A 72,089-nucleotide genomic window follows, 5' to 3' on the forward strand; every position below is an offset into this window, starting at 1 on the left:
TTGTAGCAATAGAAAGAGAAACAGTAAAACATGTATGAGGATCCAAGGGGGAAAAGGGTAGGAGCAGAGGGGTGAGGATAGCAAGGAGTCACACAATTTGATGGGTGGAGGGAGGGGTGGATAAAGGATATGAGAAAGATCCAGAAGGATCTGCAAAGACAAGGCATGGTTCAATACTGATTAATTTGATAAAATACAACAAGTGAGAATGTTTCTATGAAACACAATGTGGATGAAGGATAGTGTGAAATACAATATATACAAGTTTTGTAAACAAAATAATATAAAAGAAAATTTTATGTATTTATTTATTAAAAAACAAAGAAAATTTCACCAAATGAAAAAAAAAGAGAATCATTTGCATTTACTGTCTCTTCTTCCTCATCTCTCAGGCATTCGTCATCCCCTCCCTTAATGATATCCCACTTCTGAAACTATTCTCACTACATTAAAAACTCAAACCTATTGCCTTCAAGTCAAAACCAACTCACAGCTGAGCCTCTAGCAGGTTTTCATAGCCTGTCAACTGCACAGAAGGAGATGGTCCATCTTTCTCTAAAAGAGTTCCTAGTGGATTCAAAGCACCAGAGAGACTTCATCTTTGGATTAACATTGTGACTCCCTACCCACTAGGCCACTACGGTTATCAATAATCTCCTTTTAACATTAATGAAGACTCTTGGTTTCTTGACTGTATCTGACATAGTTGGTAATTTCTATTTTTTCCAATTCTCTTCTACAGAACTCAAGACTCAGACCATCTTGCCCCTTGGACTATTCTTTTCTCTTCTTTTTTTTTTCCACCCCGAGAGGGTCCTAATTCCTCTTCCTTAAGTTTCCGCTCCTAGAATATGGCTTTAAATATTATGACTATGCTTTGAAGACTAAGATGTATCTGACAGAAGCCATGATCTTTTGAGTTGCCCCATGTGAAATGTAGACAGTGAATAAGGAAGACTGAAGAATTGATGGCTTTGAATGGACTACCAAAGGAACAAGCCAATCTGCCTTGGAAGAAGTGTAGTCAGAATGCTCCTTCAACGTGAGAATGGATATCATCTCACACCCTTTGCATGAGGAGTCAGGAGGAGACAGAACTAAGAGAAACATCATGCTTGCTAATGTAGTTGTTATATGTGGTTGTCTACTATCAAGTTGAAACCTCTTCCAGCAGATTTTCAGAGGCAGTAAATTGCATGGGAGGAGATGACCCGCAGAGCAGCTGGTAGACTCGCACCATGCGTTTGGAATGGCAGCACCATTCCTTACCTCTAGGCCACCAGAGCTCCCATGCTAAACTGGAAAGCATGTCAAAAAGAGGAGTGACTGTATAATAGTTAAAGAACAGCATCAGTCATGAGGATAGCACAGGATTGAGCAGTATTTTGTCACTTATCATTCTGTAACTTGATTTATGTCCACTTGCCATACAGAGGTAACTCGTGGTTGCTGTGAAGCCGAACACTGTGACACTGATGAGTCAAATGTGAAAATGGTTATCCATGGTGGACAGTGTTTAGTGGAGCTTCCCAATTAAAACAAGCTTGGAAGCAGGAGTGGCATCCACTTCCATACTGGCTTGCCTCTGAAAACCCTATGAACCTGGAGAAAGGATGAAAGTCACACAGGTGTCTAGGACTTTCATTCATAGCGTCACTATGAATCACCTACAACTTGACCGCACTTAACAACAACAACAACACTATATTAAGATGAGACTCATCCTTGGAGACAGTCATCATGCTTGGAAGGGTGGCAGGACAGTGCAGGAGAGGAAGCCACTAGAAGAGATGGATTGATACAGTAACTGGGGCAATGGGGTCAGAATTGGTGTGTCAGAATTAGTGAGACTGACTCAGGACAGGGAAGGGTTCAGAGCTGCTCTACATAGGGTCAATATAGGGCACAGGCAACTCAACAACACATAACAACAACAACATCCTCTATTGACTGTTTTTACTTAAGCCCCTTGTTTAGAGTCAACAAGACCTCAGGGAGGGCCTTTGTATTTAAAAGTTGGTTGTTAATATATTTTGGAGGAACGTTCTTCTAAGCCACTCTTCTGTCAATACACTGAGGTAACCTGGGATTGCTATGCTGCAGAACCTTGTGCCATCCGGGTGTCAAATGGCACAACCGTTACCCATGGTGGACAGTGTTTGGTGGAGCTCCCAGTTTAAGACAGGTTTGGAAGCAGGAGCCACATCCACTTTCTAAAAAACATGCCTCTGGAAACTCTATGAACTTTGAGAAATGACGACAGTTATAGAAAAGCTTTAGGTCTTTTGTTCGGTCACTATGAGTCGTGCTCCACTCGATGGCGATCAATGATAACAACGATATATTAAGGACGTCTTTCCTTTTCGGGTATGTGTGTAGTTGCATGTCATTCTCTTCTATACATGTGTTACAGCTAAAGAATGTGCTAAACTGTAACCCTCATGAAAACAGGTACTTGCATAGGCTTGTGTATTCCTCTAACATTAGGAATTGTAAAAGTTCTTGAAGCTTTTTTTTTACTCTTTTCAGTTCATTGCATGAAAGTGTTACACCAGTCCAAGTTAAAAGTGGACCCCAAATGGTTACATTATACAAGCTGTGAAGTTTTAAACTTGTGACAAGGGACAGAAGGGAAATTTTCTACTCATTGCAAGGAAATCTGCACTTAAGCTTCAGTGAGCCACAAGCACTTAAAACCCGTGAACCTTCAGCTGGTGGTCCTTAGCCAGTCCAATCTCTACAAGAACAATATGTTCTTGCGTTGGCCACCCTGTAGCTGAATTACTTCTCCATATTCTGGATGCTCAATTACAGTACCATTGCAGGCAAACTTCTTCTTAAACGCCTTCACTAGTTTCTTTTTATCGTAATCATCAGTAATCCCTTGGACAGTTGTAAGGGTCTTCCTGCCATTTCTCTGTTGAATTCTTATATGGATATAATCCTCAGTCCCAGCAGGAAGCAGGTCATCACCCTTACTTGCATCAGCAAAGGGGTCGAAAGAGTGGAGGTTCTGGATAGCGGACATACGATATGATTCCTTTTCCTCGGTGGAAACGGCCTGTGCAAGGCGGTGGCGGGAGAAGGAGGGCAGGGGGGATGGAGAGTTGGGAAGCGAGGGGCCTCAAGGTGGAGGCAGCTGAGTCCTCGAAGACAGCTCAGTGATTGGGGCCAAGTTCTTGAAGCTTTGTGGGCACAAAACCAAAAATCTCTTCCATGATTTTGTCTAACCAATCAACTACTAATAATGTGACTGACCTTAGTTCATTTTTCACATTAGTATGCTTGTTCCCTTAGTGAACTCCTAAAGATAAATTACTGATTCAAAAGGGATACGGGATTTAAATCTGACAACATATTACCACAGTTTTCAGCATTTAGCTTTTAAAGTAAAACTCGTACAAGCTGGAACCTATATAAGATAGGAATCTGTCAAAGAAAGAAAATGAAAGCATTTTCCACTTAAAGAGCAACAGGATATCTGTTGTTTCAATGTGGGAAATATTCCTTTTTTTTTTTTCTTCTAAGTATTGTGATTCATACTATATTTGAATATACCATGGACTGCTAGGAGAACAAACAGGTTTGTCCTGGAGAAATGAAGCCAGGAGTGCTCCTTGGAGCCAAGGATTCTGAAGTTTCGTCTGACATACTTTGGGCATGTTGCAAGGAGGGACTGGTCCTTGGAGAGGGACATCATGTTTGGCAGAGTGGAGGGGTGGCGCAGGAGAGGAAGACCCTCTATGAGATGGATCGATTCTGTGAGTGGAGTGGTGGGAATGAGTGTGTTTGAGACAGCGAGGCTGGCACAAGATAGAGCTGTGTTTAGGGCTCTTATACACAGGGTCGCTATGAGTCGTAAGCGACTCAATGACACATAACAACAACAACAACAACTATATATAAAGATTATTTCTAGTATCATTTCTTAGAAAGTCATTATGCTGCTCATGAGGTGAATTAATATAGACAAGACATAGTGAATGAGCTTGAGGTTCTGCTTGAGGGCTTGTATCTAATCCACACGCAAATGGTTTTTCCAATGTGTCTCTAGTTTGTGTTTACCCTTATAAAATGATCACTGAACACTACATGCTAGGCAAATGTTCAGTAAAGGCACAGTAAAGAAACGCTGCCCAGCTATCAAAAGGGTCGCGTCTGAGGTCTTAACGGCTTGTCCTGAACAAGCCACCATCTAAGGAAGTCGTCCATCAGACCATGCAGAACAAAGTTCATCAACATAAGGATGATTCAAGGAATTTTAATAAAATTCAGGATCAGAGGCGGGATTGTATTAGAACTAAAAAAAAAAGCCGGGCTTTTGTAAATTTTTTTTTAATTATTTTGTGTGTGTACCGTCAAATCAGATCTGATTGGTACAGGAGGAGATTGTTTCTCCTTCTCCAACAGAGAATCTGGTGGATTCGAACCATGTACCTCTAGGATTGCAGTACACCTTCTTGCCACTAGACCACCAGAGCTTGCTGGAGCTGAACTTTTGGAAGACTGAAGTCTGTAGCAGAGATTTAACTTTGTCGAGATTTGTAGCAGCTCAGGTGCAGTTCGAGTTCTTCCTGATCTGACCTGCCATGTGGCTTTGCCCTCAGCGACAGTGCATCTGTAATCACATCAGCCTGACCAACTTGAGGAGGAGCAATTCTTTGCCTAGGTGTGGGGTTTTTTTTTCTTTCTTTTCCTACATAAACATTTGACAGAAATGAAGCTAGAGATAGAATGATAGAATTTTGTGCAATCAATGACTTATTCATGGCAAATACCTTTTATAAGAAACGTAAATGCAGGCTATACACATGGATTTTACCTGATGGTTGCAGAGGAATCAAATAAATTATATCTGAGGAAAGAATCGCTGGAGAAGCTCAATATCAGGTGTGAAAACTAGGGCAGGTGCTGATTGTGCAACAGACCACCAATTACTCATACGCAAGTTCAAGGTGAAGCTGAGGAAAATTAAGTCAAAGCCACAGGAATCAAAATTTGACCTTGAGTCTATCCCACCTGAATTTCAAAACCATCTAAAGAAAGATGTGAGACCTTGAACACTATTGAGCAAATACTAGATGACCTGTGGGAGGATCAAGAATATCATCCAGGAAGAATGCAGGGGGTCATTACAAAGATAGAGGAGGAAGAAAAGATGGATGTCAGAAGAGACTCAGAATATTGCACTAGAGTGCTGAGAAGCCAGAGCAAAGGAGGGTGGGGGGAATCAAGATATTAAGGAGATGAACAGAAGATTTCAAACGGCAGCATGGGAAGACAAAGGAAAGTATTATAATGAAATGTGCAAAGAGCTGGAGTCAGAAAATCAAAGGGGCCTAATTTGCTCAGCATTTCTTTCTTTTTTTATTATTAATTTTAATGAAAGTTTACAGAGACTTTGGATTTCCATTCATTCATTGTTGCACTTTTCTCCCTGCCCACCCCTTGCCCCCTAGTTCACTCTTCTCTTTGATAAGTAAAAGAAAAAAATCCTTTCCCCCCAAGTCCATCCCACTATGCAGCCTCTGTTCTGGACTCTTGTCATCACAATAATATATAATCATATATCCCTTTTAAACAGTTCAATGCAGTATACACAATTTGTCCCATCGTGCACAATCATCCCCCAACCCCAATGTCAGTCCTGTTTTACAAAAGTGGCACTATGCAGTATTTATCCTTTTGCGACTGAGATACTTCACTCAGCATAATGTCCTCCAAGGTCACCCATTTTGTAGAATATTGGATGAATCTTGTCTGAAAGCAGGAAGAACCAGAGGAATGTCTGTCTGTGTTTCATTGACAATGCAAGTGTGGATCGCAACAAACTGTGGCTGACTCTGAGAAGAATGAGAATCCCAGAACACTTGACTGTGCTTATGAGAAACCTATAATTGGACCACTAGGCAGTTGTCAGAACAGAGCAAGGAAACACTGCATGGTTCAAAATCAGGAAGGGTGTATACCAGGGATATGTCCTATCTCTGTTCCTTTTCAACCTATATGCAGAACAGACTATCCGGGAGGTTGGGCTCTCTGAGGAGAAATGTGGCATCAGGATTGGAGGAAGACTCATCAACAATCTCCACTATGCAGATGACACAACCCTGATTGCTGAAACTGAGGAGCACCTGAAGCACTTGCTGCAGAAGATCAAGGACTACAACCTTCAATATGTATTGAAGTTCAACATCAAGAAAATAGATTCTCACCACTGGGCTGATTGCCAGCATCACGATAGATAGTGAAGAGATTGAGATTGTTAACAGCTTTAGTTTGTTTGGCTCCACTATCAACATTCTTGGTACCAACATCCAGGAAATTAAAAGATGAATTGAATTGCTAAGTCTTCTGTCAGAGACCTCTACAAAGTACTGAAGAGCAATGATGTCAGTCTGGAGACTAAGGTGTGCCTAATCCACGCCATAGTCTTTACAATTACTTGCTGTGCATCAGTTACTTGCTGGACAATGACTAGGAATGATACAAGGAGAATTAATGCTGGAGGAGAGTATTGAATATACCATGGACTGCTAGGAAAACAAACAGACCAGGCTGCTCCTTGGAGACAAGGATTCTGAAGTTTCGCCTGGCATACTTTGGACATGTTGCAAGTAGGGACCAGTCCTTGGAGAGTGAAGTTGTGCTTGGTATGGTGGAGGGACAGTGCAAGAGAGGAAGACCCTCTATGAGGTGGATTGAGTCAGTGACTGGGGTAATAGAGGTCGGTGTGTCAGAGACAATAAGATTGGCACAGGATAGAGCAGGGTTTAGAGCTATTGTACATAGGGTCACTATGAGTCACAGGCACCTCAATAGCACATAACAACAACAACAATATAAATATTTATTAATGATATATTTTACATTGTGTGTGTGTGTGTGTTCTCAATGATTCCCATAGTCATAGCTCCGACCATCACATGGTCAGGTAGCATAGACAGGGAATCCTAAAAACAACCATCTAAATTTTAAACTTGAAATTGTGAAGAGGAAGGAACTGTTTAAAAGGCATATATTATTAGGTATTATTAGTATGACAACAGTCCAGAATTAGAGGTACATAGCAAAGTGAACTGAGGGAGGGGTGGGTGGAGAGTGAGGAAATTATGTAACAACGAATGATTTTTTTTCTTCAGTAAACTTTGGAAGGGGTAGAGAGGAAAATATGCAACAATAAAGGAATGAAAATCCTACTTTTCTGTAAACTTTCATTAAAATCACAATTTAAAAAAGGAAATTGTGTTGTTGTTGTTGTTGTTGTTATGTGCTGTTGAGTTGCCTGGGACTCATAGTGACCCCTAAATACAACAGCTCTGAAGTCTTCCTTTTCCTAAGCCTGTCTCACTGACTCTGATACACCTACCCCCAACTGCCCTAGTTACTGTATTAATCAGTCTCATCCATGGTCTTCCTTTCCTGTGCTGTCCCTTCAACCTTCCAAGCTTGATGTTCTTCTCCAAGGATCAGTCCCTCCTGATAACGTGCCCAAAATATGAAAGCTAGAGCTTCAAAATACTAGCCTCCAAGAAGAAACTTGGTTTCACCATAGCCAACACAGATCTATTTGTTTTGTTGGTGGTCCATAGTATGTTCAAGACTCTTCTCTAGCACCACACCTCAAAGGCATCAATTCTACTTCTGTCATCTTTAGTCATTGTCCAGCTCTCTGATGCATAACAAGTAATTGCAAAGACCATGGCCTGGATCAGGTGCACCTTAGTCTCTAGATTGCTTCTAATCATAATCTTTCATTCACCAATACAATCCCACCTATAATAGTACAGGGAATCTTATACATAAAAGCAGTAGCCATAATAGAAATGTACTGACACTATTGTTAATGGGTTTGTCATTTCCAAATTAAACTTATTTGCCCATCTTTGTCCTATTTGAACTAAAAAAAGAAGTCTCTATAGAAAGAAAGGGAAAACACTGACAGAACTACTTCCTTTCAAAGACAAGAACACTCGTTTACAGGACCCATAAAAATAAGCAGTCTCTTTAAGTTTGGGCTTTGAAAGGATATAAACTATATTATATTGAGGAAGGGGAGAGACTGGCATTTTTTTTTATAATAAGGTAGGCTGCACTGAGACTTCCAGAAATGTTGTTATTGATGTTATTGAATGTAGTAATGTGCTGTTGAGTAAGAATTGACCCACTGCTGACCCTCTGGTGGATCTTCAAGAGCAGTAAATCACCCAGGAGAAGATTGCCGACCCTTCTCCTGTGGAGCAACTGGTGGATTTGAACTGTGAACCTTTGGGTTCACAACAGTTTCTTACCATTAGGCCACCAGAGCTCCTCCCAGGAATACTTGTGGAATTAGTTTAAATGAAAAGTGCATCAGTCAGGGTGTCAGCAAGAAATAGAAGATAAATCATCAGCGCTTGGAGAACTGAGCTGTTTATGGTGGAGAGGGCCACTTTGTAGGAGCTGTGACCTGAGAATAGCTGATGTCAAAGGGGCATGTAGGCAGGAATCTGGAGAATGAATACCCCTACCTCCCTCTGTTCAGCCACCTTCTGAAGGACAAAACCAAGGAAAAGCCAGAAGACAAGGGAGCCCTTTGAACAATCCGTTGTAGGTGCTTAGTAAAAATAACTTAACCATTACAACAATGCTTCAAAGTAGGCGCTTACATCTCAATGAAGAAACTAAGGCTCAGAGATTCGTCAACTCGACCAAGGTTGTGCACCTCGTTTTGAAGGTTCCACGCCCGTGTTCTAGGGTTCTGTGTGGACTCTGTTGCCTACGTACTCTCAGAAATCTGTCTCTGTTGATTTGACTCTAAGTTACAGTAACTGTGTGAGAATCAGAGCAAAACTGTGTTCTGTACGATTTTCTATACCTGATTTTTAACGTATTTTTTTATTCTTTTTTTATGTGTGTGTGTGTGCCATCAAATCAGATCTGACTGGCACAGTAGGAGACTGCCCCCACTTCTCCAGCAGAGCATCTGATGGATTCGAACCGTGCGCCTCTGGGATTGCAGTACAGCCCCCTGCCACTAGGCCACCAGAGCTCCCCTATACCTGATTTTTTTAAAAAAAATTAACATACTATATTTTATTGTGATTATAATGAAAGTTTACAGAAAAAATTGGATTTTCATTCATTCATTGTTACATATTTTTTCCTTCCCTCTCCTCCACGTCACTTTCTTTCCCTTTCCATTTTTATTCATTGTTGCACAATTTCCTCACTCCCCCTCCCTTCCCACTCCCCTAGCGCACTTTACTATGCACCTCTTATTTTGGATTGTTGTCATATGTATAACATCTAATTGTATTTTTTTTTCCTCTTGCGTGTACCGTCAAATCGGATCTGACTGGCAGCTAATGGATTTGAACCGTATGCCTCAGTCAGGGCTGGCACAATTCCTTACCACTAGGTCACCAGAGCTCCCTAAGTACAGCATAAATGTTAGTTACTGTCCCTGGCATTAAACTCCCAAGCTGTGAAGATAGCTCAGGAGGATTCAGGTCTGGCCAGACAATGGCTTCTCCTCAGCCCTGGGATAAGTTGACCCAGGAACCCATGGTGATCTGGAGCTGAGAACCCTCTGGGGAGAGACTGTGGACATTTCTAGTGCAAACAAGGGCCTCTCCAAGTAGGAAGTGCAGCCACACTGGCCTTGTGGGGGTTAAGTCTAACCAGAACATGTTTATTTTCCCCTGTGTCTGCAAGGGCCTCTTTGGTCTCCATGGCAATGTGATTTCCTGTCCTGGTTTTCCCTTGGATGAAATACCTGCTAAATGCAGAGACGCTAGAGCTAAGGCTTGGGGTGGAGGCCAGCACTGGGACAGGCTGCTTCGACTGCCTCCCCCGCTCCGACTGAATGGCCAGTCTGGCCAGGGCCCATGTCACAAGAGCCTTTGTTTGCTAGGCCAGACATCTAACTTGAGGGTGACGTCATGGAATCCTTGTTATGCCCCATTTTCTTTCTTTCTTTCTTCATTTTCAGAGGTTTTGTTTTTTTTCCCGCAGCTGAAGAAATAGACGCTCGCAGCTCGTTTGCTAGGACGATTGCTAAATCCTCTGAATTGCAGTCATGCACTGGATCAGAAAGCTTCACTGACAATTATTCATTCACTTGACACGATTTTGCACAGCACATTAAATCTCTATTCTAGAGCTAAAGGAACAGAGAGGAATAAATTGGGGGTTTACCCTAGCTGGATGAAGTCTCTGGATGGCATAAATGATTTGAACTTGGCTACTAACTGAAAGGTTGGCTATTCGAACCCAGTCAGAAGTAGAAGGAAGAGAAGGCAGGCCCCAGCCCAGAAAACACTGCGGAGAAATTCTACTGAGTGACACCTGGGGCGACCATGAGTCTGAACTGAATTCAAAGCAATGAGTTTAGCTTTTTGGTTCCGTTTTTGGTTTTTACCCTTGGGTAGCCTTTCTCTGCCAGTGCATGCAGAGAGAAGTATAAAGAACTGTCATTATTCTGATAGAATCCTCAGCAGAATTGTGTGTCATGATCTGAATGAAGCATGGTCTCTACTGTCTGCCTGCATTCTGATTCTCCTTCTGAGCTCTGGTGCTCTAGGCAAATCACTTAGCCATCCTGAGCTCAATATTTTAATCTGTTAGATGGGGGTAATGATGGTGTTTACCTGGGAGGCAATGAATGAGATGGTAGTTAAGGGGCTGCATTCTGGATTGGAACTGAGTTCAGATCGCAGCTCTACCACCTACTTGGTCTGTGTCCTTGGGCAAGTTACTTGTCCTCTTTGTAAAACACTGGCGATCATACTGTTCATCTTCTAGAGCTGTTAGATCTTTGAATAAGTTAATATATACACTTAAATCATGCTCTTAAACCTGTCTGTACAACTACTACCACAGGGATATTACTGATGTTGTTGCTGTTATGTGCCGTCAAGTCACTTGTGACTCATAGCGACCCTGTGTACAACAGCTATAAAACCTGCTCTATCCTATGCCAACCTTATTGTCTCTGCCACACATACCCCCCATTGCCCCAGTCACTAAATCAATCCATCTCTTTGAAGGTCTTCTGATATTGTTTAATAATTTCCATACTCTGCTGAATCACCTTTTTTTTAAATGTGAAAAATAAGGATCTTTTCCAGTCATTCAGCCAGGTCTTCAAAATTTCTTAGCATAGATGGGTTAGCATCACACTTAAGACTACATCTCTTTGTTGAAAGACCTCAAATGATATTCCATCAATTCTCAGAGTCTTTTTCCCCCCTCCCCACCCCACCCCCACCCCACCCAATGCTTTCAGTGCAGCCTGGGCTGTACCTCCAGTACCATTGGTTCCTGGTAATATGGTACATCCCAAAATGGCTCAGTGACAAACAACTCTTTTTGATGCAACGATTTCAACCTTTTAAGATGTTTTCTGCATCATTCAATTCTTTGTCTTTCAATACGTTCAGTACTAGAATCTTTCTGTATTCAAATTCAAGCTTGAATCTTTTTGTGTTTGTTTGATTTTCAGGCTTGGTTTTTTTACCCTGCTTGATAAATTCTAATGTGTTTTTCCCTTTTGGTTTTCTAACTCCAGGTTCTTTGTACATTTCATTATAATGCTTTGTCTACTCAAGCTGCCCTTTGAAATCTACTGCTCAACACATCTTAATTCCTTCCTTTGATTTTAGCTGTTCTGTGTTCAAGAGTAAGTTTTAGAGTCTCTTTTGACACCCATTACTTTTTAATAAATTGAAATAAATGAATAAATACTTTTTTTAATTTTTGCTTTTTCCATTTGTGATGTCTTAGATCTCTCCCACAGCTAGTCATTGGTGTTTAGTTCTTCAAATCCACTCTGGAAATGGTTTCCAAATTCAAATAGAACATGCTCAAGGTCACATTTTGGCACTTGTGGAATTGTAAATAATATTTCTTTCTGCTTCAATTTGAACTTGCATATGAGCAATCAGTGGTCTCACCGGTGACCTTATTGTGACTAGTGACTCTGAGCTTCTCCATCATCTCTTTCTGCAGATATGATTAATTTCATTCCTGTGCATTCCGTCAGGTGGTGGTTATATGTGTAGTAGTTGGTTGTATGTATGTGTCTGTATTTAAGATTTATAATGATTAAGTTGTTGTTGTTGTTAGGTGCTGTCGAGTCATGTATGACTTCTAGTGATTTCTATAAACAGCCGACTCGAATCCTGTCCTATCCTGTGCCATCCTCATCATCTGATACAGTTGATCCCACTGCTGCAGTTACCATGTCAATCTACTTCCTTCGGAGTCTTCCTCTCTTTCACTGACCCTCCACCTTTCCAAGCATGATCTACATTTCCAAGAAATAGCCTCTTCTAGCATTATTAATGCTAAGTCACTACTCATATGAAATTTTACCAGAGAAATAGCAGTCAGTAAACCATTTAAAAATGCTCTGCAGCTGTAACTGCCCCCTACTCTACACACAAGGCTTTAGTTATAACAAACTTTAAGAGATTTGTTACTTTATAGCCTGTTTAAATTTCCTCAGACAGCTTTCTTCCATAACAGGTGTGACTCTACTCATTCAGTTATTTGTTTAGTCATAGTTATTTTTAAAATAATGTTGCTATAAGAGTCTCTAGGAATACTGTCCAGAATGCTTTTAGATAATATAAAGGTGGTGTGATTATCTTCTTTTTTTCTGATTATCTTCTTAACATCCTTTCTACCTTCTCTCTGCCATTCCAGAGCCACTCAGGGCACTGAACCTCAGCTCGAGAGAAAAAAGAAACTGATTACTAAAAACCAATCATAGTTCTCATCCTACATGTTTTTGATTGACTCAGAAATCCAGATTTGTGTCTATTACCTCACAGTATTCTTCTAGATACAAGAATGATTTAAGAATGGGCGATGGTCCAACTCAGTCCAGGGAAGTCAAAATAAAAGCTAACAAAAGGTTATGATACTTGAGAACTCAGGATGCACTGATCCCTCCTTTTCTGTACAATGTGGAGTGAAGAAGTGAAACCAAACTATGGCTGCTTTGATTCTCTGAGCCCATGAATGACATATACTGTTTCATTCAATAGAGCTGAATGAAATCAAATAGAGCAGGATCTACTGACTCAAATCTGTCTTGATGTATTTGAATACATTGTATTTGAACTCTTTTTGCAACACAAGGAATTTCTGTACTAAGTCAGTTAGAGAAAGGTTTTTTGAGTTTAAAAAAAATGTTATGGACATTCTAACTTGTGTAAACATATAACCTGAGGATCTGACGTGGTTCGTTGGGTGGCATTAAGGGAGTCACAGAGATATTAGTCACCAAGAGACAATATAGGCCCTTCCAGAGAATCGTAATGTGACCAGCTCCAAAACTTTCAGAATCAGCCTTCATTGTGGAGACAGTGAAGAAGGTAAAAAGGATTTGAGGCTGAATGAGAATGTCTAGTGTGGATATGAATCAAGGACAAATGATTGAAGGAAGATTCCAGGTCTGGAGACAACCTCCCCACCCCATGTTGACAGAGATTCTTTGTCAGACTTCAAATATTCTTGGATTATGAGATCATATTACAGGCCCGGGGAAAAGTTAGGATAGTCATTCACTCAACACATTTTTATTTAGCTGGTACATGCCAGCCCTGTGCTAGCTACCAGGATACAACTGTAAATAAAGCAGACAAACATCCCTGCCCTTATAGAGATGCATTTAATTGAGCAACAGACAATTAAGAAAATGAATAAGTACGCATACAGAGTCCGTGATTCATGCTATGCATAAAATGAAATGTTCCTGATTCAAATCCCATCATCATTCTTCAACGAGATGGAAAAGCCATCACAAACTTTATATGCAAAGGAAAGAGATCAAGGAGAAGCCAAATATCACTGAAGAAGAGAAACAAAGCAAGAGGACTTACACTTAGCAGTCTCAACACTTGCTCCACAGTCATGGCAACAAAACCAGCTTGGTGCTGGAATAGTGAACTGTATAGACCACTGTGACAGAACTGAGAACTCAGGAGAAAATCCATATAAACAGCTGATCTTTAAGAGATTAAATCCACTACAGGAGGAAAAAACAGCCTCTTTAACAAAATCCTCCCCCTTCTCCTCCTACTTTCTACGGAAAGCAGTTTCACAAGGTCCTTAAAAATTTGAAAGTAGAACTACCCTTTGATCCAGCAATAGGTACATATGTTAAAGAAATAAGAGATATGATAGGAACAGATATATGAATTAATCTAAAGAACATTATGCTATGTGAACTAAATAAGTCCCAAAAGGACAAATATTATCTAAAACTACTGTTTTAAAGAGATTTCTGGTAGCCTCATCTGTAGGGAGTTACTGGTAACTCAAAGGACATATCTCTCTGCTCCTCTGAATGCATTAGCTGCTCCAAGACAGAAAGATAGACTATTTCCTGTGAGATATAAATTCTGGAAAACCCACTGGAGGGTCAGATATAAGTGAATTCTGACGCAATGGCAATGTGTTGTGTTTGTTATTATAAAAGGGTAATTAAATCTTTTTATGCAGAAAAAAAATTGTTCTGGGATTTTTAAGGGACCTCAAACCCCAGAAATGAGAAATAAGGGAGAGGGGAGTAAAGATTAATAAATAGCATAAAAATTAGTGAATAGTCATGTATTAAGGTGGATTAAGGGAAAAACAATATACAACAAGGGGATATCAACACAATACCACTAAAGAGAAGGGAACAAACACATAGAGAGGTACACAAGCAATAACATCAAATATATAGGCAGACAGGCAAGATGGATATGGAAATGAGAATTACAGGACATAGGGAAATGTGATTACATTGCAAACATCATAATTAATATAACGAAACAAAATCCATTAAAAACCAATATGCTTTGCAAACTTTCACTAACAGAAATTTAAAATGGAGAATGAGAAGTGGTATAAGAGAAAGTAAGTTATTTAGCCAGAGGATTCCAATTCTCAGAGCAAACATGACTAAGTACACAAAAATAACTCAGAGAGGCATGGCTTAAGGCCTTCAGTCATGGGAACTGCTGGCCCCCTGTTTTTATGCTCTCTGTTCTATCTCATTCTTGGTTGTCTGTCTCATTATTAATAATTATAAAAATACTTTACCCTCAGTCTGCAACAGAAACTTCCAATAAGATGGTGGACTTGACAAACTACTCTCTCTTCATCAAAGACACAAGAAATCAATTGAAGCGGATATGAACAAGAATTCTTGAAACCTGGATTTAAAAGTAAATGACAAACAAGTGGATTATGTACTGACTAGAAAGAAAAACATAAAAACACCAAGAAGAGACAGAGTAGTAAATCCTCAGCTGGTGTCTGATAAAGCGAGGATTTTTTGAATTTTTGCAAACAACATTCCAATCAGCTCAGTAACCTGGTAACCAGCTCCAATTGCCCAGAACTGAACACCCTTACTGGTGACTAGTGACTAGATTGGTAAAATCCTCCTTTTACTAGAGTTGTGGCTATCTCCCATTCCCACACAACTGGTGATTGCTACAGACCTGCTCTTTTACATAACCCCTGCTTCTGGTGAATTGTGGCGCTCTGGGAGCCTAGTGTTAAGAAGCTGTGCTACAATCTCAAAGACACATGGTTCGAATTCACCAGCTGCTCCATGGGAGAAGGATATACAATCTCCTCCACTGAAAAACCTGCTAGAGGGTGGCTACAAGTCGGTTCTGGCTTGACAACACACAACAACCACCAGAGTTGTTGATCTCTCCTATTCCCACCCAACTGATGAGTGGTGACAGAGACTTCCTCCACTGCATAAGCTTTGCTCTCATTAATTGGATGCCAGGAACACTCTTGATGGACAAGAACGCTGTTCCCAGTCTCCTTGAAGGGAAGGTGAACTCCGCCCTGCTCACTCAGTTTTCTTCCCTACTCTATTTTTTTTTCATTTATTTTGTCTTTTTTTTTCATTTTTCACTTTCTCATCTCTTTCCTATTTTCTTTAATAGTCTATTTTTCTTTCCCTCTTTTTGCTCCATCCCATTTTTGTTCTTTCCTACCCACCTTCTTGGTTTTGTTACCTGGGTTTTCCTCCTTTCTCCCCCCATCTCTTATTTTGTGTTGCTGTTTATTTTCTAGAATTTCTTTTGCATTCTGCTATTCTTTGGAACTTTTTTCTTGCTTAATATTTTCTTTTTTGCTCACCCCTCCCTTGCTATTGTTTTTCATTTAGGTTTTGGGGTTTGGTTTTTGGTGTGCGTGTATGTTTTTGAAGTTTAGGGTTCTTTTTTTTTAATCTAGCAGGAAATAGTAATTGTTCTTACACTTCTTCACCACACTCACACCTCCAGCAGCCCCTTCTACTGACCAAGAGCTACGACCCACTCCTGTACTGCCTGATCAACAGTTGGCAATAGCAGCCCAACTCTTCCTCATCTGTTTTACATGAGCAGTGAACAGAGATCTATACACACACTTACCAGGAGAGGTAGCAAATATCTGAATAGTGACAAGCAAGCAAGCATAGTAGCACATTGACCCCATGTGCTCAGATATATCGGAATAAACTAAGAGAAAACAAACAAAAAATCAGGTAAAACATACTAACATGGAATCACCAATTAAATATAAATACACCACCATTTCAATAGTTAAGAGGGAGCTGACAACCTCAGTTCACACAAAGAAATAAGACAAAGTAGACCAAACAACTGACTGGACTGTAGATCCAGAAAATCTTCATGAGAAAGAAGTGGCATTGGAAATATCTGCTAAGGAATTCAGAAGAATACTACTGAGGTACTTTCAAAGGAAGTTTGAAGAAACCTCTGGGAGTGGAGAGGAGAAAAGAAAACACAGACAAAAATCTACAAGAATTCAAAGAAATAATACAAGAACACATTTAAAAATAAATAGAAAATTTTAAATTACACAAAAACAGCAAATAGAAATCCAAAGGTTTAGTGTCAAAGTGTTAGGAATAGATAATGAATTGGGAGCCCAAAGGCATTGAATGAGTCAGTAAAAGATAAAATCAATGAGACAAAAAACAAATCTCTCATACTAATCTATCAGATTATCAGTGAGCTCTAGTGATGTAGTAAGGAGTTATGTTGTTAACCTACGGGCAGGTGGTTCAAATTCACCAGCTGTTCAATGGGAGAAAGATGAGCAGTCTCTTTCTGTGCAATTTGTTGTTGTTGTTGTTGTTATGTGCCATCCAGTCATTTGTGACTCATAGCGACCCTATGCACAACAGCCCTAAACCCTGCTCTGTCCTGCGCCAACCGCACTGCTTCTGACACACCCATCCCGATTACCCCAGTCACTGAATCAATCCATCTCATAGAGGGTCTTCCCCTCCTGCGCTGTCCCTCCACCCTCCCAAGCATGATGTCCCTCTCCAAGGACCCGTCCCTCCTGGCAACATGTCCAAAGTATGTCAGACGAAGCCCCAGAATCCTTGCCTCCAAGGAGTAGCTTGGTTTAATCCTCTCCAAGATGAATCTGTTTGTTTTCCTGGCAGTCCATGATACATTCAGTACTCTTCTCCAGCACCACAGCTCAAAGGCATCTACTCTCCTTCTGTCTTCCCTAGTCATTGTCCAACTCTCTGATGCATAACAAGCGATTGCAAAGACCATGGCCTGTATCAAGCGCACCTTAGTCTCCAGAGAGACACCGTTGCTTCTGAGTACTTTAGAGAGGTCCCTAACAGCAGACTTTCCCATCGCGATACGATTTTTTATTTCCTGACTGCTGGTGCCAAGAGTGTTGACTGTGGAGCCAAGCAAACTGAAGCTGTGAACAATCTCAATCTCTTCGCCATCCATCCTGATGCTACCAATTGGTCCAGTGGTAAGAATCTTTGTCTTCTTGACATTGAGCCTCAGTCCATACTGAAGGCTGCAGTCCTTGACCCTTCGCAGCAAGTGCATGAGGTCCTCCTCAGTTTCAGCAAGCAGGGTTGTGTCATCTGCATAACGCAGATTGTTAATAGATCTTCAATCCTGATGCCACAATTCTCCTCATAGAGCCCAGCCTCTCAGATAATCTGCTCTGCATACATGTTGAAAAGGTATGGAGACAGGACACATCCCTGGCGTAAACCCTTCCCAATTTTGAACCATGCAGTGTTACCCTGCTCTGTTCTGATTACTGCCTCTTGGTCCAAGTATAGGTTTCGCATTAGCACAATTAAATGTTCTGGGATTCCCATTCTTCTCAGAGTCAGCCACAGTTTGTTATGATCCACACAGTCAAATGCCTTTGCATAATCAATGAAACACAGATAGACATTCTTCTGGTATTCTCTGCTTTCAGCCAAGATCCATCTAACATCAGCAACAATATGCAATTTACAACTTCTGAAAACCCATCCACTGATGGGTTCTGATGTAAAAGCAACGAGTGAGTTTTAGATGAATAAACAGAAAGAAAAAACAATAGCAAATGTAGATAGCCTAAAAATAATGAGGTATATCATCCAGATGAATAACTTATAAATGATAAGAGTTCCAAAACACAAAGAGACGCAAAAAAAGGACAGAAAATTACCATATATGTGATACCAAAATAGTTCCCTAATGAGATGAAAGGCCAAAAGATGCGTGTTTAAAGAAACTCAACAAACTTAAGTAGACTAGCCCCAAATGAAAATCAACAAAACATATAATCATAAAATTTTTCCAAAACCAGGGACAAAGGAATAATTCTGAGAGCAACTCAGGAAAAATGAAAAGTTACCCACAAATACTAAGCTCTGATTTCTTGGCAGAAACTATGCAGGCAAGATAATTGCCAACTATGAATTTTATATTCATCAAAAATTTGTAATTATGATGGTAAAATTGGGGGATGAGCACCCAAAAGTAAAGGTATCTATCTTTGGACAGGTGATCTTTGACAAAGAGTTGATGTGCATTCAATGGGAACAAAATGACTCATTAGCAATGAGTGATACTGGCAAAACTGACTATCTATTGTCAGAAAAATAAAAAAAATAATAAAAAGGTTCCACATCTCATGCCACATACAAAACCCAACACAAGATAGACCACAGTCCTAAAAGTAAACTATAAAGCTATAAATGTCACCAAAACATGTGAAAGTTATCAAACAATATCACTAATATCATACACAAGCAAAATCCTGCTGAAAATTATTTAAAAATTGTTAGAACAGTACTTCACCAAATAATTACCAGGAGTGTAACTGGGTTTATTGTGGTTGTTATTGATTGCTGTGGACATGAGCATGACTCATAGCAATCCTATGAATAAAATGCCTGAAGTCTTTTTATAACTATTGTCATTTCTCAAAGTTCATCGAGTTTCCAGAGATATGTTTAGGAAGTTAATTAAAAGAAGTAAAAAATAAGAGAGAGAGAGAGAGGCCATGGAACTAATGACATCATAGCCAATATGAAGCAAATCTTGGCTGAAAGCAGAGTTCCAGAGGAATGTCTATTTGTGTCTCATTGACTATGCAAAGGCATTTGACTTTGTGGATCACAACCAATTGTGGTTAACCTTGAGGAAAATGGGAATCCCAGAACACCTAATTGTGCTCATACAAAATCTATACTTGGACCAGGAAACAGTCATCAGAACAGACAAGAAAGACTATATTGTTCAAAATCAAGAAAGGAGTGTGTCGGGGATGTGTCTTTTCTCCATATCTTTTTACTTTTTATGCCGAAAAGATTATTTAGGAGGCTAGACTTTATGAAGAGGAATGTGACATCAGAATTAGAGGAAGACTCATCAACAACCTGTGTTATACATATGACACAATCTTGCTTGCTGAAAATGAGGAGGACCTGAAGAGTTTGATGCAGAAGGTCAAGAAATGAAGTCTTCAATATGGATTACATCTCAACATCAAGAAAACAGAGATTCTCACCACTGCGCCAATTGGCAGCACTGTAATAGATAATCAAAATTGTTATCTATTTTAGCTTGCTCAGCTCCGCAATCAACACCCTTGACACCACAGGCCAGGAAATAAAAAGAAGAATTGCATTGGGAAAAATCTGCTGTCAGGAACCTCTCCAGAGTGGTAAAGAGCAACAATGTCAGTCTAGAGACTAAGGTGAGCCTAATCGAGGCCATAGTCTCTGCAATTATGATAAAGCTGGAAAATGGCAAAGTATGACAAAAGAAGAATCGATACCTTTGGGATGCGGTGCTGGAGAAGAGTATTGAACATACTGTCAAAAGATCTGTCCTAGAGAGGATGAAACCAAGTTGCTCCTTGGCGGCAAGGATTCTGAAGCTCTATCTGACTTACTTTGGGTATGTACCAGGAAAAATCACTTCTTGCAGAAGGACATAATGCTTAGAAGGATGGAGAAACAGCACAAGAGAGGGAGATCCAGGATGAGGTGAATTGACACAATAACTGGGATAAGGCAGGTTGGTATGTCAGAGTCAGTGAGACAGGCTCAGGAAAGTAAGAGCAGGGTTCGGAGCTAAGGTGCATAAGGTCACTATGAGTTGCAGTCAACTCGACAGCATGTAATGACAATTTATTATATAAGTAACTAGCAAACATAACAAAGAAGGTTAAAAGAGAAGACGATAAACTAGACAATTAGGACCGTCTAAAAAAATTAAATTCTTAATGTACATCAAAAGACTTCTAAAATAATAAAACCCTAAGATGACACAACCCTGCTTGCTGAAACGGAGGAGGACCTGAAGCATTTGCTGTAGAGGGTCGAGGACTGCAGAGTTCAATATGGATTGAGGCTCAATATCAAAAAGACAAAGATTCTCACTACCGGACCAAATGGCAGCATCAGGATGGATGGTGAAGAGATTGAGATTGTTCACAGATTTAGTTTGCTTGGCTCCACAGTCAACAGTCTTGGTACCAGTAGCCAGGAAATTAAAAAGCGTATTATGATGGGAAAGTCTGCTGTTAGGGACCTCTCCAAAGTACTGAAGAGCAATGGTGTCTCTCTGGAGACTAAGGTGCACCTGATACAGAACATGGTCTTTGCACAGCAATGCACAGACCAGTGCTATAGCACTTAGAAGAATGTTTGGGGGGGGGGGGAAACAACAAAAAAAACAAACCCCACCCAAACAATTTAAACCAGGTCCAAGGGCTGCAGATTAAAATCACCCACCTTGGGCTTGGTTGCATAACTTTCTGTCTGCAAGGCCAACAGAGCCCTCTGACCCTAATGGGTTTTTTTAAATAGGAGGCCTTATCGCATTGTCTCAATTCCCTTAGCAAATCAACATTCCACCTTAGGATTTTAAAATAGTGTGATCACTGTTGAAAACAGTGGCATTTCTCAAAACATTGAAAATAGAAATATTATTTGATTTAGCAAAGCATCTAGTAGGTATTTAGCTCAAATAAATATAAGCCAGGACATGAGTTCACACCCAAATTCACTGCAATGTTATTCACAATGCCAAAGAATTGGAAACAACCTGTGCTATCTACACAAAATGAATATCAGGAAACATTAAAGAACAGGGGGTAAAATATACACAAAACACTTAAATGGAGATGAAGCTAGAAGATACATGTTGAGTGAAATAAGTCAAAATAAAATGAGACAAAGATTATACAAGTCCTGAATTATTTAGTTAAATGTTTACACACAGAGGAAAAGATCTTTTTAATGGTTACAAAGGTTGGGAGAGGAGGGAGAAGGAAATGTCTTGGGTCTGGTGGTGTAGTCCATAGGAAGTTGCAGGAAAGAAAGAATTTCTCTGATGTGTCAAATCTACCAGCAACTCCATGGGAGTAAGATAAAACAATTTCCTCCTGTGAATTTGCAGCCTCAGAGAGCCCACTGATAGATCAGCTCTGAGTTGATTATGATTCAGTAACAGTGAGAAAGTGAGTGAGCAAGTGAGTGAACGAGTGAGTGAGAGATAAGAACTATGTTTTTAATTGGGTGAAGTGAAAGGGATTATACAATGGGGGGGTAATCAGCACAATATTAAGGAAAAGCAAGACAGAGAGGTGCACTAGAGTTAAAAACAGCAAAGGCAAACACTACTGCTACCCAAGTTAGGCATCATCAATAATAGTTGACACCAATCTGTTATCAGTAGTGACAGAAGAGATACATAGGTTGCAAACTCAAATCAACTCATTGCTGACAACGTCTAACCAGCTCATCGTCACCCTTCCAGTGGTTTTCTGGGGCTGTAAATTGAATGAAAGGAAGTTATTCTTCCTCCTTTTCTTGGAGCTGCTAGTGGATTCGATCCACAAGAGAGGCATCACATTTGCATTAGCAGAACAACTCTCTATAGACAAGGCCATCTGAGCTTCTACGCTGTATGACAGGCAAGAGGATGCATGTGTAGGCCAATGAAACCGTACATATGACTGTTTTAGTTGCGCAGATGATATTACTATATAATGCATCTGTATGTGCTGTAAATGGAGTGATTAAGTGGCTTCCATGTGGGGTTCGCTCCAACTCACAGTGACCCCGTGGACAACAGAGTGAAACGCTGCCCAGTCTTGCACCATCCTCCCTAATCATCTCTGTTAAGCTTAAACCCATCCATGCAGTCACTGTGTAAGTGTATCTCATCAAGTGTCTTCCTCTCTTTGGATAGCACCAAACATGTTGCTCTTCTCCCTGATCTGCCCTCTCCTATTAACATGTCTGAGGGATGTGAGATGAAATCTCACCAACTGTGCTTCTAAGGAGAACTCTAGGTGCACATCTTTCAAGATAGATTGTTTATTCTTTTAGCAGTCCAAAGTATATTCAAGATGCTTTGCCAATACCACAATTCAAAGGTATCAGTTCTTTAATTTCCTTTAATCATTGTCCAATTTTCACAAGCATATGAAACAATTGAAAATATCATCTGTTTCCATTTCAATAATCAATACCAGTACATTTCAGCTCACTAATACATAAAGTGTCAATATTTATGAGCTGTATTTCATCTTCCTCTGTATATTATATGGAAAAATCTCCTGTGCAATTAACAGCCTCTGAAAATCTGCTGGAGGATCAGCTATGAGTCAGTTCTGACCAGACAGTATACAATAACACCACCACCACAGTATATACTTTGTACACACCACACTCCAATTATTGACACGTTTGCTGTTGTTTCTTCTCATTTTGTGCTATCTCAGTAAATCAAAGGCCTTCGTTACCTGAAAGCTTAACTCCGGCTACCCTTAAAAGAGACTCTAATTTGAGGTGTTAGTTCTCCCCTGGTTTTATCTTCAGTGCCTCTCAACCTGAGAATCACATATATTGACACTAAATCAGACAATGCTTTGCAGCTAATCACTGAGTTTTCAGAACCCCTTGTTTCAGAAATCAATGGCCAGTCCTGCTTGCTAGGCTGTTTGATGGCTACTCTGAAACATGTCCACCATAGGTGCTATTTGTAACACTGGTGACATAACTTTTCAAGATTATAACAACACATGAGTTAAGTAGTGTGAAAAATTGACTAATGCTAGTGGGCAAATGGCAACATTATGAAAACTTCTTAGATATAAGGAAACTTTTTGAGGGAATGAGTCACTGAGTCTGAGGCTTCAGCACCATAATTGCAGGGGAAACCAACATCAATTAGCACAGAATAGTCTACAAAGACGATATTCTACCTCCTACTTCGTTATTTACAACTTCAGAAAACTTGATGGAGAATCGGCCATGAGTGAGTTCTAACTCAATGGTAATGAATTTGAAGTTTTGATTTTGGCTTCTGAGGCTTTAAAGAGCAGCAGTTAGGGTCTTTAACAGTCTGGCTACTTTCTGTTCAGTGCAAAGAAGAGTGAATAATATCAGACTGTAAATTAGTCTGAAGGACTGATGGACCACATGAATTTCAGTTGCCATGACCCTGAGACCTGAAGTACTGGACGGTGCCAGCCTGCCCTTGCTAACTGCTCTGGAAGGACTCACATTAGAAGGTCCCTGATAGAATGTGCTTCGGGATGTGAGAAATAGAGAACAAAACTCAAAGCTGTAACCAAAAAGCATGTTTACTGGTATGCTGTAGACTAGTGGCACCCCTAAACTGTGGGCCTTTATTTACCCTTTTGAGCCTGAAATAAAAATCACCCTTGTGATTCAACTTTCAGCCAAACAATAGACAAACATCTAAAATGATGGACAACACCAGAGAGGAATGCACAACTTAGACCAATCGACCATACACTCTTCAAGAACAAAACAACCCAAGTACTGAGCAATGGACAAATAACTGAAGAAACCATAGTATGTGAACACACAATGCAGTAACTAAGTAACAATGCATTACTAAGTAACGATCAAGAATCCATATTGTAGGGCTTAATATGGATGAATCTAGAACAAATTATGCCAAGAAACATCAGTCAGTCACATAAGGACAAGCATGGCATCAGACTACTATTACAAAGAGCTAAGGAAAGGGTAAGGGAGCTCTGGTAGCCTAATGACAAGAAGCTGAACTGCAATTCCGAAGGCATGCAGTTCAAATACAACTGCTGCTCCACAGAAGAAGGATGGGCAATCTCCTCTGAAAACTTAGCAGAGTGTCAGCTATGGGTCAGGTCTGACTCTATGGTATACAACAACAAGAAGGAAAGGTTAACACACAGAACCAATCTTAGAGATTTAATAGAGATGAAAGGGAAGGAGAGGAGAGGGAAAATTATTAAATAGTAAGTTGGGTGGAGGGAAACACAATGAACTATAAGGAGGTGACTAGACTTTGTAAGAAATTATTCACATTATTCACTGGTAGTTAATGTATTATTTATAAACTTTAACTAAATATTTTAATACTAATTTCTTTTATTTTAATGAAAGTTTACAGAGACTTTGGATTTCCATTCATTCATTATTGCACTTTTCTCCCTGCCTACCCCTCTCCCCCAATTCGCTCTTCTCTTTGAAAAGTAAAAGAAAAATTCTTTCATTGTTATACAATCGCTCCCCCTGCCCCAAGTTCACTCCACTCTATAGCCTTCGTTCTGGACTTCTATCATGACAATAATACCTGATCATATATCCCTTTTAAACAGTTCTCTGCCTCATTTGTTTCAATGCAGTATACATTATTTATCCCCTCTTTCTCAGTCTCCCATCAACCCCAATGTCAGTCCAGTTTTACAACAGGGCTACTATGCGATATTTGTTCTTTTGTGACTAAGATATTTCACTCAGCAGAACGTCCTCCAGGACCACCCACTTTGTATAGTATTTCATGAGTGCCTTGTTTTTCAATGCAGCATAGTGTTCCATTGTGTGAATATACCACAGCTTCCCTATCCATTCATTTGTTGATGGACACTTGGGTTGTTTCCAACTCTCTTTAATATTGTGAACAAAGCCACAATAAACATGGGTGTGAGTAACTAAATATTTTTAACTAAGAAAAAAAAAGAGTAATAGTTAAGTTTGGTGAAAGGATAGGCAATATACAATAATAAATTGATTAGTCATTGCCACTAATTACACTAATTAGTAGAGATTAATATTTTGAAATAAAATGTGCTTGAATGATCCAATTATAATTACGATGCTGTAAATCAGAATATGTAGGATGACTGAGTGACAGTGTAATTACAATACAATAAGAACAAAATGTATATTAATTAAAAACCCATATGATACATAAATTATCATTCAAATAAGTAAAGAAAAAATTTTTAAAAGATCAAAAGGGCAATGTTTATCCAGAGATAAAGAACAGAGGCAAGAAGGGAGCAAAAGAATAAAGCATAGCTCAATCCTGTGTCATCCTCACAATTATTGTTATGTTTGAATCCATTGTTGCGGTTGCTGGGTCAATCGATCTCGTTGAAGGTCTTCTCCTTTTTGGCTGACCCTCTACTTACCCACTCTGGTGTCCTGTTTACCAGGGATGGAGCCAAAACATAACGTGCCCAAGTTATGTGATTTGAAAGCTCACCATCCTCTCTTCTAAGGAATACTCTGCCTGTACTTTTTCCAAAACAGATCTGTTCATTCTTCTAGCAGACTGTTTCTGTACCTTTCTAAAGTACTGAAGAGCAATGATGTCAGTCTGGAGACTAAAGTGTGCCTGACACAGGCCATGGTCTTTGCAGTCACTTGCTATGCATCAGAGAGCTGGACAATGACTGGGAATGATAGAAGAATTTTTGCCTTTGAGCTGTGGTGCTGAAGAAAAGTATTGAATATACCATGGACTGCTAGGAGAACAAACAAGTTCATCTTAGAGAGGGTGAGACCAGGCTGCTCCATGGAGGCAAGGATTCTGAAGCTTCATCTGACATACTTTGGACATGTTGCAAGGAGGGATCAGTCCTTGGAGAGGGACATCATGCTTGGTAGGGTTGAGGGACAATGCAAGAGAGGAAGACCCTGTATGAGATGGATTGATTCAGTGACTGGGGTAATGGGAGTAGGTGTGTCAGAGACAATAAGGTTGGCTCAGGATAGAACAGGGTTTAGCCGCAGGTGACCTGATGGCACATAACAACAACAATTGCAGTGCTGCAACTCTTCAGTCTTCCTTATTCAATATCTAGCCTTTGCATGCATGAATACCATGGCCTGGGTCAGGGGCAACTTAGTCCTCACAGTTACATCCTTGTTTTTAACATTTTAAAGAAGTCTTTGCAACACACATATCTAATATAGTATGTGTTTTTGATGTTTTGGGGTGTTTTGTTTTTGTTTTTGTTTTGTCTTTTGCTGTTGCTTCTATAGGTGTTGATTGTGAAAATGAAATTCTTAACAACTTCAAACCTTTCTTTATCATGATTTTACTAATTGTTCAAATTATGAAGATTTTTGTTTTCTTTACACTGAGGTGTAATCAATACTGAGGCCTACAGTCTTTGAACTTCGTCAGTAATTCTTTCAAGTCTTTTTCACTTTCAACAGCAAGGTTGTGTCATCTAAATATTGCAGGTTGTAAATGGATCTTCCTCCAATTTTAATGTCAAAATCTTCTTCATGTAGTTTCTTGAATTATTTGCTCAGTGTATTGATTGAATAGATATGGTGAGAAGATATAACCTAGACACATCTTTCTTGATTAAAAAAAAAAGTGCTATCCTCTTATTCTATTCAAATGACTACCTCTTGATTTATGTACATGTTCTACATGAGTACGATTAAGTGTTCTCATTTTTTTCAACTTCATCCATAATTTGTTATGCTCTATAGAGCTCAGGGTTAAAACACAAGTATCTTCCTGGTATTCTCTACTTTCAGCCAAGATTCATCTACCATCAACAATGATAGTCTGTTGTTCCACATCCTCTTCTGAAGCCTGCCTGGATTTCAGCAATTTCTTTCGTTTTTTAAATTTTACTATCTTTTTTATCTATACCATCAAATCGGATCTGACTGGCACAGGAGGAGATTGCCCCTCCTTCTCCAGCAGAGCATGTGGTGGATTTGAACCACGGGCCTCTGGGATTACAGTGCAGCTTAGCAATTTCTTTTCAATGTATTGCAGAAATCATGTTTAAATTCTCTTCAGCACCCTATCCAGAATGAGAGGCCCTGTGTAAAAAAATATAAGGGTCAATTGTTGTGAACTTGTATTTGACAATGATTACTTAATTGTTATGCATCAGAGAGTTGGACAATGACAAAGGAAGATAGAAGGAGAATTGATGCCTTTGAGCTGTGGTGCTGGAGAAGAGGTTTGAGGGTACCATGGACTGCTAGGAAAACAAACATATTCATCCTGGAAAGGGTCAAACCGGGCTGCTCCTTGGAGGCAAGGATTCTGAGGCTCCGTCTAAACATACTTTGGACATGTTGCAAGGAGGGACAGGTCCTTGGAGAGGAACATCATGCTTGATAGGGTGGAGGGACAGAGCAGAAGGGGAAGGCCCCCTATGAGGTGGATTGACTCAGTGATTGGGGTAATCGGGATGGGTGTATCTGAGACGGCGTGATTGACACAGGACAGAGCAGAGTTTAGGGCTGTTGTACATAGGGTTGCAAGCGACTCGATGGCACATAACAACAACAACAATTTAACTATGACACCAAAAGTGCAAGCAATAACAATAAAAAAAGGTAAATTGTTGTTGTTGTTGTTTATCAACAGGGAGCTGTCATGGTGTAGTCCATAGTATGTTGAACTAATGAAAAAGCTACAGTGGTTCAAATCGAGAGAAAGATGGGCAATTTCCTCCTGTGTGATTTAGCCTCAGAAACCGAATAGAATTGAGCTATGACTTAGAACTGACTCAAAGATAATGAATTTTTGTGTGTATTTGTATCAAAGAATATTGAAAAGAAGTCAAGAAAGTTGAGAACACAACCCATACAATTTTTCAAAACAATTTACCTGATGATACTGTCAAGAAAATGAATCTAAACTCTTACAGCTTAATAATTTAAACATCAGTATAATTTTTTAAAAGGGTGAAGAATTGGAACCAACATGAATACAAAGAGGTAAAAACGACCAATAAACTCATGAAAAGACATTCAACATTAATAGTCATCAACAACAGCAACTCTTTGCTATTGAGTTGGAACTGACCCTCCATTGGGTTTCTAAGCCTGTAAATCACAGTGGAGGAGATTTTCCAGTTTTCTCCCTCAAAAGCCCTGGTGGATCCAAACCACCAATAAGAGTAATGCAATGACCCAGCTATTCCATTGTTTGGAATATAACCCAAGAAAATAAGAACGGAGTCTCAAATGCAGACTTGTACACCAATGTTCATAGCAGCATTATTCACTATCACAAGAACATGGAAACAGCCAGATGTCCAACCACAAACGAATGGATTGAGAAGTTGTGGTACATTCATACAATGGAATACTACACAGCACACGGGAGCAATCATTTTGTAAATTACTACCTAACTTGGGAGGAACTGGAGAGCATTATACTGAGTGAACTAACTCAGTCCCTTAAGGACAAATACTGTATAAAACCATTACTGTAGAATGAGTATGATGATCCAAGTGGGGAGAGGGTGGAAGCAGAGGGGTGAGTATGGGCTGGGGTTGGCGAGGGGGAGGTGTTAAGCATATGGTTGTACAATTTGATGGGTGGGTGGGGTGAAGGAAAAGGGAAGGATCTTGTGTGGGGAAAAAAAAGTATTAAAACTTTGTAAATAACTCAGTATAAAATTTTTTTATAAGTTAAAAAAAGTAATGCAAATATAAACTGCAATGAGATACCATGTCATACTTACTAGGATGGCTATTACAATATAAAAAGATAGTAGAATGTGACAAGAGAAATAAAACTGAGTTATGTTAAAAAAAAAGAATGTGACAAGAAATGAAGAAATTAGGATTTTTATGTGCTGTTGGTCCTGGCACTTTGAAAATGAATCTGGTTTGTCTCAAAAAGTTGAATTTACTGTTACTACACAATCCAGTAATATCAATCCAGGGTACATAGCCAAGTGTTTGAAAAGATATGTCCACATATACACTTGGACAAAAATGTCTGTGGCAGCTTTATTCATAATAGTTAAAGAGTTGAGAAACAATTTGATTGCTCAGTAACAGGTTCATAGATAAACAAAATGTGAGACAGTCACACGGTGAAATATTATTCAGCCGTAAAAAAAAGACTAAAGTGCTGATACATGCTATGTAATGGATGAATCTTGAAAACATTACACGAAGTGAAAGAAGTCACAGAAGGTTACCTATTTAAATGATTAATTTGTATTAAGTGTGCAGAAAAAGGCAAATCTATCTACAGAATGTCCATTTCTGGTTGCCTAACATGAGTTGATTAAGAGACCTTTGAGTGAGGCATGAGGAGGGTGGCTGTGGGTTGGGAGGAGGGCAAATACTCGAAGTTGCAGAATCTGATGAGCAGAGTGGGCAATGGAATTAAGAAAGCTCCAGTGAGGACTTGGAAAGGTGGTAATCAGGGTTCAATGGTGATTAATTTTGTAAAACACAGTGTATGGGAATGATAAGGTGAAACATAGTGTGAATAGAGGAATACACTTTCTATAAATCAAACACAATGTATATGACTTTTGTATGTAAACCAATATAAAAGAGGGGAAAAAAGAAACAAGTTTCTTCTTTAAATTACAACATGTAGGCAAAATGATCATGTATTAAATAATAAAGCATGTCTCAGTTGAGGGAGAGAGAGAGAGATAGAATCCCTCTGACGGTGCCGTCCATAGGGAATGGCGCTGCTAGCCCAAAGGCAACACCTCCCTGGCAGTTTAAATCCACCAGCCGCTATGCAGGGAAAAGATAGGCAACCTCCTCTCATTCGTTTTACAGCCTCAATGGAAAGTCAGTTCCAATTCAACAGCAATGACAAAGAGTTACCATGGGGTTTCCATGAGTTGAGGGTCAACATGATGGAAGCCAGCAACAAGAAGAGTGGAAATTAGGGACCTGAAATGGATAGCTAGAATATATGGGGTTTTGGTAGGCAGGTGATGAAAACGTGCTAGAATTTATTGAGATGATGTAATGTTCCATTTTATGAATAGAGTAAAAACTACCGAGTTGTTCACTTAAATGTATGAATTTTATGATATGTAGATCACTTCGCAATAAAATTGTCATCCAAAAAAAACCCCCAGCAATTTCTTATGAGTCAACCTAACATTCATCAATAACTCAAATGCCAGCATGTTGTCTGAAGGTCTGATAGAATTTATGTGTGACACTTAAGTGAGGAGAGGAAACAACAGTGGTAACTTGTATGGTAGTAAAAGGAAGGGTATAGTCAGTGAGGGATTAGGGAGGAGACTGGCTTGTTTGCTTAGGAGAAGAAAAACCTGGTCTTCTTCATAGGAGGAGAAGAAAGGGAAATGTGAGAGATGATGAACAAACAGGAACAAAATTGAAAGATGAGCTCCTAAGCTGATAGGGAGTCATCAACTTAGAAGTAGTCAAGTCTTCCTTCTGCAAGACTCTAAGTAAGAGGGAAAGGATAAGTTCATGCATTTATACTTAACACTTGATGTTGCAGAGGGATAATTTCTTACTGGTCTCAATTTTGCCAGAAAATAAGACAAAATCCTACATGAAAAGGAGAGAAGAGATACTGAGTTCATAGGTTTGGGGAAAGGGAAAAGTTAAGACAGTTGCTAAGGAGAGTGAGTTAAAAGGAACTACAGAAGGATTGAAAGAAAGCTCAGCTACCAGCAGAGAGATGAATTCTGGAGGAACACCCAGCCCGGGGCCCTGAGGTTCCCCCTTCAGTGCCCTGCAGCCTTGTTTGGGAGCATCTACTCCTGAGTCATCTCTGGTTCAGGCCAAACAACTCCAGTTCGTAAAATTATTACTCATACATTTTGGCTCTCAGCCGCCCACTCTTCTAGAGAGTCTCTCTTGAACTTGCTGCCTTTTGGCAGCTTTTGCTCCTAGAACTCAATGTTCTTCCCTGCTGAGGGCCAAACCAAATCTACTTCCCTGATTCTGGGTTGTATACTTGTATTCATGCACTAGGGGATGATCTGCTTTTGTTTTTTTCAACTTCATTGAACTGGGTCAATTAAAACAAATACTGAGATCAGAGATTGTTGTTGTTGTTTTTGTTGTTATGCGCAACTTATAGTGACCCTATGTACAACAGCCTACACTCTGCTCTATCTTGTAACAATTATATTGCCTCTAACACACTTACCCCCATTATTCCAGTCATTGAATCAGTCCATCTCATCAAGGATCTTCCTCTCTTGCGCTGTCCCTCCATCCTCCCAAGCATGACGTCCCTCTCCAAAGACTGGTTCCACCTTGCAACATGTCCAAAGTACGTCAGACAAAGCGTCAGAATCCTTGTCTCCAGGGAGCAGCCTGGTTTCACCTTCTCTAGGATGAACTTGTTTGTTCCCTTAGCAGTCCATGGTATATTCAGTCCTCTTCTCCAGCGCCAGAGCTCAAAGGCATCAATTCTCCTTTTATCATCTCTAGTCATTGTCCAGCTTTCTGATGCATAGCAAGTAATTCAGGTGCACCTTAGTCTCCAGACTGACATTGTTACTCTTCAGTACTGGAGATCAGAGATAAACTTATCTAATAATTGTCAATATTCCCTTGTTAGCTACAGGGTATATGGGGTGGAAGGAGTCCAAAAGCTTGTTAAATAAGCAAGATGCTTAACATTTTGGCTAGTAGAGAATGTTGGAATCAAAAACCAGAGATGGGAACGTAGGTGCAGGACACTCACCAGGGACAGCATCTCATGGGCCACAAGCACATCTCATAGGCTGACTGGACACTCAATCATCTTGGCCAATATGATACTTTAGCACAGAATGTCATAGACCATTAGGGTTCAAGGATACAAAAACAACAAAAAGAGGTGAGGCATTTTCATGGATTTAACTGTGCCCCCCCAAATTTTCAGGGATTTAACTGTGTCCACTTTGCTGGCCCATGATTCTCAGAAAGTTAGCACTTATACAATGGTGTGACTGGCAGTTCTGTAATGTGATCATCACCGATGATGTGCTCTGATGTGATCAGAGGATTAGGATGGGATGAAACACTTTTCCTACATCACAGCCCACATTTGATGTAAGGGGAGTTTCCTCAAATTGTGGCTTCATTGGTATGAGATGTCCTTCCTCTCCACTCCCACTGAAGTCACCTGTACTACACACAGACAATAGGGACTCTGGTGGCCTAGTGTTAAGAAGCTGCTGCAATCTTGGAAGCATATCATTCTAATCTGTCAGCTGTTCCACGTGAGACAGATAAGCAATCTCCATCCATGTGATAAAATTGCCTCTGAAAACCCACTGAAGGGTCAGCTGTAAGTCAGTTCTGACTGGATGACATGCTACAGCAACATGCACAAACATGTAAGAAGCTGTGCTGCAATCCCAAAGGCACAGTTTGAATGCACCAGCTGCTTCATGAAGGAAAGATGGGCAGTCTCCTCCAGTGTGATTCACTGCCACAGGAAATCTGCGGGAGAATCAGCTATGAGTTGATTCCAACTCAATGGTACTCAAAAACAACATTCACAAACAACAGGGAGCTCTGGTGGCTTAGTGGGTAAGGAGTTGTGCTGTCAACCCTAAGGCAGGAAATTCTAATCTACCAGCTGCTCCTTTGAAGAAAGATGGGCAATCTCTTCTCATGCAGTTTTACACCTCTGGAGGGCCAGGTATGAGTTGATTTTTAACACAAGAGCGATGAGTTGGTCCTTTTTTTTTTTTAAGTTGGTCCTTTTTGATACACAAATAAGCCAAGCCCACTGCCATAAAGTGGGCAGATGACCAACTTGAACTGTCTGCAGGGTTTTTCAACTTTTCCAAAGTTAAGAATCTTTGGGTTTAAAAAAAATTATGATGATGATGGTGATGATGATAATGATGTGTACCATCAAATCGGATCTAACTGATACAGGAGGTTGTTCCTCCTTCTTCCTCCTTCTCCAGCAGAGCATCTGGTGGATTCGAACCAGGTACCTTTGGGGTTACAGTAGAGCTTCTTGCCACTAGGCCACCAGAGATCCCCTCAAAGCTAAAAATCTTTGTGAAAGTAGACTGCCTCACTGCCCCCCTCCCCCAGAGAGGTGATAGATATAAATTGCCAACGTTCTATTACCGTCCAAGTCTGAGAAGGCAAGGATAGTTTTTGTTCACTATTGGCACATGGAGGTCTGGGAACCTAGTGGATAAGGAGTTGAGCCAATGAGTTGAGTTTGAGTTCTTGGCACATGGGGCAGTTCTAGTGGCCTAGTGGGTAAGCAGTTTGTGCCAGCCCAAATAGAGGTGGTTCAAATTCACCAGCTGCTCCTTAGGCAAAAGATAGGACATCTCCTCTCATGCAATTTACAGCCTCTGAAATTTGGCTTGGAGGGCTGAAGGGTCAGCTATGACTCAGTTCCAGTTCAACACCAGTGAGTGAGGGAGTCAACAGCCAATGGCACCTATCAGGAACTCAACAAATATGTTGATGTAATGACCCACACAAGATGAATACCAACACATGCACGCATGGAGACAGCCAAGTCAAAGATGTTGAAAGGAGACAAGGGCATTCACCTAGAAGTTACACATAACGAAAGCCTTCCTTTAGAGCAGGCACCTTGAACTTGGACGTCTAACCTCCTAAACCATAAAAAAATAAACATCTGTTTATTAAAGTCAGCTCTCTGGGTATCTCTGCTTAACAGTCCTAGATAACTAAGACAGGAACACCTGAAGGCATCTTTTGATCCCAGCTGTTACCATATACTATGAGATGGATTGACATAGTGATTACAGCAATGGGCTCTAGTGTGTCAGGGATAATAGGGTAGCACAGGATAGGGCAGGGTCAGCTGTCACAGGGTCACTGTGAGTTGTAGCCAACTAGCAACAGCTAACCTAACAACAGCTATAGCTATTCTTCCTCACTCGCTTTCTTGGTCCCCCCCCCCATGTTCTTTAATGCTTAAGTTTCTCATTTTAATGAGTTGCAATTTCTATTTTTTCCTTTTTATTTTTTACATGTTCCAATTTACATACAGTCTTTTGTTGTTTGTGATTTTTGTATATCCCATCTAAGAAATTATTGTCAAATCTAGTCATAAAGACTAACCTTACAGTTCTTTCTATAAGATTCATAGTTTCTCTCTCTCTTGGCCTTGGATCAGGAGACAGAAGGCTCCTGTTTCTCAGCCCTGGGCAAGGTCAAGGCTCATGACCTTTATGAGAGGAAGGAAGAGGGGCTATTGAGGCAGCTGGACCATCTGAAGGTGGAGCTTTCCCAGTTGAGCCATGTCAAAGTGACGGGTGGTGCAGCTTCCAAGCTTCTGCAAATCTGAGTCCTCTGAAAATCCATCGTCAATGTTCTCATTGTTATCAGTCAGACTCAGAAGGAGAACCTCAGGAAGCTCTATAAGGGCAAGAAGCACAAATGCCTGGATCTGTGGCCCAAGAAAGCACGTGCCATGTGCCAACGGCTCAAAAAGCACAAGGAGAACCTGAAGACCCGGAAACAGCAACAGAAAGAGCACCTGTGTTCACTGAAGACACACAGGCAAGGCCTGAGCTTCTCACATAAACAAACACAAAACTAGCTGGGGAACAAAATTCAAAATTTTAGGTCTTATGTGAAGGATTTGGACACATTTTCATTCTTTTTTTTTTTTAATACACAGTGTGAGGTAGGGATGTCCAGATATTTCTTTGCATGTGGACCTACAGGGCTCCAGTACTTATTGAAAAAGACTCTTCTTTTTCAATCACTGGATTGTATTATCACCCTTATGGAAAATCAACTGACTGTGATTATAAGGGTTTATTTCTGGATTCTCAATTCTAGCTATGTGTCCATTTGTGTATTGTTGTATCAGTGTCAAACTTTCTCAATTAGTCATTTGTAATAAGTTTTGAAATAGAGAAACACCAGCCTGTCAAGTTTGTTTTGCCTTTTCAAGATTGGCTAGTCTTGGTTTCTTGAGTTTCTATTTGTGTTTTAATGTCAGTTTCGCAGTTTTTGCAAAGAAGTTAGCTATAATTCTAGAAAGAATTGTATTCATCTCTAGATCCATGTGGGAATATTGCCATATTAACAATATCGAGTCTTGTGCAACAATGAATGAATGCGGGGTGGGGGGCAGAACCCCACAACAACAATATTGAGTCTTCTGATCCATGAACCTTAGATATTCTTTCATGAAATTGCCCTTTTTCTATGTCCCAAACATATTAATATTTACAATGTAGTATATTTCAACCTAAAACAAAGATAAAATAACCCATAACCAAATACTGTTGATTCAAAAACCAGAATCCACATCACCTTAAAATGATAATGCACCAGTCTGTTAACTATGAGGGTATTGGTTTCCTGAGAAATGTGGGAGTGGACATTGAGAGGGATATGAGAGAAACTTTGGGACATGTGTGTGTTCACTTCTTTAGCAGTTCATCCAATTACATTTTTCTGAATGCCTATTATGCTTCTAAAAAGAAATACTTTTAAAAGTCCATCATAAAAGAGTGGCATTATTCCAAGAACATAATATTGGTGGCTAATATGTAATTGGCATTTTACTATGAACCAAAACAAAAATCAAGCCCCACACCCTTCAGCTAATTGTGACTCCTGGCAACAGTCCATCAGGTTTCTGATGTTGCGAATCTGTATGGATGGAGGCTGCCCATCTTTCTCTTGCAGAGAAGCTGGTGGGTTTAAACTGGTGACTTTGTGGTTAGCAGCACAAACATGTTACTACTAGGCACTTACATTTGCTCATTTCAATCTTGAAACCATGCTTTGATTTATGGATTATTGTCAACTCTTTCACAGAGGAGGCAAAAGGCAGACAGCTTAAGGTACTTGGCAAGTTTACACAGTAAGTGACATAGCTGGAATTTGAACCTTCTGGCATTTTACCTCTGTCATAAAACCCTTCCTTGATATTAGAGGACATCTCAATATTAGTCAAAACAGAATAACTACGTGACTCTGTAGAGATTAAAAGTGTGTTTAATAAAATTCTACATCTGTGACAAGCACAATAAAAATGTGTTTAGGTTTTTAAAAAACAGTAACATTTTAATGTTGAACATTTACTATTAACATTCTCATTACGGTCAAGAACAAGATAAGAAAGTTACCACAATTATTTTATATTGTCTAGATGTAGCAAGATAAGAATTCATTTGAGAATTACAATATGGATACAATGCAATCATTGTTTGCAGGTAACATGATTGCATACTTTTACACCACTAAAAAATCATTAGAAGATCTCTTATAAGCAATTAATTAAGCCAGCAAGGAAAATAGCTGGCCGAAATCTAATACCCCAGATCAGTAGCATTCTGATGCTTCAGAGGCAAGTTAAAAAAGAAAATGGCAGTAAATCTTACAATTACCACGTTGTGGTTGCTGCTGTTTATGTATCATCAAGTTAGAACTGACTCATAGCTGACCCTCCAGCGGGTTTTCAAGTACCTGCAAATTGCATAGGAAGGTACTGACCATCTTCCTTCCACAGAACAACTGGTAGATTCAAGCAGCCTTCTTTAAGTTGACAGCACAGCTCCTTCCCACTAGGCCACCCTATAGTTAAAGTAGCAACAATAATCATTATTACAATACCAGACCCACCAAAAATGAAGGAAACTGAGAGAAAAAAACAAACGGAAATGCCTACCATGTTCTTCAGTCAAAATATTTAATAAGATAAAGATGCATATTTTTCCTAAATTAGTATTTACTTCTAATCTTATACCAATACAAAGATATTATGTGGGGTTTCTTTTGAAGCAAATTCAGTATGGAGTTCAAATGGAAAAACAAACAAGTAAGGCGTGCCAGGAAAATTCTGAAAAGGGAAAGTAATGAAAAAGAGAAAAGAAGTTTGGTGCTGGTATGTAGAGACAGAGTAGTGAAGTAGATTAGAAGCTAGAAATAGATTTAAATATATCTGAGAAATAAGTAAATTATAAAAACAGCATTTCAAATTGTTGTTGTTATTGTTCTTGTTATGTGCCATTGAGTCGCTTACAACGCATAGTGACCCTATGTACAACAGCCGTAAACTCTGCTCTGCCCTGTGCCAATCACACTGTCTCTGACACTTCCATCCTGATTACCCCAGTCACTGAATCAATCTACCTCATAGAGGGCCTTCCCCTCCTGTGCTGTCCCTCCACCCTCCCAAGCATGATGTCCCTCTCCAAGGACCAGTACCTCCTTACAACATGTCCAAAGTATGTTAAATGGAGCCTCAGAATCCTTGCCTCCAAGGAATATCCCAGTTTAATCCTTTCCAGGATGAATCTGTTTTCCTAGCAGTCCATAGTACCCTCAATACTCTTCTCCAGCACCACAGCTCAAAGGCATCAATTCAATTCTCCTTCTATCCTCCCTAGTTATTGTCAACTCTCTGATGCAAAACAAGTGATAACAAAGACCATGGCCTGTATCAGACACACCTTAGTCTCCAGGGAGACATCATTGCTCTTCAGTACTTTGGAAAGGTCCCTAACAGCAGACTTTCCCATCGCAATACGTCTTTTAATTTCCTGGCCACTGGTGCCAAGAGTGTTGACTGTGGAGCTAAGCAAACTAAAGCTGTGTACAATCTCAATCTCTTCATCATCCATCCTGATGCTGCCAATTGGTCCAGTGGTGAGAAACTTTGTCTTCTTGACATTGAGCCTCAATCCATATTGGAGGCTGCAGTCCTTGACCCTCTGAAGTAAGCACTTCAGGTCCTCCTCAGTTTCAGCTTAGTGAGAAAAAAAAAAAATCATGATATAGTTTAAGTGCTGTTAGGGTAATTAACTACCAACTTGGGAAACTAAGTCAAAGCTAGATGTTTATCTTATTCCTTATACCAAATAAATTGTCAATAAATAAACAATTTAAATATAACAAAAAAAAACCCTGGGAAAAACTCACTGGAAGTATGTATATTTCACATATGCATAGGTATAATTTTGAATGGGAGAAGATCTTTCTAAGGCAAAAAACTCAGAAAAAGGAAAAAAACAGATTGCATAAAATTTAAAATAACTACACAGAATAAAAACATCAAAGACTAAGTTAAGAGATAAACAACAAAGTTAAAAGAAAGTTTTTACCCTCCAGTCTATGAAGAAAGAAATCAATTCCCTTAATACATAAAGAGTTCCTCTTAATGAAGAAGGGAGGAAATGAATAGCTTAAAAATTGGCCAGAAAATATAAAGATGCAACTCACAAAAAAGAAATACAAATTGCTAACAAGTATGTAAAAAGTTGCTAGGGACTGAAAATGCAAGTTAAAATGAACTAACAAATTGTCAAAAACAAAAGTGTTTAATACACACAGAGTAAGAGGAAACAGGTGCTTTCATCAATTGCTGGTCAGTGTGTAAATTGCCATAATCTCTTTAGACAGTAATTCGATTATGTCTATGACATTTTAAAAATTGTTCCTGTTTTTGACCCGTATATTCCACTTATGGGAAACTGCCACAGAACTCATAAATATATGAACAAAAAAGTGCAAATGTAAGAATTTATTTTTTTTAAAAATGCACAGAAATCCAATTAAAAAAATGGAAGAAAAGGAAATTTTTTCTATGTCTAGAGAGCAATTGAGAGTGAATTGCTGATACAATGCCACAGCATGGTGGATTAAATGAGTACATGTTCCTTACAAGCTAACATTCTCCTATTTAACCTCAATGTGATAATTAAAATTAAATTAATCAATATTGACTAATATTTACTCTAGGTCTAGTTCACCATCGAACATTGCCTTTGATTGTCATCTCTCTCTTCAGGCAGAAACACCTCTGTTTTTCCTTGACTCAGAATGTTGACATTTAAAAAAAGAAAAAAAGAAAAAGTTGTTGTTGAGTCAGCTCCAACTAATGGTAATCCCAAGAATGACAGGCTAAAACATTGCGTGGTCTTGTGCCATCTTCATAATATTTGTTATGTGTCATGGACTGAATTCTAGTTGACTTGGTAGCACCTAATGACAGTGACATGGGTGTGCGTATCTCTGTTTGTGCTGCAGCTCTTATTTCTTTGGGAATATATTCCTCATAATAGGATAGCTAGAACAAATGGTATTTCTATTTGCACCTTTTTAAGTAAGAGTCAAACTGCTTTCCATAATGATTGCATCATTTTCCATTCCTACCAACAAGCTGTGAGTTCCAGTCACTCCATTCCTTCACCAGCATTTGTTGTTTACTATCTCACTGAACTTTACTGTTGTCACTGGGATGAAATGATAAGTAACTTCATGTTGGCTTTATTTGCATCTTTCCCATTAGATAAAGATTGCCAGCACTTCTTCATGTGTTTATTGGTCATCTAGCTGAATGTCTTCTTTGGTGAAATGTATTTTCATGTTTCTGCCCCTTTCATAAATGGGCTATTTTTCTTTTTTGTTGTTGTTGTTGAGTTGTTGGAGTCTTCTACAAATTTTATAGATTGATCTCGTCAGATATGTTGTTGCCAAATAGGTTTTTGTTTTGTTTTGTTTTCCCCCTGCCAGACCATGGATTCTCCTCTTACTCTTTTGGAGGAGTCTAAGGATACACATCAAACTCCTTGCCATCAAGTCAGAACCAACTCATAGCTGATCTTCGGTGAGTTTTCAGAGACTGTCAATCTCATATGAGGAGGGCACCCATCTTTCTCCTGTGAAGCTGCCAGATAGACACCACTTCTGGGTTGGCAGTGGATAACTCTACCCACTAGGCCACCCAACTTCCCAGGGTAAACGTAAGAACTTAATTTGCACAAATTCTCAGTTATCTAGTTTATCATCTTTTGATTATGTACTTATACTAGATATATTTGACTGTGTGCTATAATATCTATTTAAGGCACAGATTGTTGTTGAGTACTGTTGAGTTGCTTCATTTAATATTTTGTCCACGGTAGCCCTGGTGGCCTAGAGGCAAGAAGCTGCACTGCAAGCCTAAAGGCGCATGGCTCAAATGCACCAGCTGCTCTGTGGGAGAAGGATGAGCAAGCTCCTCCCATGCAATTAACTGCCTTAGAAAACCTGTCAGAGGGTCAGTTTTGGGTTGATTTTGACTTCTTGGTACACAACAACAATATGGTATTAGCAGAACTGCTGACCTAGCATGCACACATGTATAGATAAGGGAAGAAAGGTTGCTGGCCAGGGGAGAGAGTTGTGAGGACTTTTGACCTGTTGACTTTGCCTGTGTGAGGAGCTAAAGCTGAGAGTAGATACATGGACCCCTGTGTTTATGGCTGATGTCAGCTGAACCCTGTCACAGATAACTATTGACAAAAAATTCAATCAAATAAAAAGAATATGTTGAATACTGTGAACTAGTGGGTTGTTATTAGGTGCCATTTAGTCTAGCATGACTCATAGTTACCCTATGAACAAAAGATCTGAACCCTGTTCTATCCTGTGCCATCTTCACACTTCTGACACACATGAGCCCATGGAGACAGTCATCGTGTCAATCCACCAGGATGAAGGTCTTCCTCTCCTTTGCTGACCCTCAATCATAGGAAGAGAATCATCTCCTTCTCCAAGGATGCTTCTTCCGAGCATCATTCTCAAAGTATGTGAGGTGAAGTCTCATCATTCTTGCCTGCATCCTCTCCACGACATATCTATTTGTTCTCTAGGCCATCCATGGGATCTTCAGTGCTCTTCTTCAACACCAGAACTGAAGGGCATCAATTATATTTTTGTCATCCTTATTCATTGTCCAGCTTTTAGATACAAGTGATCCGAAAGACTATGGCCTGAATCAGATGCACCTTAGTCCTCAAACTGACATCATTACTCCTCAATACTTTTGAGAGGTTCCTAACTGCAGACTTTCCCACGTGCAATACATCTCCTTATTTCCTGATTTCTGGTACCAAGGGTGTTAATTGTGGATCCAGCATGATGAAGCTGTTGACAATTTCTATCTCCTCTTCATTCTTTGCTGATGTCAGATGAATCCTAGCTGAAAGGAATACTGGAAGAATGTGTATTTGTGTTTTAATAACTATGCTAAGGCATTTGACTGGGTCAATCATAACAAGTTGTGACTGAAATTCAGAAGAACGGGAATCCCAGAGGACTTAATTGTGCTCCTGCGGAACCTATACCTGGACCAGGAGGCTGTTGTGCCAACAGAGCAGGGAAACACTGCATTATTGAACATTGAGACGAGAGTATGTCAAGACTGTAATCTCACTCCATTTCTATTCAATCTGTACGCCAAGCAAATCACTTGAGAAGCTGGACTCTATGGAGAGGAGTGTGGCATCAGAACTGGAGGGAGACTTATCAATAACCAGTGTTATATGGATGACACAACCTTGCTTGCTGAAAGTGAGGAGAGCTTGAAGCACTTGTAGAATATCAAAGAATGCAATCTTCAGTACAGATTACATCTAAATGTCAAGAAAACAAAGATTCTTACTACTGGATCAATGGGCAGTGTCATGATGGATGGATTAACTAGTGCAGATTGCTGCAATCTGATGGCTTACTCTGGACTGGACTTTGCAGGTGCTGGAAACTCCAACCAGAACTGAAGAACAAAGACATGTGCTTGTTTCCTCAGAGTTTCGTTTGATACAGAGGGGTATAAAAAACTAGAAATTGGCTATCTAAAAAGGAGAGATTAAGGCACAAGGCTGGTGTAGACACTTTCATGAATGTAGTTATTAGCAAGATGATTATAAAATGAAAGTTAATCCTTCAAATTATGAAGGTTAATGGCTAGAAAAGCCAGGGGGTACCCTGTGTTGTTTTATTTGCTGACAAAGGATACTATGACAGTGAACGTATATAGTATTAATGTGACTATGATCCTTAGTACAATGTAACTATCTTATGTGTTGAAATTCTAAACTCTATGAGGTTACTTAGGTACAATTAGAGATAGTAAAGATATGATCAACTTTATTTGATAAAAGAGAAGTCTTCTCAAATGGTTGGCCTACAGTGAATATGTATTTGGATTTGCTGACACACCTAGGAAACTTGTTGCCTGATGCTACATCTGACGCCCTGGTTTGTGATTACCAGATTTGAACCAGGCACTGGACATACTTGTTAACTTTGGCTAGCTTTGAAGTGGTCAGCTTCTGGCATTGGCAACTCCAAAGCCATCTGTGACCTCGCTCTCAAATGACCACCCCTGGAGTCATCTGCCTCTGAAGTCGACAATCTCAAAAACCAGAAGACCCAGCCTATTTGGACTACTTGGGCTTGTTAGCTTCCCTAGATAAATCTCTTTTGACATCTGACCTACAGACCTGGAATTTGCCAGTTTCTACAAATAAGTTGTTATCGTTGTTAGGTGCTTTCGGGTCTCTTACAACTCATAGTGACCCTATGAACAACAGATTTGGACCCTGTCATATACTACACTATCCTTATCATGCATGACACACTTGCCATAGTCATTGTATCAAGCCATCCTGTTGAGGGTCTTCCTCTTCTTCTCTGACCATCTTTCAAAGCATGATGTGCCTGTCTAAGGAAAAGCCTCTCCTGGCAACATGCCTAAATTATAGGAAATGAATTTTTATCATCCTTGCCTCCAAGGAGCATTCTTGATCTTGTTCTTTTAGCAGTCCATGGTATATTCAGCACCACAACCCATCGATTCTTCTTCTGTCATCCTTATTCATTGTCCAGCTCTCAGATGTCTAGCAGATGATTAGAAAAACCATGGCTTGAGTCAAGTGCACCTTAGTCTTTGAACTGACACCACTGCTCTTCAAGACTATGGCGAAGTCCCTGTTAGCAGATTTCCCCAATGTGTGTGTGTGTGTGTGTCTTTGTCTCTGTCTCTCTCTCACATGCAAACACAAACAAACACCCACTCCCCTCAATCTCTTGACTGCTGGTATTAAGGGTATTGACAGTGGATCCAAGTAAGATGAAAGTGTTGACAATTTTGGTTTTTTCTATGTATTATGATGTTGTCTAATGGCTAAGTGATGAGGATTTTTCTTTTCTTTATATTGAGATGTAATCTGTAATGAAAGCTGTACTCCTTGTTTTCTGCGATAAGTGCCTCAAATCCTCTTCACTTTCAATAAGCAAGTCTGTATCATCTGCCTAAGAAAAACTGATGTCTTTGAATTGTGGTGTTGGAGAAGAGTGTTCAATATCCCATGACCTTCCCCAATAAAATTTGTCTTGGAGGAAGTACAACCAATGTGTTCCTTAGAAGCAAGAATGATGAAACTTCATCTCACTTATGTGGGCATGTTGTCATGAAAGGCCAGTCCTTGGAAAAAGACATCATGCTGGGAAAGGTGGAAGGTCAGAGGAAGAGAGAAAGACCCTCAACAAGACAGACTGATAGAGTGACTGGAAGATCATGACACTAATGTGGGATCAGATCTCTAGTTCTCAGGCTGGCTTTGAGTCCTAGTTGACCTGATGGCACCTAACAACAATATAAATACAGGCGCAATTTCCTTGAAATAAAAACCAATCTCTGCTACTTTCCATCTCTCTCCCTCTCTCTTTGTGTGTGTATTTAGGTTTCATTGGTTTTGCTCCTTCAGAGATGTCTGTATGTAAATCTACATAGTTACCCTTCATTGGTTTTGCTCCTGCAAAGCATACGACCTAAGACAGATAAGAAAGAAGGAATAGCCAAAAAATAAAACAAGACCCAGGAAAATGGGCTATTAACAAAGCCAAGAAAAAGGACTCTTTGAAGAAAAATATCAAGTGTGACAAATACAACTGAGAAGTAAGTCAAGGACAGAAATGTTACCACTGAGTCTGGCAGGTTCAAGGTTATCTGTGATCTTGATCAGAACACTTTTAAGGAAGCAGTAGGATGTCAGGTTAGGTTGTTTGGGGGAGGGGATAAGTAATTAAGTAAGTGAGAGCTGCTTGTTTAGAAAACAACATTTCTGACAAGTTTGGTTGGGAATGAGAGCAGAAAAATGGCATCGGAGCGACCTCAGATATCAAGGGATAATTTAAAAAATGGAAGCACTGGGATATGCTTGTATGGGGAAGAGAAGTATTCAGTAGAAAAATGATAATTCCATTAAAAGAAGGGATAACAATAGAAGAATCCTTCAGCCATCCCTGGACCAGAAAATAAGTGTTGGTCTTGTACTGTCTGTCCCACTTTGACCTAATCCTATGCCGCAGGATTAAAAATGTGAATTCATAGTCCATTACTTGAGTTGATTCAAATACATAGAACTCCCTTCCTTGAGTTTCTGAGTCTATAAATCTTCACAGAGGAGGCTGCCCATCCGTCTTAGTTAACCAATGCTGCAAAAAGCAGAGCTACCATAAGTGGATAGCTTCAAAAAAGAGAAATTTAGTCTCTTATCATTTATATCAAGAAGACAAAGATTCTCAGCACTGGACCAATTGGCAGAATCAGGATGGATGTTGAAGAGATTGAGATTGTCCACAGCTTTAGTTTGCTTGGCTCCACAGTCAACACTCTTGGCACCAGCAACCAGAAAAGTAAAAGATGTATTGCAATGGGAAAGTCTGCTGTTAGGGACCTCTCCAAAGGACTGAAGAGCAATGGTGTCACTCTGGAGACTAAGGTGGATCTGATACAGGCCATGGTCTTTGCAATTACTTGTTATGTGTCAGAGAGTTGGACAATGACTAGGGAGGATAGAAGGAGAATTGATGCCTTTGAGCTGTGGTGCTGGAGAAGAGTATTGAGGGTACCATGGAATGCTAGGAAAACAAACAGGTTTGTCCTGGAGAGGGTTAAGCCAGGCTGCTCCTTGGAGGAAAGGATTCTGAGGCTTCGTCTGACATACTTTGGACACGTCTCAAGGAGGGACCAACTAGTCCTTGGAGAGGGACATCATGCTTGGGAGGGTGGAGGGACAGTGTAGGAAGGGAAGGCCCTATATGAGTTGGATTGATTCAGTAACTGGGGTAATCAGGGTGGGTGTGTCGGAGACAGTGCGATTGGCACAGGACAGAGCAGGGTTTAGGGATGTTGTACATAACAACAACGTTTATAAAGGGAGAAGGCCAACATTCAGGGTGCTAGCTCAAGGGGAAGGCTTGCTCTGTCAGCTGCGGAGGAAAGTCCTTGTTGCCTTCAGAATCTGTAGGTCTGGCACTCCCTGGAGACTTGCATGTGGCCAGAATTTCCACCATCTCAAGGAGCTTCATTGAGCATTGGCCTAGGTCCAGGAAGATGCACTCGACTCCACCATTTCTTGGAGTTACTAAAGGTCCTTTCAGCTCTGCTCATTTCCCTTCATTTTTATCTCTAAAGAGATAGAAGTTATTACAGGCTACACCTTATGAGGAATTCTCCTTACAACCAATTAAGGCTAGAATTAGGATGGGATTAGGAAGTACTGCATTCTATGCTGCAATCAGAAAGGCATTAAATTAGAATTCTCCAGCTGCTCTGTGGGAGAAAGATGGACAACCCCCCCCCCCCACACACACACACCCACCGGTACAATTTATCACCTCTGAAATACTACTGTGGGGTCAGCTATGGGCTCATTCTGATTTGATGGTACACAACCACCAACCAAACATCATGGCACAGGATAGGGATCTCTGCTGGCCTAGCGGTAAGGAGCTGCATTGCAATTCTGAAGGCATGCCATCCACCGTCTGCTCCATGGGAGAAAGATCCAGTGTGATTAAATTGCCTCTGAAAATCTGCTGGAAGATCAGCTACGGGTCATTTTCAACTTGACAGTACACAACAATGGCATAGGATAGGAAGGATTTGTTGTTCTTGTTCATAGAGTTACTATGAATTATACTCACTATAACAACAAATACAGGGTTGTTAGATTACGGGGGTGAGTGGGGGGTCATGAATTAGTTTCCACACTATGTCTTTATATGCATGTATTTGCGGGGAGCAGCCCAACTCAGTCCATGGCACCATTTCCCTCCTGTGGAGTGGCTCATGGATTAAAATTGCTGTTAGTAGCACAATCTAGAATGCATGACACCACCTGACACATGGATAAAAACAACCTTGCTTGCTGAAAGAGGACTTAAAGCACTTACTGAAGAAGACTGAAGATAGGGGAGCTCTGGTGGCCTAGTGGCAAGAAGCTGCAACTACAATCCCAGAGGTGCACGGTTCGAATCCACCAGATGCTCTGCCGGGGAAGGAGGGGCAATCTCCTCCTGTACCAGTCAGATCTGATTTGACGGTACACGCACACAAAAATAATAAAATTTTAAAAAAAAAGACTGAAGATTATACATACCATTTGTTGTTGTTATTGTTGTGTGCCATCAAGTCGGAACTGACCCATAGCTGACTGTCCAGCAGGTTTTCAGAGGCAGTAAATTGCAAGGGTGGAGACTGCCCATTCTTCTCCTGCAGAACAGCTGATGAATTAGAACCATGTGCCTTTGGGACTGCAGTGCAGGTTCATACCACTAGGCCATCAAAACTCCCTTATATAGCCTTTGTTGTTATGTGCCTTCATTTTGCCTGTGACTCATAGCAACCCTATGCACAATAGCTCTGAATTCTGCCCTATTCTGAGCCAATCTCACCGTCTCTGATATACCTACCCTCATTACCCCAGTTATTGTGTCACTCCATCTCACCTGAGGTCTTCATCTCCTGCACTGTCCCTCCACCCTTTCAAGCATGATGTCCCTCTCCAATGACTGGTGCCTCCTGGCCACATGCCCAGAGTATGTGAGATGGAGCTTCAAAATCCTTGCCTCCAAGGAGCATCTTTGTTTCACCCTCTCTAGGACAGACTTGTTTGTTCCCTTGATAGTCTATGGTATGTTCAATACTCTTCCACAGCACCACAACTAATCAATTCTTCTTCTATCATCTTTAGTCACTGCCCAGCTCTCTAATGCATAGCAAGTAATTGTGAAGACCATGGCCTGGAATAGCTTCAACTTGCTTGGCTCCACAATCAACACTTTTGGTATCAGCAGCCAGGAAATCAAAAGCTGAATTGCACCAGGAAATATCTTTTGTCAGATACCTCTTCACTGCTGGTGAAGAACAACAGTGTCAGGCTGGAGACTAAGGAGTGCCTCACCCAGGCCATGCTCTATGATTAGAATGTAGAGGATCAGAAAAAGCGAAATTCTTCAATGAGATGGACCAACACAGTAACTACAACAATGTTCTAAAGAGCAGAGATTGCAAAGATGGTGCAAACTTGGACACAGTTTCACTCAACTGTATATTAAATACAATATAAATACAACACTGGACCAACTGGCAGCATCAGGATGGATGGTGAAGAGATTGAGATTGTACACAGCTTTAGTTTGCTTGGCTCCATAGTCAACCGTCTTGGCACCAGCAGCCAGGAAATTAAAAGGTGCATTGCAATGGGGAAGTCTGCTGGTAGGGACCTCTCCAAAGTGCTGAAGAGCAATGGTGTCTCTTTGGAGACTCAGGTGCGTCTGATACAGGCCATGGTCTTCGCAATCACCTGTTATGCATCAGAGAGTTGGACAATGACCAAGGAGGATAGAAGGAGAATTGATGCCTTTGAGCTGTGGTGCTGGAGAAGAGTATTGAGAATACCATGGACTGCTAGGAAAACAAACAGATTTGTCCTGGAAAGGGTTAAACCGGGTGGCTCCTTGGAGATAAGGATTCTGAGGCTCCCTCTAACATACTTTGGACATGTTGTGAGGAGAGATCGGTCCTTGGAGAGGGACATCATGCTTGGGAGGGTGGAGGGACAACGCAGGAGAGGAAGGCCCTCTATGAGGTGGATTGATTCAGTGATTGGGATAATTGGGATGGGAGTGTCGGAGACAGTGTGATTGGCACAGAACAGAGCAGAGTTTAGGGCTGTTGTACATAGGGTCGCTATGAGTCACAGGCGACTCGACGGCACATAACAACAACAACATATTGTATTTCATTCAATTGTATTTAGGGTTGCTATGCACCAGTCTACTCAATGGTACCTAACAACACCACCACAGCATACTCTGCATTTCGGTCCCAAACATAAAATAATCCAGATCCACGAAGGCAGAGGGTCAGCAAACGAGAGGAAGATCTTCAGTGAGCTGGACTGACATCTTATTGCGGCAATGGGTTCAAGTGTATCAGAGATGGCGAGGATGGCACAGGACAGGGCAGGGTTCATAACTGCTGTTCACAGGGTCGCTATGTGCTGTACTCGATGGCACCTAATAACAACTGTTGCCACGTGGTTTCCATCTGGTAGCAATCCTGTAAGGCAGAGTAGAACTGCCTCAGAGTCCCCAAGGCTCTCTTTACAGAGGACTCCTGGTGAGGTAGCGTGTAATACATCAGGCTGCTAACTGAAAGGTCAGTGGCTTGAATCCACTACCTGCTCCAAGGGAGAACGAGGAGCCGTGCCTACTGGTAAAGATGTGCAGCCTCAGAGATCTGATAGGAGTGAGGAGAGGCTGCATGGCAGTCGGTTTGGAGATCCACAGGAGCAAACTGTCACATCTTTTTTCCCAACAAGCAAATGATGGTTTCACAACACTCGTTTTCTTTAACACAGAGCACTTAACCATGGCACCTGTAGTGTTCTGTATTGTGAGCTGCTGTTGCAACCTCTCAACTCAGAAATAATGCACAGCAGACCCTCCAGCAGGTTTTCAGAGGCAGTAACCCGCATGGGAGGAGATTGTACATCTTTCTCCTGTGGAACAGCTGGTGAATTTGAACTGTGTGCCTTCAGGTTGGCAGAGCAGCTCCTTAACACTAGTTCTCTGGACAGAACTCCTAAGAAGTCATAATTCTTAGCTTCCTTGCAGCTGGGGTTGGGCCTAGGGCTCCTCAACTGCCATTTGGGGTGATGATCCTGAGTAGTATAGGACTATACTACTATTCTATACTATATGATACGATACTACTATACTGTATTGTACTATGCTGTACTACACTACACTACAACCTACAATGCACAGTTGCAACCCTCTCCCAACTGTAACAACCAAAAATGTTTTCAGATATATCTAAACGTTCCTAGCTGTGAGAGCAGAACAAGATTAGCCCAACTGATTGCCCCTGAGTGATACAAACCTTGTTGTTAGGTATTGTCAAGTCAGAAATGACTCATGGCTGACCCTGCAGTGGGCTTTGAGAGGTAGTGGTTCCTATGGAAAGAGATTACCATCTTTCTTTCCTGGAGCACCTGGTGCATCCAAGCCACGTGACTTTGCACGAGCAGTGCAACTCTTTACCAATAAGCTGCCAGGCTTCCCTAAAACAAACCTCACAACATCTAAAAAACGGGGGGGGGGGGGCAAGGTTAATCTTAACAGTTTTTAATAACTATTACAGCTGCCATTGTTTTATGCTGTTGTGGTGACTTATTTAAAAGCCTGTTATTAAGTATATTATGCTATACACATATTTCCTACTTTTTTTTTACTACTAAAGAATGGAGGTCTTCCCATTGGAGATGCGTGGTTCGAATCCACCAAGATGCTCTACTGAAGAAGGAGGGACAATCTCCTCCTGTACCAGTCAGATCCGATTTGAAGGTACACACACACAAAAGAAAAAATAAAAAAAGAAAGGGAGCTCTGGTGGCCTAGTGGCAAGAAGCTGCACTGCAATCCCAGAGATGTGTGGTTTGAATCCACCAGATGGTCTGCTGGAGAAGGAGGGACAATTTCCTCCTGTACCAGTCAGACCTGCTTTGATGGTATATGCACAAAAATTAATAAAATAAAAAAAATTAAAAAAGAATGGCAGTCTAGTGGCCTAGTGGGTAAGGAGCTCCACTGCCAACCCAAAGGCACAGAGTTCAAATCCACCAGCTGCTGTGGTTTAAACAAACAGTTAAAAAGACGAAACTGTATCTAATATGATTAGATAGCCTGTGAAAATTCACTGGAGGGTCAGCTAGGGGTTGGTTCTGACTTGATGGTACACAACAACAACAGAGAAGCAGTTGGGAGCTATAGTGGCCTCGCAGTAAGAAGTTGCACTGCAATCCAGAAGGCATGCAGTTTGAATCCGCCAGCTGTTCCTAAGGAGGAGCAGTTTCCTCCTCGATTAACTGCCTCTGACAACTTGCTGAAGGGTCAGCTATGAGTCAGTTTAACAACAATCACAAAGGAGCACTATCATTTTTTAGCATTTAACACAGAAAGGATTATGACACGACTCAAAAAAGAAAAACATATTTCAAATAAAAAAACCCTTCACTCAAACTCATTGCTGTTGTCACAGCTGATCCAACAGTAGGTTTTTCAGAGGCTCTAAACCACAGAAAAGGAGATTGACTATTTTTTTTCCCATCAGAGCAGCTGGTAGATTCAAACTTCCCACTTGTGGGTTGCCAGCACAACTTCCCTACCTACTAGGCCTACAGAACTACTATTTCATACAAGAAATATAGAAGTCAACTTTAGGGATGCTAACAGGAAAAGAAAAGGTCGCAGCATTTGTATGGTGCCAACTGCATTATACAAAAGATAATTTTTTAAAAAAATCCATTTAAAAAAATTCTCATTGCAAAAAGCAACATCAAAATCTTCATATGTATTTTTCCAAGGCTGTAAATCCCTAAGGGAGGCGACTGCCAGGCTGCGTTCTTTCTCCAGATAAGTGGCTGGTGAATGTGAACTGCGGATCTTCTGGTTATCACCCCAACACTATCAGAGTTCTTTATCATTTTAAGCACAGTACACAAATCGTCGTCGTCGTGTGTGTGTGTGTGTGTGTGTGTGTGTTTTAAAAACTTTTTTTTGTTGCGGGTGAAAAAGCACTCTGAGAAGATAAAATATATGTATACATATTTACAACAGGGAGCTCGGCTGGGGTAGTGGTAAAAAACTGCGAAGCAATGCCAAAGATTCGCGATTAGAATCCACCAGCTACTCCGCAGGGAGCCGGATGGGACAATCTCCTGAGCCATTAACTGCCCCTGAAAATCCATCAGAGAGCTATTGGTTAGTTCCGACTCGAGGGAACCCAACAATATACTAACAAAGCAAGGTATGCGTGTATCTTATTGTATCTACATATAGGTATGTATCTTACGGTGAATGTAAATGTATCTATATGTTTCTTACTGGGTACTTTGGAGCCAACTTTTAAAATTTACTCTGTTGTAACCGTTCTTCCTCCTGTAACACGTTCACTTTCACTTAGTATGTTAAGTATTGGGCTACTAACTCAAAGATGGTTGTTCTTGTCTCCTGGAGAAAGGCAAGTCAGTCCTCTGTAAGATGTACAGCCTTGCCATGACCGGATCAAGAAGTAGGTGATGGATTTGGGTTACTTCTTATATTTTGGTTATTTGCAAATTCTTACCGTCACCAATACAGTATCATGACTTAGTATATTGAGAGCGAAATCACTTGTAAACGCTCAGGATCGCTTCCTGAGCAAAAACTTGTGCAAGTGGAATTATTGAATCAAGGGTCTGCAACATTTGGTGGGTTAAAAAAAAAAAACAAAACACCACCACCACCACATCACCTCATTCCCTCAGACCCCCTTCGGGTAGACATATTCCAGATAGAGGAGGAATCGGAGCAATAGAGGTGAAAGAACTCACTCAAGGTGAAAAATAATTAGCAAAGCGGCTGAATTCAAAATTCTTAAGGACACATCGTACTGCGGCAGGGGTAAGATTAGCAGTTTAGGAGTGAGTGTGTGCGTGTGTTCTTGGGGGAGACGCCTGTGTGCCCGCGCGTGTGAGCGAGACAGAGGTGAGGGGGGGAGGGGATGGACGGCGGAGAGCCCTGTGTCGCAGCAAAGCAGGAAAAGGGAAGGGGTCTAAGTCAGACCACAGCGGACAGCAGGAGAACAGGATAGGTTCTGCGAGCCCCCAGTTGTCGTCGAGGACGCCACTGACGCCGTGGCTTCCAAGGGAGGCCCAGCTGAGGGAGGCACGCCGCACTCGGCCTGCACAGACCTCAGGAGGACGAAGCCCGGGCGGCCATCTTGCAGCCATTGGCCGCGGCGCCCCCGGAAGGGGTTGCCGAGCGGGGCATTCACTTCCGGTCTGGGGCCTGCGGCGGCGGTGGCGGCGGCGGCAGCAGCAGCGGCAGTGGCGGCTGCGGCGGCGGCGGCGGGTCGGTGTAGAAAATGGCGCTGGTGCAGCGGCTCGGGCCTCTCCCCGCGGCGCTGCGGAGGGTCTGAGGCTCGCGAGCCTCGTTCGCCGTGCCCCACTTGCTCGTGCACTTTACACACATGAGGTGAGCGGGGCGGGGGCCCTCCATCCGGGACGGAGCTCTGGGCGCTGCACCAGGAACCGTGACTGCGGGCGGCGGCGGCAGCGCCTGCTGTCCCCGAGACCTCTGGCTTCGGCCGGAGAGCTCGGACTACGCCGCTGCGGAGGAAGGGCGGGCGGCGGGGCACCCGGGAGGGGTGGCGCTGCGCCGCCCGGGCCGAGGCGGGGGTCTCCTCGTCCTGTCGTCTGGCCGCCGCCGGGGCTGCAGCCTCGCAGCTTTGTGAGCCCCCCCACCCCCCACCCCTCGTCGCTCTCCTCTCCCCTCCCCCATCCAGCCCCGGAGCGCGCTGCAGCCGCAGCAGCTCGGTTTTCACGCGCATCTCATTTTCTTTTCTGTTTCAGAGAATTGGAAGCTAAAGCTACCAAAGACGTAGAAAGAAATCTAAGCAGGTAAGATGGGCGAGCCTTCCGCCTCCCGTTCGAGCAGTCGTGCTTTTGCACTCTGGCTCGCCCTTTTTCGGGTTAGAAGTTCCCCGTGTCATTTTCCTTTGCACTCAGGGAACAGACCTTGGCAAGAAGCGGCCGATGGGGAATATCATGTGGAGGGTGTGCTAGGGGGATGCGTAATTACGCATGTATTTCTTTCCCGGGGGGTGAGGGGGAGAGTGAAAAGCAATTCTTGTAAACTTGGTTAAAACATTCTTACTCTTTCAGAATTTAATTAGGAGACTTGTGCATTAATTACTATTGTAAATGGTTGCAGGCATTGTGTGACTCATGATTGAGGCAGCCCTTATGGCGGGCTGTCAAACTGTTTTGGCTTCCCCGTTATTACTTTGTAGCTCAAATTGTTGCTTTTATAAGAAGATACCATGCGTTCGCAGTCCTCCCCCTCCCCTCCAAATTGTAGTCAGGCGAGTTCTTTTGCACTGGAAACAGTTTTGTCCTTGAACTTTACCAAACATAAGCAGCGTTCTGTTTTCGTTTGAAACTACATTTGTGTCCATGTTAGGTGTGTGTTATTTTTATCAGCTGATAAGGCCATTAAAAATTCACTCCTTGTAACTGGCTATCGCTCCTTTTGGGCTGGGGTGTTTTTGAACTGGTAAATTACCTCTGTAAAAAGGGCCTCTCTTTTTAGCAGTGTCTTTGTGGCAGTGTCTGTCTTTTTTTGTACTGTAGTGATCTGAGAATCCGGGCATTGCACACGTATGTGTGCGTGTCTGTTTGTAATGTTAATGCTTATTTTCTGACCTACAGTCTTTTCCTTATTCACTTTTCCTTTTGCATTACATTGGGATACTCAGAGAAACTTCTAGATTAAATCAGTGAACTGCTTTTTTTTTTTTTTTTTTTACTTGGACAGACGAAATTAGCATTTCTCCTATTAATACCTTTTGTCAAAGGTCAAATCAGTTTTCCATTCAACCCTTCATGCACATTTTTTTTCTTCTTTTTTTCCTGATCTGTACTGTCGAATCGGATCCTCCTGGCACAGGAGGAGATTTCCTCTCCTTCTCCAGAGGAGCATCTGGTGGATTCGAACCATGCGCCTTAGGGATTGCTGCTCAACTTCTTCCCACTAGGTCCCCAGAGCTCCCTGCACGTTTTGTTTTATAACATTAGTTATAATGCAACAGTGTAACCCCGACTCCTCCCATCGCCTCCCTGGGATTCTCCTTTCCACTGATGTTTCTGTCCTTTCCTGCTTTCTGACCTTTATGGCAAGCACATGCTGCCCTTTCACTTTATGTGGCTGGCCATTCTAAAGTATGGTGAGTAGCCCTCTGGTGTTACTGTTCACCTTTTTTTTTTTTTTAAACTGTTTGCTTTTTCAGACCTGATTATTTTTAAGTCGTGAAAGTGTGTTTCCAGATCTTAATGTGGTTTGCTTTTTATGATTGTTTAAGTTGAGGTTATTAATGCTACCCAAACCATCTGACTATTTTTTTCTCCATGTAGAGTCATACCAAATTGCTCACCTTCTGAATTTCATAGATATTTATCCATTTAGGGGGTCATTTAAGAATCTGGTCAGTTGATGAAGGACAGGCATAACTTACCTGTACACCTCTCTCCCTGCATCTTTCTAGCTGTCTATTTCACTCTCTTTGCTGTCAACTTGGAACTGGTTTATAGCTGATCTTTCAGGAGTTTTCAGAGGCTGTAAATTGTGTGGGAGAAGATTGCCCAACTTTCTCAGAGATGCTGGTGCATTTGAACTGCCAGGGAGATAGAGATCCCTTTGAGATAGCAGCACAGCTCCCTACCAGCTAAGAGGTTTTCTGACTACTCAAAAAAACTCTGGAATTATTGAAATTAGGACTCATAACTACTAAAAGTTGGATATTTAAGTAAATTGTTGTCAAAAGCTAATAAAGAAGAGTTAAAACATGGGACCACTAAAGTAAAGCATTTTGACTTACTAAGGTGTAAATGTAGCAGGAGAATGGAATTTGAATCTGTTTCCCTGTCTAGTTTTTGTTTGTCAGATTGAAATCCGTTAAAATCCCTATGGAGATTTTTCTAGGACTTGATTAAAACTTTTTTACTGCAGATAATCTTTGTTGAAATGGTTGAGTAGCTTTAGATATCTATGCATTAGCTGTGTTTCAGAGTTTAGATCCAACTCTGCCACTTAAAATGCGACCTGGACTCTTGGCAAGCCATTTAGTTTATCTTTGCTTAATCTATAAAATCAGAGCTTTGGGCCAGTCAGTGATTAAGGTCTCTTAGGCTCCTTAGGTTATATAAAAAGACTCTGAATGCTGGCCTTCACCACAGAGAGCATGTTCAATCTAACATATAAGAAGCACATAAATAACTCATACAAGTAGGTGATGTAGGGTCAAAATAAGATACCATTTCATTCCTATGTTTAGAATCCTCACTTGGCCAGAAAATAGCTACCAAAAAGGAAGAGTAAATATTAAGAAGATTGCAAGGCTCATTCTACAGGCTCAGTGAAGGTGAGCATATCTGAAAAGTTAAAAATGTTCTGATGAGAGGAATGTGATTAGGTAGGCATGCGCTTCCTTTCGGTTTCATCACTAGCTCTTTTCTTCCTTTTCCCCAAATAGGGAAAGCATATGTCTTTAAGGAGCCCTCTTGGCAGAGTGGAAAGAACCTACCAGCTGCTCTGAAGGAGAAATATGTGGTATTCTGCTTCAGTAAAGGAAGCTCCACCGGCTTAGTGGGCAAGGAGTTGTCCTACCAACCCAAAGATAGGTGGCTTGAATCCGTTAGCTGCTCTGTAGAAGAAAGCTGGGTGGTGTCCTCCTGTGCACTTTACAGCTTCTGAAAACCTGCTGGAGGGTTAACTCTTAAGTAGTTCAGTTAATTGCACATAACTACAGCAACACTTCCGTAAAGATCTACAGCCTTGGGAATTGCGTGGGACCATTCTGCTATGTGTGGACACAGTTTTTATGTGTCCATTTGATTATTTTGAATTGATTTAGTAAGCATTTATGGGATATTTCTATGTTCTAGTTATAGGACTAGGCACTGGAGATTGGACAAATGGAAGTAGCTAAATTTAGTGAACATATGCTATCTACCAGGCTCTCATTCCCAAAGACTTGACCTGTCTTAAGGTATCTGATTCTTAGAACATCTTGAGAGTAGGCTCTCTTTCCTCTATTTACAGGTGGAGAATTTGAGGCAGAGAGAAGTTAAGTAACTTACAGGAGGGTCCCACCTTTAGAACCTGACCTTGGATTATGTTACGTTGTTTCTTATTTGTTGTGTGGTTCTAATCTTGAAAACTTTGAAAATCTTTTTAGGGTGATCAAATCCACAGATGCGTGCAATACATTTAGATTAAGGTTTCTTAACTTAGTGCTATTGATCATTTTGAACTGGGTATCATGTAATTCTGAGGGTGGTCCTGTGCATTGTAAATATTTAGCAACATCAGTGGTAGAATTCCCTGCCTTCTAGATCAACCTTTAGAAATGTCTCTAAATAGTGTTACAAGTCTCCTGTGGGCAAAGTTGCCCATGTTGAAGAACTACTATTATAGTAGGGAGCCCTGGTGGCCTAGTAGTAACGAGCTGTGCTGCCAACCTGAAGGCACATGGTTCAAATCCACCAGCTGCTCCACAGGAAAAAAATGAGCAGTCTCCTGTGTGATTTACTGCCTCTGAAAACTTGCTGGATGGGTCCATTCTGACATGTTGGTATACAGAATCACTGAAAATTTAGAGCTAGATGTGACCTTATAAAGAATCTTTCAAATGAAAGCCATTATTGAAATAGGTTAGTAACTTGCTCAAAGTTATATAGTCTCTAACAAGTGACAGAGTTGCTATTAGAACAAAACCTTTTGACACCAATGCTAATGTTTTTTTCCATTATACTGTATTTTATTTTTATAGCACAACAGAGAGGGGGGTAAAATAAACCCAAATGCCTTGGTTTCTTTCTGAAAAAGGATGGACAGTTATCTTTAGCTATGTCTTTTCCATTCTAATGAATAGAATAGAAGTTATACCATCTGAAGTATAAACTATATGCTTCATGCTATATATGGATTTTTTCCCTCTCAAAAACCAAATGTTGATGCTGAAATATAAGAAACATTGTTAAAGTTGCTGTAATAAAACACAATTTACCTTCTAAACTGGGACACTGACACTTGTATGAAATACTTTTTCCTGGAACAAGTGCTAATAAATCAGAAAAGACTGCAACAAAAAAGAGTAAACTAAGACATTCAGTGTCTTTAGTTAAAGTGGACCCTGCTCTTGTGGAGTTCATTGACCTTTATATGGAGGGGGAAAGAAAAGAAGGAATAATCTAATCTTACTGAGCTTTTTCTGTGGTATGGCTTGGAGACCATCAAATTCATATGGACGAGTGTTTTCCTGGCTTATCAATAGACAGATTAAATAAATCACAAACTATAAGCTTAAAACTGTTAACTTCTGTAGAAAATTGGAAAATATACATTATAAAGTGTAACTTTGTAACCATTTAAAAATTTTAGCATCTGAAATGTGTCTACAACTTGAAAAGACTTTAAGTCTTATACAGTTGCATTTTTATTTTAACTTAAATACTACCCACAATGGGAAAGGTGAAATAAAGTATGCATTTTGTGCAGTATTGTGCTATGATGAATCTTAACAAAGAAAATGCTCCCCATTTAGTATTTCAGAAGTTATAGTCTTCAGGAAAGCCGTCACAAGTGTTCATTAAACACCTGTGTCTGTTCACCTAGATTTAGCAATTAACATTTTGCCATGCTTATTTTATACTGATATTTCATCCCTAAATAAGGCAATTTGTTTCTCCCAAGACATTCATTCTTCTCATCTATCAGATTATCACAGATTTAACCACCAACTTGTCATACATTTGACTATTCAGTCCATATTCATGTTTTCCAAGTAAATACAAACACACTTTGGTTCTTTCCACCTAACTACTTAATCCAGGGTTATATTTAGTTGAACTGCTTCTTTTGTCCCTTTACTTCAGGAAGAGTTAATTCCTTAGCTTGTCTTACCCCTTTTTCAGACATTGAGGAAAGTGTGGTGGCAGGGTCCATAAGAAGTCAGTGTTAATTAACCCAGTGGCCTTACCTTTCTGGTGGTTCAAATCCACCATCTGCTCCAAGGGAGAAAGATGGGCGTTCTCATCCCATATACTTTGTAGCTTCTGAAAGCCTGTGGGAGGGTCAGCTGTGAGTCTGTTCTGAATCAATGGCAGTGAGTTTTGTCGAAATTGACATTTCGGGATAGTCCAGGCTAGCTTTTACAGATTTCAGTGTGGGTTGTCCAATTGTTTTCATGTGGTTAAGCTCAAGTTAAACCTTTCTGACAGAAATATTCCATAGGTGTTGATATTTTGTTCTCAGTGGATCTTATCGGGCTCCCTCCATGTTTAAGCAAACAAACAGAAGCATTTAAAAATAATTCGAGATGTGTTTCTGAAAAAGCAACCATTGGAAACAGTGGAACACGTGATCTGATGCATGTGGGGTTGCTGGAGTTGGAATTGACTGGCAGTGACCTTTTTTTAAATGTTGTTTTTTCTTTTCTTTGCACCTTTACACTAATTAAAGGTGGTTTTCATTTTAGGAATTAGCAAACAGTGAGTTTAAACTGAGAGGTAATTTAAAATATTTGAGGCTGCACTAATTACAGGTCTTCCTGTTTACTTCTGATCAGTTGAAGTAGTTATCACTTTTGTGAAGGGTTATCCTGAGCGAAAGGAGCCCTAGTGCTATACCAGCTCTTGGTATAGAAAGAAAGGTTGGCAGTTTGAACCCACTCAGAGGCTCTGTAGGAGAAAGATCTGTAAAGATGACAGTCTGGAAAATCCTGTGGGGGCATTTATACTCTTACATAGGGTCACTGCGAATCAGAAATTGACTCTCCAGCACCTAACAACATCACCCTGGAAGTAGCTGCCTTATGAATTATTGGACATGAAAATGTCTCCTTTTCAGCCTTGATGGTGATAAATTGGTGCTCTGATAAGATGAAGCATTGAGACTGGATTTCTAATGTACATTCTTAAAAAGATCACCTACCTAGCTGAAATAGAGTGAGTGGCAATTTGCCATGAGGAGGGTTCTCATTCTGATTCCATGGCTACAGAGCTAGCACTAGTTTGGGGGGGAAAAACAACACACACACACACGAACACCCTCTCTCCAGTGTGTATGTGATTTGTTAGTGTTGTGTTTTTTGTGGTTTTTTTTTTAAGGAAATTTTAAAACAGATGGTTCTTAGCATTTGTCAAATTTCAAAGACACCTTACCCCAAAGTTTTAGAAATGACATTTTAAAGCAGGATAGCAAAATATCTAAATAGTACCAATAAAAGGGAAGTTTTGAAATTCATTAATAAGATAGTTGTTATCTGGCTTAGACATGGTGGGAGCTCTAGTTGGTACAGTGGTTAAGTGTTTGGCTGCTACCCAGAAGGGTCAACAGTTATAACCCACCAGCCCCTGTCCACAAGAGAAAGATGTGACAGCTTGCTTTTATAAAGATTTAGCCTTGGAAACTCAATAAGGCAGTAACACTATGCCCTCTAAGGTCTTTTTTAGTTGGAATCAACTCTGTGGAAATAAGTGTTTGATTAGGTCATTTGACTAAGATTATTGTTCACCCACAATCTTCCAAAACAACCAAATCCCATGAATGTGAATATATTTTAGCTTTCCTATTTAAAATGTTCTTTTAAACAGTACTTGCATACCGTGTATATGTCTATGTGTCCATTGACTATGGAGCAGAAATTCTTAACATTTCTACTCTCCTAACTAGGGAAAAACATTTGAATTTTCAGCAGTAGTTTGTTATGGGATGATGACTCAGCTGACTTCCTGTTTCAAGTGGAATGTTCAAAACAGATTGAAACCTGGTTGAGGAATTTTATACTTTGAACCTTACAAGATATTTTTTACAAATAGTGATTGATTTGGTTTTGTATAATACAAACAAGATAAAGTCAGCTTGCTTGTTTTATTCTCCTTGGATTTTAGTTAGCTAGTTTTTTTTTAGCAGTTTGTTTCAGTGATATTTGTTTTTGGGTTTTTTTTCAGTAATATTTGTTAATTGTGTAGTTACAGCATCAGTCTTTGTTGACTTCTGTCTCTTCTATTCTTTGAAGTATTTCCCACAAACACATGTGCATATATGCTTATGCAGAAATGGTGCGGTATGATTAAATAGTCTCTGGTTGCTTAGTGGGAAAGAGATGTGCTGTCGACGTGAAGGCACATGGTTCAAATCCTCCAGCTGCTCCTTAAGAAAGGTGAGCATTCTCCTATGTGATTAACTGCCTCTAAAAACCTGCTTGAAAATCAGCTATGGGTTGGTCTTTTTTGAGTCTATTTGGTTTGGACCCATCATGAACTCCTCCTATTACAATTTTAGTTTTAGAAAAAGCCCTCATTGCCTAAGAGTCAGAACTGACTTAGAGCTGACCCTCCAGTGAGTTTTAGAGGTTGTAAATGCTACTTAATAACAACGGTGTACTCGGGAAGAAATGGTGCTGTGTGATTATATAGTCATTGATCTTGAATGTATTTTAAAAATTATTTTTCTCTTTGGTAATTGTCAGTGGCCTAGTGGTAAGAATCTGTGCTGCAGTCACAAAGGCACGCACTTCAAATCCACTAGCTGCTTCTTGGGAAAAGATTGGCTGTTTCCTTTTCCTCAGTTAACTACCTCTGAAAACCTTCTGGCGGGTCAGCTATGGTCTATTCTGACTCAGTAGTACACAGCAGCATACAAAAGGCAATTAGATGGGCGCTCTAATGATGCAGTCCATGCAAGTTAGGCTGCTAACCAGAAGAATTTGAGTCTTCAGTGGTTTGGACCCATCATGAACTCCTCCTATTACAATTTTAGTTTTAGAAAAAGCCCTCATTGCCTAAGAGTCGGAACTGACTTAGAGCTGACCCTCCAGTGAGTTTTAGAGGTTGTAAATCACTTGGGAGGAGATTGTTCATCTTTATTCCAAGAAGCTGCTTGTGAATTTGAGCCACCAGAGGTTTTACCTTTTTAGCAGTGTGACTCTCTTAAGACTGCATAACTAGAACTTCTTCACTACCTTGGAAAGCAGTGAGCATTTTGTTCTGTGTGCTTTTAGGCAGTGATAAAGAAGCCCTGGTGGCACTGTGATTAAAGTGCTGGTGGCAGAGGTCAGACATGTGAGACTTACCATGTTAAGATGGATAAAGAGCATGACATGCATACTGTATACACTGCTGTGACTTAATTATCCTCAAGCTACAGTCCTGAGCTTGTCACTTGTTTCCTATACTTTTCCCGACTCTCAAATGAGTCTGGAATTAAAGCCCAAACAACAGTTCTGCCCTCAAGCCACCTGTTTTTGGTTTGGTTGTTTGCCTAAGGCACATTTTACCCATCTCCCTTTCTTCTTCCATACTCTTTGTTCTCATACTCATCTTTCTTTTGCTTCAGTTTCTCTCTTAATCTTTTAAATATTTATTGAGATTACTTATCTTAGAAGTCACGTTACTCAGTGAGTTTTGGTATGTTCATAAAGTCGTGCTGCTATCATCACCATCTAATCCCAGGACATTTTCATCAACACAGAAAAAAACTCTTATGTCCATTAACAGTAGGTGCCCATTGCAGCCTACTCCAAGGTCCTAAGGTCCTGGATATGCCACAGAAATGGAATAATACCTGGCCTTATGCATTTAACTCCTTTCACTTAGCCTAGTGATTTCCAGGCTCATCAATATTGTAGCATCTATTAGTATAATTCCTTTTTATGGCTCAGAAACATTCCATTGTATGGTTATACCATGGTTTGCTTATATAGTCATCATTTGATGAACTCTTGAGTTGTTTCCACTTTGAGTATTAGCAGCTGTGAACTTTAAAGTACAGGTATTTGTGTGGACATATCTTTGGATATAGGAGGGAAATTACAGAGAAATCTGAAATTTAGATAAAGGAGTGAAATTACATAGAAGTGAAATTACTGGGTCATATCACAGTTTTAGGGAGCTAGTTTGTAGGTAATGGCATTTCAGAACCAAAGGTTATGTCTGTCTGGGAATTTGAATCCACCAGCAGTTCTATGAGAGAAAGATGCTCAGTTTCCTTCAGTATAATGTACAATTTTATATTTAACTTCTTAAGAAATTGCCAAACCGTTTTCTGAAGTGGCTGTAGCATTTGTGTTCCTCTTATTGGTATATTAGGGTCCTGTTTCTTTCTTTCTTTCAAATTTAATTTATTTATTTATTTATTTTATTATTTTGTGCGTGTACCGTCAAATGGGATCTGACTGGTACAGGAGGAGATTGCCCCTCCTTCTCCAGCAGAGCGTCTGGTGGATTCGAACTGCATTACTCTGAGAGTGCAGTGCAGCTTCTTGCCACTAGGCCACCAGAGCTCCCTGTGGGTCCTGCTTCATCAGTTGTTGTTAGTTGCTGTCAAGTTGATTCTGACTCTTAATGACCCTGACTGCATAACAGAACTACTCCAAGGGGATATTAAGATTTGCCAAGCCTGTCTTCCAGCATGCCTCTGGTTGGGTCTGAACTGCTAGCCTTTCAGCTGGTAGTCAAGCAAGTACTTAACCTTATGCATCACTCAGGGAAAACTTTACGTATGTGGTATTAGTTTGTTTGGTGGTGGTTGTTTTTAAAATAACTGTCTTCCTGTGGGTAGAACCTTTGGTTGAACGCTAACTAAAGGTTGACAATTTGAACTCATCTTGATCTTAGAATAAAAGGGTCAGGAGTCCGCTTCCATGAAGATTAAAGCCAAGAAAACTTTATGCAGCAGTTCCACTCTAACCTGTAGGATCACTGTGAATCTGAGTGGATTTGTGGTTTTTTCCCCAGTGATGTTAAGTGGTATCTGCTTGTGGTTTTGATTTTCGTTTTCCTGATGACTAATGATATTTTCATGTGCTTACTGGCCATTCCATAGCCTTTTTTGAAAAATGTCTATTCAAGTAATTTTTGAGTGAAAGTTGACAAATCATACTGTTTTTTCATTCAATACACATTTTGTTTTATAATATTAATTACAATTAATGAATTGCAATGTCTAACCAACCCCTTTATTTTGTATTCCCTTCCTTCCGCACATTTATCTTTTTATTACCCTGTTCCCTGTCTCTTTTCCTATCTTTGTTAACCCTCCAGGATGGATTCTGTGTGTAAACCTTTCCTTACCATTTTTATAATACAGGTCTTCTATCACAAATGTCCTTTTGTGACTGAGTTATGTCACACAGCATAATTTTTTCTAGATTCATATATACAGCAGTGTTTCCTGAATTCCTTGTTTCATTGATGGTATTCTACCATGTGAAAGTATCTTGTTTCTTTATCCATGTATACAATGTGTTATTTCTAGCTCTTTTTTGTTATTGTAAATATTGCTGTTCTAAACATTGGTTTGCATATATCTGTTTGTGCCACAGATCTTTGGGATATATACCTAGTAATGACAGTGCTGTATTGACTGGTATTTCTGTAACTGCTTTTTTAAACAAGTGCCAAAATGCTTTCCATAGTGTTTACACCATTTTACATTCCCACCAGCAGTATAATTCCAGTCTCTCTACACCTTTACCAGCTATTGTTGTTTATGCTTTTATTGAACTTTGCTCTTGTTCCTGGGATGAGATTGTTTTGTATCTCGAGGGAAACTTAACTGTCAAGGACCTCACAAAAGTACTAAAGAGCAAAGATATAAGTTAAAGACTTAAGGTGTGTCTGATCCAAGAGTTGCTCTTTTCAGTTACTTCCTATGCTTCTGAAAGTTGGGCAGTACATAAGGATGACAGAAGAATCAAAGTCTTTAAATTGTGGTTTTGGAGAAGAGTACTGAATATTCAATTTTTTTGTCAAAAGAATAAGCAGTCTTGTCTTGAAGGAAGTGAAACCAGATGCTCCTTAGAGTTAAGGATAATGAAACTTTTTCTTAAATACTTTGGGTAGGTTGGCCAGTCCTTGGAAAAAGGCATCATTCTGAGTAAGGTAGAGGGCCAGACAAGCGAGGAAGACGTAACAAGATGGATTGGCATAGTGATTGTAACAGTATACTCACTGTATCAGAGATCTTGAAGATAGTGCAGGAGAGGACAAGGCTTAGATGTGTTGTTCATGGCGTCCCTATGAGTCATAGTCGATAACAACAATAGGCAATGATTTTGACGTGTCTTGGTCTATTTGTTGACCATTTGAATACCTTCTTTGATAAAGTGTGTTATGTCCCCTGCCCATTTTGTAATTAGGTTGTTTATCTTTTTCTTGTTGAAGTATTAGAGTTGGATGTACATTTTAAAGATGAGTTCCTTGTCAGATGTGTCATTCCCAAAGCTTTTTTCATACTCATTAAATGGTTTTCTTTTTGTAGTTTTGGAGAAGAATTTAATGCACATTAGGATATCATTTTTATTTTTTTTTAGGATATCATTTTTGAGAGATCTCCTACCTAACTAGTTCAGGGAGCTCTGGTGGCTCCCTAATAGCTAAAGAACTCTTACAACTCACACCAATGGGGCGGGGGGGGGGGGGTAAGCTAACTAAAAATGGGCAATTGAAACTTGAGTGTCCTAACTTATGGCATAAATAGACTGTGAAATATAACTGAAAATGCATGATCAGCAGAAGATAAATTAGAACTAGCTCATAGCTGACTCTCCTCCACTGGATTTCTCATTGGGTTTCCGCAGGAAGAGACAGTCCGTCTTTCTTCTAAGGACCCGTTGGTGGATTTGATCTGCCAGAAAGGTGCCTTTGGGTCAGAAACATAACTCCTTATGAACTGGGCCACCAAAGTTCCCCACCGTGTTTGAAATCAAGACATCTGATCCTTCAGTGTGTGGTTTTTTTTTAAAATTATTAATTTTTTTTTGTTATTATTAAATTTTATTAGTTTCAATGAACATTCACAGGGATTCTGGGCTTTCACTCCTTCATTGCCGCACCATTCTCTCCACCCTTCCTCCCCAGTTTGTTCTTCTTCCCTGCCATCCGAATGTCTGTTTTAATTGTCCAATTGCCACAGTGCTTGTCAAAGTCAGTTCTGATTAATCTCCTTTGTCTGTGTGTCCTTTGCCATTCCCTATCACTCCTCCCTGAGAGAGACTTCACCCTGAGTCATAAGGAAAAGGGGATGGCATATTCTCTTAGCTACTTCCTGCTGAAAAGGGACACTGTGGGTTTCAGGGTGAAGATCTTCTCTCACTACTCTAAAGGGCCCCTTTGGCAGTAGGAAACACATAGACTATTATGGAGATTGATTTTGGAATTTAGATGCACTCTTATTGATTGTGCTTAGCCGTACATGTTCATATCCTTGAAGATGTATCATGGGGGTGTTGCAACCTAGAAGACACAAATTTGACTAACAAGTTATAAGTACATGAGTCAAAAATTATGGAAAAGTAAAAGAAAGGATTCTTTCATTGTTTTACAAACCCTCCCCCAGGTCCCCTCCACCATGTAGCCCTCGCTCTAGACTCCTGTGATGACAGAAGTACCTAGTCATATATCTCTTTTAAACAGTTTTCTCTGTTTCAGTGCAGTATACATTATTGAACCCATCTTACTCAGTCTCTCCCCAACCCCAAGGACAGTCCCATTCTACAACAGTGGCATCATGTAATATTTGTCCTTTTGTGACTGGGATATTTCACTCAGCATAATGTTCTCCAGAGTCAACCATTTTGAATAATATTGCATGAGTTCCTTGTTTTTTAATGCAGCATAGTATTCCATTGTGCGAATATACCACAGCTTCTCTAGCCATTCGTTTGTTGATGGGCACTTAGGTTGTTTCCAACTCCTTGCTATTGTGAACAAAGCTGCAATAAACATGGGTGTGCATATATCTGCTTGGATGTCAGCTATGGTCTCTTCAGGGTATATTCCCAGTAGTGGAATTGCTGGGTCAAATGGTATCTCTATTTGCAACTTTTTGAGAAAGCGCCATACTGCTTTCCACAGGGGTTGCACCATTTTACACTCCCACCAACAGTGAATCAGGGTTCCAGTTTCTCCACAACCTCGCCAGCATTTGTTGCTTGCTGTTCTGTTAAATTTTGCTATTTTGACTGGGGTGAAATGATATCTCATAGTTGTTTTAATTTGCATCTCTCTTAGGGAGTGTGTTGTTTTGGGGTTTTTTTCCTTGGTGAAATAGCTTTATTCTGTTGAGTCATAGTGACAGTATGATGCCTTTCCCACTGATGATTTTTAAGAAAATTACATATAGTATGTGTCAAAGAAAAGCTGAGATGATGGTAAAGAAGTTACTCTTTTTAAGAGGCAAAGTGGTTTATTTCATTTTAACAATCTGTTTTCTACTCTGTCTCATATATTACCTTTTAAATTTTAATATCAGCTTTTCAGTTTTTTAAAAAAGCTTGGCTTTTGATAGATACTTTGGACAGGGATTTTTTTTGTTGTTTGTAATGTTGGTTGAGTTGTACTCAACTCGACAGCACCTAACGACATGCGGAATTTGTGAATTTGGGGAATATTGCCATCTTAACATTATTATTAAGTCCTCTGTTTCACAAACATGGGTTTTTTTTTTTTCATTTATTTCGATATCCCTCACCCCCTCTTCACCCTTGTCTTGTTTACACTATGTAAGATTTGGACTTCTTTTGTTAGATTAATTCTTATTCTTTTTATCCTGCTTGTTGTTGTTGAGTGTGAATTCTTTCAGACTGTTCATTACTAGTGTGTAGAGAAAATTGAGCTTTTTATGGTGATCCTGTATCTTGCAGCTGTGCTGAACTTGTTTAATAGTTGTAATTTGCGTGTGTGCACATACTCTTCGGGGTTTCCTGTATGTGCGATAATGGAATTTGTGAATAAAGATAATTTTACTACATCATTTCTGCTCAGGTACATTTTATTTCACTTTCTAGTCTAATTTCTCTGACTCAACCTGTTAAATAGAAAAAGAGAGTTGTGAGAGAGAAGAAGAAACTAGTCCCAAGTAGTGAACAGGCCTTTATTAAGTGGTCTGAGAGAGACTGTGTACAAAAAAGATCAGAATGGTGTGCAGGCAGACAAAGACAGTTTCTTTTTATAGGGGCTGTTAAGGGGTTTTGGAGGGGATTGGTAGTTTGCTTAGGAGTGTGGAGGCAGGGTCCAGGGAACATGAAATCAGGCCCAGGGCCTTATCAGGATCTGGTCACATTATCAAGACATTATCAGTCTTCCTGAAGGAATAATCAGGCCTGTGGATCAGGCCTAGGGAAAAGGTGACATTCTTCCTCCCCTGTTGAATAGATTCTTCCTACAGTGTTGACTACAAGTGGCAAGGCAGGCATCCTTGTTTCAGGCATATTGATTGGGAGGGGTGGGGAATTATCCAGTCTTTTAACATTCAATGTGATAATGAAGCTGTGGGTTTTTCCTAGATGATCTATACCAGGAAATTTCTGTTTCTGGTTTGTTGAGCTTTTTTTACTTGTTTGTTATAAAAATGTCCTTGATTTCATTATATACTCCCTCCCTCATTGAAATAATCTTGAAATTTTTGTTCTTTATTCTGTTATTCTTTTTTTTTTCTCTATAATTATATTTTATTAATTTTCATAAACATTTACAGAGATTTTGGGCCTCCACTCACTTATTGTTGCACTATTCTCTCTACCCTCCTCCCAGTTTGTTCTTGTCCAAATGCCACAGTGCTTGTCAAAGCCAGTTCTGATTAATCTTCTTTGTCAGTGTATCCTTTGCCATTCCCTATCACTCCTCCCTGAGAGAGACTTCACCCTGAGTCATAAGGAAAAGGGGATGGCGTATTCTCTTAGCTACTTCCTGCTGAAAAGGGACACTGTGGGTTTCAGGGTGAAGATCTTCTCTCACTACTCTAAAGGGCCCCTTTGGCAGTAGGAAACACATAGACTATTATGGAGATTGATTTTGGAATTCAGATGCACTCTTATTGATTGTGCTTGGCTGTACATGTACATATCCTTGAAGATGTATCATGGGGGTGTTGCAACCTAGAAGACACAAATTTGACTAACAAGTTATAAGTACATGAGTCCAAAAATTATGGAAAAGTAAAAGAAAAGATTCTTTCATTGTTTTACAAACCCTCCCCCAGGTCCCCTCCACCATGCAGCCCTCGCTCTAGTCTCCTGTGATGACAGAAATACCCAGTTACATCTCTCTTTTAAACGGTTCTCTCCCTCCTCTGTTTCAGTGCAGTATACATTATTGAACCCATCTTACTCAGTCTCTCCCCAGCCCCAAGGACAGTCCCATTCTACAACAGTGGCATCATGTAATATTTGTCCTTTTGTGACTGGGATATTTCACTCAGCATAATGTTCTCCAGAGTCAACCATTTTGAATAATATTGCATGAGTTCCTTGTTTTTTAATGCAGCATAGTATTCGATTGTGCGAATATACCACAGCTTCTCTAGCCATTCTTTTGTATCACTTTAATTGATTTTCATAATGTTAAACAAACCTTGACTTTCTGGGATAAATTCCAATTGGTTGTGTTTTTTTTAGATGCTCTTGATTTAGTTTGTTGTATTTTGTTGAGGATTTTTGTGTCTCTGTGGTTTTTGCTCTTAATTATTATCATGGGTACATAAGAATAACAAAGCATTTGCTTTTTTGATTCTTTTTGCCATACAGTTCAGTGCTCCATAACCATGTAGTTTTCTCTTCTTGTAATGATGGTTTTGTCCATTTTTGTACCTGTTATACACTGGTTTGGACTTTGAGGGCTTCAGTTGCTGATTTGATACCTGTCTGATTGTGAATTGTGTCTAAACTGTTTTGGTATGTTTAATTTCTTTTTATAGTGTATGCCTCTCTCCTTTGGAGGCCAGATAACAGCCTCCTTTGGAATCTAGTCTCAGCCTAGTGGGCTGTTCTTGTATCTAGTCACTTGTAGCTGATGTTAGTGTACATTTGTTAAAGGCATACCTCCTTTTGTTGAGTTTTGCTTTTTTTTTTTTTAAGTTTTACTTTATTGCACTCACATTGTCTTTTTACACATTGGACTTACATAGCCACCTTCATTGAGAAAGTCTCTTGGAGCCATTTTCCTACCAGCGTGTACTGACTTTGTGTCTCTGTGCACATTTTTATAATTCTTGGAATATTTCAAGATACTTAATTTTTTTTAAGATAAAAATTCCTTATTTCCCCCTCCTAGTACCACTAGCACATTTATAGGGCAATATACCTGATGTAATGAAAAGGAAAAAGTCAAAGATACAACAGATAAAAGACCTCCAGATGTACATCTCATTTGTACTACATTGCATTATCAATAGGAGCACATTTTTTTTGAAAGAACACATTGAACTTTATTAGTGACAGTTGTAGCCATCCAAACAAAGATTTCTATCATCATATTTGATGCAAATTAGCATGTCTGAGGGAGCACATTTTTGCAAACTGTGGCTGTGATAGTCCTGAACAAGAAAGGTTTCCTGTTTAAGTGGCAGTAACTTGCATTGACTATGGATCATTGTTCTTTCTGTGGCAGATGTTTACTCTTTCTCTAAAGCATTTAGGACAATTGTCCCAAAGTAACCCGCAGCTTTCCTGACAACTCTACAGCCCTATGTTGAATTCTTAGAGCCTTTTGCCACCACTTCCACGACCAGATCCATAAGGACCACCCAAGCTTCTTCCCCCCAAACTACCCCTTTCAGGGGTCCATAATTAGGCTGTTCTTGTCCATTATCATTTCCAGAATCATTATAGTTCCCACCATCACCAGAGTTTCCCACTGCCAAAGTTTCCTCCTTTATCGTAAACATATCCACCACCTTGGTTTCCATATCCTGGTCAATGACCACCATAACTTCTCTTGTTACTATACTGAGGTCCACTACTGTAATTGCTACCATTACCTCAAAATCCACTATAACCAACCTCTGTAACTATCTCTGCAGCTACCACCTCCACCAACACAGTCTCCTCTTCCTCCAAAGTTCCCTCCATGATCCATATAGTTTCCAGATCCACCTCCATGACCTCTTTGTTATCTAGCAGACTGCTGCATCTCTTGCTTAGATCTTCTTCCCTTAATAATTATGCCTGTTTATAATGTGATATTTCTGAACAACAGTTTTATCAACTCTATCATGATCATAAAAAATACACAAAGCAAATCCTCTCTTTTTTCCACTCTGCCTGGTTCCATAACTTCTGATTTCAATATTGCCGTACTTTTCAGAGTAGTCTCTCTGTATCCTCTTTAGTGCATCCAAAAAAACAATTTCTTCACTGTTAGATCGGCATCAGACTTTGCAGAATCCTGTCTAGAAATAGCTTTCTAGTTCATCAGATATCCTTCAATCTTGTGTGGCCATGCGCACATTGCTGCCTCTACCTTTTAAACATGAGAATAAGTCACAAAACCAAAGTCGCTGCAACGTTTTGTTTGGGGGTCTTTCATTTCCACACAGTCTGTGAGTGTGCCTCATTTCTCATAATGTTCTCTTAACTAGTAGTTTCAAAGCTCAGACCATCAGTAAACAGTTTCATAATTGCTCTGGTTCTTTTGGATCATGGCCATGGCAATGACCAGAGTCGGGCTGGGAGCAACTGGGTGGCAGTTTGACCTCCATTTTGAGACCAGACTTGACATATATTCTGTAATACACATGTAAATGTAACCTTTTTTTTTTTGGCATACACTGGAAAACAAAACGAAAATCTGTATTGACTGGCTTTATTGAGACATTTGTTTTATTTGGATGGACTGGAGCTGAACCGGCACTATCTCCCAGGTGTGCCTGTATGCATCTATGTACGTCTGTCAACTACTTCATCCACATTACCTAATTTATCTTCTGACTGGTCCTTAAAGGGAGGCACAATTTCAGGCACCTCACAAATGCAGACATGGATGTTTAGACAAATTAAAATGCTTATGATTATACAAATAGGTGGTAAAGTTGAAGTTTAATGGAATTTTTTTAAATACTAGAACCTAGTGGTAAGAAGCTGTGCTGCTGCAATCCCAAAAACACGCTGTTCAAACCTACCAGATGCTTGGTGGAAGAAAGATAGGCAGTCTTCTCCCATGCAGTTTCATGGCTTTGAAAATCTGCTGGAAAGGACACACTGACAAAGAAGATTAATCAGAACTGGCTTTGACAAGCACTGTGGCATTTGGACAAGAACAAACTGGGAGGAGGGTAGAGAGAATAGTGCAACAATGAATGAATGGAAACCCAAAATCTCTGTAAATGTTTATGAAAATTAATAAAATATAATTATAGAAAAAAAAAGAACACAAAAATGCTCAACATTGGACCAATAAACAATCTCATGACAGAAGGAGAAAAAAAAAATCTGCTGGAGGGTCAGCTATGGGGCAGTTTTGACTTCATGGCAAGACATCAACAACTAGAACCTGAAGTCTTAACTACATGCTATCCTGCATAGGCAATGCCTGTTCTAGTAGACTGTATTTAAACCTTCATGGTCCTTAAATGAGAGGTAGAAGGTGGATAGAATTAAGACTGTAGAGTCCATTTTGTAGTGGTAGTGATGGCGTTAAGTCTAATAAGGATAAGGAGCCCCGATGGCCTTGTATATTATGTGTTGGTCTGTTATTCAAAAGGTGAACCACGTAAAATGTCTTCATGCATGTGTGGGGAGCTCTGGTGGCCTGGTGATAAGATGTTGTTGGGTTGCAGTCCAAAGGCATGCAGTTTGAATCCTCCAGCTGCTCTGTGGGAGAAAAGGATAGGCAGTCTCCTCTTGTGGGATTTACTGCCTAGGAAAGCCTGCTGGAGAGTCAGCCATGAGTCAGTTCCAGCTTGATGGCACACAATAATGGGTGACTCTGGTGAGAATCCATATCGAGTTGTGTGCTAACCACTGGCATCTGGGGTGGTTCAAATCCACCAACAGTTCCAAGGGAGAAAGGTGGATTTACTCTTCCCACAAAGATTTATAGTCTCCATAACTGATGGAGGGTCATCATGAGTCACAGTTGATTTGAGGCCAGGGGAGTTTTGGCTTGGCTTAACGGCAAGGAAGCAGAAATTGACACCTACCTGGAGCATCTTGTGCTGTGATCTAAAGATGGATTTTTGTTTCCAGAGTGTCATGGGTCCTATTTAGAGGACTGAGATTATTAACATCTATAATAATTGGAAAGTTATCATTGTTTGATTAGAA

Source organism: Elephantulus edwardii, unplaced genomic scaffold (assembly GCF_000299155.1).
Source record: "Elephantulus edwardii isolate Elephantulus edwardi_28Jun2011 unplaced genomic scaffold, EleEdw1.0 scaffold00361, whole genome shotgun sequence".
Taxonomy (NCBI): domain Eukaryota; kingdom Metazoa; phylum Chordata; class Mammalia; order Macroscelidea; family Macroscelididae; genus Elephantulus; species Elephantulus edwardii.